The 72,089-nt window shown below is 38.1% G+C and overlaps 3 protein-coding genes and 1 long non-coding RNA gene across 4 annotated transcripts; 1 reads left to right on the top strand and 3 right to left on the bottom strand.

The window, feature by feature from the left end:
* Nucleotides 1-21,540: 21,540 nt before the first annotated feature.
* On the bottom strand, nucleotides 21,541-28,317 carry LOC132630982 (uncharacterized). Its single transcript, XR_009578755.1, has 2 exons — nucleotides 28,181-28,317; nucleotides 21,541-22,254 (listed from the first exon to the last, which is right to left on the bottom strand). It is a non-coding gene; the product is annotated as an uncharacterized LOC132630982 (long non-coding RNA).
* A 25,472-nt stretch (nucleotides 28,318-53,789) lies between these two features.
* Nucleotides 53,790-56,051, top strand: LOC132633845 (uncharacterized). The gene is made up of 3 exons (XM_060350275.1): nucleotides 53,790-54,227; nucleotides 54,500-54,599; nucleotides 54,701-56,051. The coding sequence occupies exon 3, from the start codon at nucleotides 54,741-54,743 to the stop codon at nucleotides 55,683-55,685; it is 945 nt and encodes a 314-aa protein (XP_060206258.1). The 5' UTR covers nucleotides 53,790-54,227; nucleotides 54,500-54,599; nucleotides 54,701-54,740; the 3' UTR covers nucleotides 55,686-56,051.
* A 2,177-nt stretch (nucleotides 56,052-58,228) lies between these two features.
* LOC132630692 (uncharacterized) lies at nucleotides 58,229-59,017 on the bottom strand. Its single transcript, XM_060346251.1, has one exon. The coding sequence runs from the start codon at nucleotides 59,015-59,017 to the stop codon at nucleotides 58,229-58,231; it is 789 nt and encodes a 262-aa protein (XP_060202234.1).
* Nucleotides 59,018-64,220: 5,203 nt separating this feature from the next.
* Nucleotides 64,221-67,769, bottom strand: LOC132630981 (CBL-interacting serine/threonine-protein kinase 14-like). The gene has a single exon (XM_060346573.1). It carries the CDS (start codon nucleotides 67,318-67,320, stop codon nucleotides 65,944-65,946), a length of 1,377 nt encoding a protein of 458 aa, XP_060202556.1. The 5' UTR covers nucleotides 67,321-67,769; the 3' UTR covers nucleotides 64,221-65,943.
* Nucleotides 67,770-72,089: the final 4,320 nt, after the last annotated feature.

Here is a 72,089-nt window from a genome sequence, read left to right as displayed (position 1 = left end):
ATCGTCAATTCTTCAAAAATAGGTCATCAGGACCTGCCCCGTCTACTACTAGTGCCCCATCTCAGAGGTCCAAGTTTAATAAGAAAGGCCAAAACTTTTGAACAGCAGGCTCTCAGTCACAGGCCAGCGTGACCGACCGTGGTTTTCCAGCATCCTACTTGTAACACTTGTGGTAAGAGGCACTCAGGAGTATGTCGTTCAGGCATAGATGGTTGCGTTGGGTTTGGTCAGCCAAGTCACTTTCTGCGGGATTTCCCGTCAGCAAGATAAAATATCGGAGGTAATGTAGCTCAGTCCACCAATTCAGCAGCTATCCGAAATTCTCAAGCCCAGCAGGGGCATGGAGCAGTAAAGTATGGCAATACGGGCGGTGGTCAGAACCGTTTGTATGCACTGGCAAGCCGTCAGGATACAGAGACCCGTGAAGATGTTGTCACAGGTATGCTAACAGTCTTCACCTTCGATGTTTTTGCTCTTATGGACCCAGGATCCACCCTATCTTATGTAACCCCTTATATTGCCAAGAAATACGGGATAGAACCCGAACAGTTGCGTGAACCCTTTGAAGTAGCCACACCAGTTGAGGAATTAGTTATAGCTAGACGTATTTATAGGGCTTGTCCAGTGTTAGTCTATCATCGCAAAACCATAGCAGACTTAGTAGAATTAGAAATGGTAGATTTCGATGTGATCATGGGTATGGATTGGTTAGAGTGTTGTTATGCCTCAGTGGGGTGTAGAACCAAAACAGTAACCTTCAATTTTCCCGACGGACTTATAGAATGGAAGGGTAATTCAGCAATACCTAGGGGTAGAGTTATTTCCTATCTTAGAGCCAGAAAGATGATTTCCAAGGGGTTTATTCACCACTTAGTTCGAGTCAGGAATATAGATGCCCAACCTCCACCTCTCGTGTTAGTACCAGTTGTCAGTGAGTTTCCAGAAGATCTACCCGGAGTTCCCTCCCGATAGGGAGATTGACTTTGGGATTGATCTACTTCCCGGCACTAAGCCGATATCTATCCTGCCGTACAGAATGGCCCCAGCAGAGTTAAAAGAATTGAAAGTTCAGTTGAAAGATCTCCCTGCAAAGGGATTTATAAAGCCAACTGTCTCACCTTGGGGCGCACCGGTCTTATTTGTCCGAAAGAAAGATGGATCCTTGCGTATGTGTATAGATTATCGCCAGTTGGACTAGGTCACCATTAAGAACAAGTATCCACTTCCCAGAATAGATGACTTATTCTATCAACTTCAGAGTGCTCAGTGTTATTCCAAGATTGACCTCAGATCAGGCTACCATCAGCTAAAGGTTAAGAAAGTTGATATTTCGAAGGCCGTTTTCAGAACCCGTTATAGACATTTTGAATTTCTTGTCATGTCCTATGGATTGACGACGCACCAATAGCTTTCATGGACCTTATGAACAGGGTCTTCAAGCCATATCTCGATTTATTTGTCATTGTATTTATTGATGATATTCTGCTATATTCTCGTAGTACGGTTGACCATGCAGAGTATCACAGAATAGTATTGCAGACACTCAAGGATCGCAAGATTTATGCAAAATTCTCAAAGTGCGAGTTTTGGCTAAAGTCAGTGGAATTCTTAGGCCATGTTATTTTAGGCGAAGACGTTAAAGTTGATTTTCAGAAAGTTGACGCTGTTAGGGATTGGCCCAGACCCACCTCAGTATCAGATATCAAAAGTTTCTTGGGTCTGGCAGGTTATTATAGGCGGTTTGTGGAGGGATTTTCCTCTATCTCAGCTCCGTTGACGAAGTTGACTTAGAAAAAGGTTAGGTTACAGTGGTCCGATGCATGCGAACAGAGTTTCAAAGAGTTGAAGAGGAGATTGACTTTTGCTCCAGTTTTGACGCTACCAGAAAGAACTGAAGGGTTCATGGTTTATTGTGATGCTTCGGGAGTTGGTCTCGGATGTGTTTTAATGCAGCATGATAAGGTAGTAGCTTATGCATCTAGACAGCTCAAGGCTGATGAAAATAATTACTCAACTCATGATCTAGAATTAGCAGCTGTGATTTTTGCACTCAAAATATGGCGTCATTATCTATATGGAGTGCATGTGGACATTTTCACTGACCACAAAATCCTGCAGTATATTTTCAAGCAGTGCTAATTGAATCTTAGACAGAGAAGATGGCTTGAATTGCTTAAGGACTATGCTATGGGTATTCTTTATCATCCAGGGAAGGCGAATGTAGTAGCCGATGCTCTTAGTCGACGTTCCATGGGAATCTTAGCTCACGTTGATACAGATAAGAGAGTTATGACCAAGGAAGTTCACCGTTTGGCCAGTGTTGGAGTTTGACTTTTGGACTCCAAGATAGCGGTGTGGTTGTTCAGAATAAAGCTTTTCCTTCCTTAGTCGTTGAAGTTAAAGAGAAGCAATATAATGATCCCTACTTGTTGCAGCTGAACGAGGGGATTCATTAGCATAAGACGATGATTTTTTAATAAGGGGGAGATGGTAGTACCTTGAGATATTGAGGCAGATTATGTGTTCCAGGTGTAGATGGGCTCAGAGAGCGAATTATGTCAGAAGCTCACCATTCCAGGTATTCCATTCACCCAGGTTCTACGAAAATGTATCATGATCTTAAGGAGATATATTGGTGGAACGATATGAAAAAGAACATAGCAGATTTTGTAGCTAAGTGTCCGAATTGTCAGCAAGTGAAAGCTGAACACCAGAGGCTTGGTGGCTTGGCTCAGAATATTGATATTCCCGTTTGGAAGTAGGAGACGATAAACATGAATTTCATAACAGGTCTACCTCGTTCAGCTAGGAGGCACGACTCGATTTGGGTGATTATGGACGGACTTATGAAGTCAGTACACTTCTTGCCAGTTAAGACAACAAATTCAGTGGAGGACTACGCCAAGTTGTATATTCGTGAAATTGTCAGATTTCATTGGACTCCAGTGTCCATTATTTCAGATTGTGGTGCCCAGTTCACAACAAATTTTTGGAGATCCTTTCATAAAGGTTTGGGTATAAAAGTTAATCTCAATACAACTTTTCACCCTCAGACAGATGGCTAGCCAGAGCACACCATGCAGACCCTTGAGGATGTTTTGAGGGCATGTGTCCTTGATTTCAAAGGTAATTGGGACGATCACTTGCCTCTTATCTAGTTTTCTTATAATAACAGTTACCATACTAATATTGGGATGGCACCGTTTGAAGCTCTTTATGGGCGAAGGTGTAGATCACCCATTGGGTGGTTTGAGGTTGGTGAAGCAGAGTTGTTAGGACCAGATTTGGTCTATCAGGCTATGGAGAAAGTCAAGTTAATTCAGGAGCATTTGAAAATGGCCCAGAGTCGCCAGAAGTCTTACACAGATGTGAGACTCAGGGACTTAGAGTTTTAAGTTAATGATTAGGTGTTTCTTAAGGTCTCACCTATGAAGGGTTTCATGAGATTTGGAAAAAGAGGGAAGCTTAGTCCCCGCTATATTGGACAGTACAGAATCCTGCAAAGGGTTGGTCAAGTGGCTTATGAGCTTGAGTTTCCACAAGACTTGATTGCTATGCATCTAGTGTTTGATGTGTCCATGTTGAGAAAGTGTGTGGGAGACTCGTCGTTGGTTGTCCCGACTGATAGCATAACGGTCAATGATATTTTGACTTATGAAGAAGTTACAGTGGAGATCCTTGATCATCAGGTTTGCTAGTTAAGAACGAAAGAAGTGGCCCCAGTGAAGGTCCTTTAGAGGATCCAGAAAGCTGAGGAGGCTACGTGGGAAGCCGAAGAAGACATGAAGTCCAGATATCCCCATCTCTTTAAAGAGTCAACAAAAAATATTGATGGTAATTTATCTTCCCATTTAGATTTCACTCTATAGTTCTATGTTTCCAGTATTCAGTCAGCTCAGTAATCACTCAGTCAGCCTCATTCAGCCAGTTCAATAGCTATTCAGTTCAGTAAGTTATTCAGTTCAACATTCAGGTGTTCATGACAGTAGTGAACACATGGTCCCGCCAGCCTAGTTAACCAGAACCCATCATTCGAGGATGAATAATCCCAAGAGGGAGATATTATAACACCCTTTATCTTACAACAAAGCTTAGACTCGTATCATTAGACTTTCAGAGGAAATTTGAAGGGTTGAACGTTTTGCGAAAGTGGCCGAGGGGCCTACTTTGGGCAACCGTAACCCCTCGCTTAGTTGCGAATTTTAAAAAGGTTCCTTAATGAAAGTTGTAGTATGTGGAAGTACCTTTCCAAGCATATAAGGATCAGGCCAATCGAATATCAGAGCAAGGAGATATGATCCTCGCAAGGTGGCTAATAGTAAGGTGCTTAAGATTCGATGGAATCGCCTCACTTTTTGATCGGTCCTTCTTTCATCCAGATTTCGTGAAAATCCATTGGGAATTTGAGAAATCTTAAAACATAAAAGTTATAGATATTTGAAATACCTTTCCAACAATATATTATGGAGCCAAAGCAGAGCCCTGTGCTAGAAGTTATGGCCATTTTACCAACTACCGTGCAAGTCCATGCGCAAAGACGGACCGTTGATGCGCAAAGACGGATCGTCAATGCTCAAAAAGGGCCGTCAATGTGCAAGGATGGCTTGTCAAGGCACAAGGACGGCCCATAAACATGTTGATGACCCGTCAACTTGCACCGTCAAGTTGCACATCTAGTGCAGGCCCTCGGAAACTCTTCTGATTTTGCGAAAGGACTGTATCCGTCAAGTGAACTATCAATGTACGGTGACAGCAAAAAAGTAAAAATAGGGCCCTTCAGTCTAGGAAATCAGTTTTCATAATCCATTAAGCCCTAGAACGAAGTTTGTCTTCTGCAAACAATACAAGGCTCTAAGGTAAGCGTCTCAAACATTTCCAAGTCAATTCTAGCATAAGATTATGTAACCTAATTAGGGAATCATTGTTATTAACCTACGGTTTTCAAGAAAACCCATGTTCAAGGTTTAAGACATAGGTTTTAATGATTCTTCTCAAGTTCAAACTTATAGATACAAGTTTTGGAGCATATACAGGTATGTGAGGCTAACTATCTACGTTAGGGAATGTTCACGATTCTCCCTACGCCTCGTTCTTCATACGTATCAGTAAATTGCCTCAGAATATAGTTTAGCCCTAGTTCTGGAATAGTTGTAGAACTGCTATCTCCTAGGGTTATAGTTTCATAATTCATTCATGATTATCGTTTTGAACATCATGAACTCAGTGCGAACTCATTATGGACTTGTGTATTAACATCACATGAGTCTCAGTCAGTGTATAATCAATCATTGGCTTATGTTCCATAATCAGAAACAGTTATCATGCTATCAGTTATATCTCAATCTGAGTATCATGAATTGTTTAATGTTGAACAAGTAGTACTGCACATCCTTACCTTCCTGTTTAGTTCAATCACAGTTATCTGTTTCAGTACTTATATATCTTTGTTTCAGTTGCTTTACATACCAGTACAATTCAAATGTACTGATGTCCCATTTTATTACTTGGGGGCCTGCATCTCGCGATAGAGACAACAACTTTCAGGTTGACGAATCAGCTAGCTAGGACTTGCTCGTATCAGCTGCTTGGTGAGCCCAGTTCCTCCTGGGTGTTATCCTGCTTTGAGTCTTTCTAGTTTTAGACTATTATCTTTTCAGTATTCCTTAGAGGCTTCATAGACATAATCCAGTCAGTCAGATATTAGCAGACCTCGAAATGTTAGCCTTGTTGATATTTATTTCAGATGTTTTAAACTTAAACTAGTAATTCCTTATTTAATATATTTTAGTCAGACTTTTAATAGATCAGCATGTGTTAGTCTTATTTCCGTATTATTGTCACGACCCAACTAGAGGGCCATTACGGGTACCCGGAGCTAGCCTACCGAGCACCGCCTTTCTATTTCACATCTGCCTCATCCTGAAATAATGCAGTTCTCAAAGCAACACTTAATATGGGACAGTCTTCAATTACTCCCCAAAACATATATATAAATGTATAAGCCCACGAGGCTACAAAATGATACACAAGACATACACTAAAGAGATCTTAAGACATCTACTACCCACATATGTCTACGAGCCTCTAACTGGAATACTGAAAATCATAAGGACGGGACAGGACTCCGCCATGCCCCATTATGTACACAAAAGAATATATTAATAAACTGCAACTCCGGAGTAGTGGAGTGCTCCTGTAAATCTGCTGAATAAGCTCCTATGAATCTGGACCATCTCTCTGTCTACCTGCAGGCATGAACGCAGCGTCCACAAAAGAAAGGACGTCAGTACGAACAATGTACTGAGTACGTAAGACATGAATAATAACATCATAAGCAAATAAAGAAGTCTGAGGTAAAGAGATAACTTGTAACTGATTGCCTCTGAAGGAGAATATCGTGCAACCCGATCCATTTATCCATATATCCCGCGTTTGGGCATCCCGCATCCGGGCATCCCGCGTCTGGAATGATATAATAATATGCCAACTGATCAGGTAGCTATGCGTATATAACGCCTCGCCTTTTCCCATATCCCATGTATACATACTCATGTGTCCACATACATCATATACTATAAATAGCATGCATGAGAGCCCAAATAAAATCAATGACTTAATCTTGGTGACATAAGGTCGGTAACCTCCGATTATATTATGGAATAATTATCATCGCTATGTCTCACCCCGAAGGAACTAATATCTTGAGGTGAGAGTAAAACAATAAACAACATTAAGGAAATTATGAAGTAAGATCATTGATCTCATAATAACATCAATTCATAGGCTTTGGAATCTCTAGAAATAAAATCATCATCGTCATTATTGTAGAACACATCTTATCTCTATCTCATAAGAAAATCTTAATAATCTTGAACTTTCAACTTTGGGAATGTAAGAAGATTATGGAAACATGTATAGGAAATCGTAATATAGAGTCATGCCTTTTGAAAGAAGGGGGACTAGCCTTAACATACCTTTGCGTCTCCTTAATGAATAAACGTTCTCCTTCCAAGCTCATGACTCTACATTCAAGAGAATTCGTACTAAGGTTAGGTCATTGAAGACATGCTTAAGTTTAAACTAAAGCGACTAGGAGCTAACGGAATTTGGGCAGCATTTCCTTTATTTCGTTAACTTTCTCTATATAATAAACAATTCCCAAACATCAATAGCAACACCCATAGTACCATAATCAATAGACTTCTTCAAGTTAAGCATTGTTCAATTATCAAAATTCCCTTTCAAAGTCATCCACAACAATAACTACAACACAACACCATATTCGTTTACATATAATACATTCCCAACATCATTAGTACCGCCTACAACAAGATTATACTCATAGCATACTAAGAATTATGACTCAAGTTAAGTTACTACCCAAAATATCATTAAATCCATATTTGAACTTCATCTTCTACTTTCTTCCCTCATCCAAGTTATTCAACAACCCAATACTTTTAATAACATGGAACGAATGTAAAATTCACCTTTTATGTTACACCCCTCGTGTTCGTAGTAGTAGAACCTATGGTTTTCTAGTCGGGTATGCCCTTGGAATAGAGACTCGAGCCCGAGTTTGGAGATAGAAAGTTCCTTACCCCGTGTACGAGGGTACTTGTAGATATTCCTGGCAATTTATAGAGTTAGAAGTTGAACGAATCAAATCGACGCGATCTGAACTGAATCAGAAAAAAAACTGCAGGACACCAGTCATCGTTGACGGGTCGTCGACATGTTCGACTGACCGTCGACGTGCGGCGTTGATAGGATCCCGTAGCCTTGCATCTGCAGGCGCAGGTTGATGGAGCAAGTCGATGGACCGTCGACATGTCGATTAGCCGTCGACCCACTCGTCGAACCGGACGCTGTAGCCTTTTTGGCTTCCAAGTATAAATAGGTGGTTCACGACCCTATTTCATATTTTACTGCTTTCCAAATCAGAAAAACCCTAAGATATTCTCTCCCAATAATTTTCATCATATTAGTGAATATTTGACAAGGCCCGGACCCCGTAAACCCGAGATGGTGAAGAAAAAGGTCGCTTCTAGGGTTTCTTCAAGGTTGTGAAGTTTAGGGAGTTGAAGTTGAAGTGATCCTTAGGATTTCTACCCTTATATTTAAGTTGATTATCAAGAGTTTTAGTGATGTTAAGGGAAGAGAAGGTAATTGTGGAAATGTTAAGTTGATGGAGGGCAATGTAGTGAGATACGGTTATTTTAAGAGATGATTGGAAACGGGTTTACGTATATTTTGATATATATATATATATATATATATATATATGTGTGTGTGTGTGTGTGTGTGTGTGTGTGTGTGTGTGTGTGTGTGTGTGTGTTGTCATTGTTGATGTGAGTATTGTAGTTGATGTGGGATCAAATGAGAAGTTAGAGAGTTGTAATCTTACAAAGGAAATTATTGTCTATAGTTCGTCGAGCTTTATACGTATTTGAGGATCGTTAATAAGCGAAGTAAATAGCCTAATTAAGCCCTATGTTATCTTAATTGTAGACTTGCAAGTTCGAGAGGTAGAAGTTGGACGATTGAGTATACTTCCAAGTATGTTAAGGTCATTCTTTTCTTCTTTTGGCATGATCCTATGATATGATCCAACAAGCGAGTAAGCGACCTTCCATATTACTCTACTCTTAGAAGCATTAGAAGTACTTCAGCCTTTGATGTTCATGTACCCTATTTATGAGTGATCCTTCTGTTCATGGGTCCAGTCTTATGTAGCCAGTTCCATGCATACAGTTTATTCAAGCATTACATTCATTATATATTTATGTACATTGACCAGTGACCAGAAGGCATTATATACGCGAATATTAGAATTATGTAAAGTAGGAGAACAGATATTGGCGTTATATACGCACTACTACTATGATGATGATATTGATTATGGCCATAAAAGAGCCAATATGATATGACGAGATGCCATACAGGCTTACAGGCATTATATACGCACACACATTAGGCGTTATATACGCACACATATCAGGCGTTACATACGCACACACACAGATGCACGACCATCATTGATAGGTATGAGCATGCATATGATGTGCCCACAGAGGCATTGTCAGTTGCGCAGATTTAGGCAGATGCTAGTTCATACAAGTACATGCAGTCAATCATTTCAGTTTATGAGTTCAGATCTTATCCATAATTCTTATGTATATATGTTGTTCTTATGCCTTACATACTCGGGACATTATCCGTACTGACTCCCCGTTGCTCGGGGAGCTATGTTCATGCCCGCAGGTACAAGGAGACAGACAGGTGGTCCAGCTCAGTAGGACCTTTAGATCTAGCGGTGGTCAGTACGCTCCATTTGATCCAGAGCTACAGTCAGTTTTGGTATGCCCCCTTTGAGATGTGTATGCATATGGGTATGAAGGGGCCCTGTCCCATCCTTTCTACAGCTTTTATTCCAGTAGAGGTCTGTAGACAGTTGTATGTAGTAGTCAGATGATGTAGCCTTGTCAGCTTCTATTCTTTTGTGTACAGTATATGTAGCAGCCTAGCGGGCTTGCACTGTTCTTCCGCATGTTGTGTATATATATGCAGATTGTACAGAGTTCTGATGTCTCTCTATATGAGATCAGATTATGCCATTTATGGGCTTTTGATGTTCAGTATGTTTCAGATACACGTTTAGAGGTGTTTGGTCGCTAGAGGTCAGACTCCCGTCACGGCTCATCGATTTGGGTCAGGATATTTTATCATGTAAGGATGAACTTGGGATCAAAGTATCTCACTCTAAAGATTCCCCAACTTCAATACCAAAAGAAAACTTAACTTCTACAAACCCTAGTGAGGATTCCCTTAGTTCTATCTAATTAATCTTTGATTTCTCTTGGGTTTGCGTTAATATGACATAGGGAATGTTCTAGAGCTTTCAAGAGTTGTGGAGAATGTGGGAAATGAAAAATATGAACTTGGGTCACATATATATAATTGGAGAAAAATCTGACCCGACTTGGTTATATGGACACTTATACGACTCGTATAACTTTACACGGTCCGTATAAGTGACCGTATAATTCCATCAGGGATTGACCTTCTCTGGAAAGGTTGTACGGACCCTTATACGGACCGTATAATGTTATACGGACCGTATAAGTGGTCGTATAACTCCTTTCTTCCGAAATTGTTCCCGTCGATTCGTTCAACCTTAAATCCTTATGGAACCTTCTTGACACTTGTATAACACTTCATGAACCATCTAAGGAGCCATATAGCTCCTCCTCAAGACATTACTAAATAATCATCAACTCGATAATTGCTAAACCTTCCCAAACACAATTTATACTTCACTTCCTCCGACGAACTTAATTTCTCTGATTCGTGTGACTTCGAAATCTTGTAGTACGCATTCTAAAGTTATCAAATACTCTCCTTAAGGTCATATGGACTTTCTGTTCACCTTAAGCTTACGTTAGTCTATTCACAGCACAACAACACGAAATGTCTGAGGTGTAATAATTATTGCATGTTTTGATATCACATGTTGATTCAGCCAGCTTACGGGTTGGCTCAGTCACAGGTAGTTAGGCACTGAGTGTCGTGTTACGCCCAGGCGATGGTTCGGGGCGTGACAAAACTATAGTGATCAATTCTATGCCCGCTGTGGTTAGATTCTTAACTCTTTACACCGTGGGGTCTGACATCTGAGCTATCATCATCCAGCATATGGCTCCATTTCCAAAAATTTAAAATGAAATTGTTCTGTGAGGTAAATCATATACGGATACACTACCATACATAAACTTGTCCTTCAGAGTGTACCATTATCTGATAAATCACTTCCTGTTCCATCAGACGAGTCTTGGGTCTTAACCCGGACCTATAACATGCGAAGATTTTGAGTTTTTCCTGCCCGTCGTTTGGGCATTCGATACGTCTGGATTTCGATAGAAAGAGAAAGTTACTTATTGCTCTAAGCTTTATGATATGATCTAGAGTAGAAAAAAGCGAGACAATCCTGAATGTCTTGATGGTCAACTGTTTACACGTGTGGCGCACACGCACACATAAAAGTGACCCCACTGAACACGACTTCATAGACTCCCTAGAACACTTGAATCCGGCTCTGATACCAAGATTTGTCACGCCCCAAACGTGGGCTTAGACATAACACAGCACCCAGTGTCTGACTACATATGATCGAGCGAACCAACTAGCTGATTGAATCAACATGATATCATAACATTCTGAATGCGAAAAATAAACTAACATATGCTAATCTGCTAAACTCTGACTAAATAAATAACTAAAAGTGTGGAATACTGAACAAAGTCTTAAAGATAAATATTGTAGCCCACAAGGTTAACGTAAAAGCCTGTGACTCTGTCTAACTGCTAATATAGTCTATGAAGCCTCTAATGAAGTACTGAAAACTGACTGTTGCCGGGACAAGGCCCCCAGTATACCTGACCGTATGTAAATGCTATAAATATTGTAAATAAATGATAAGGCCTCGAAAGAACCGGGCTCACCAATCAGCTAAGTATTAGAGATCCTAGCGAGCAGATACATCGTCCTATGAATTGTTACCTGCATCGCGAGATGCAGGCCTCGGGAAAAAGGGACATCAGTACATTTGAATTACACGAGTATGTAAAGCAACTGAATGAAGGAGCTGTAAGTGGGGTGATCGGGGAAAGGGCAGCCCAAATCAATAAACAGATAATGTGCTGAAACTGAAACTGAACATAATGATAGTCAAAATGAACAAGAGAAGTATAGTCAGAAGTACTCCCTGTTCTGAATGTGAAATCACCTATTTTAATTGAGTTAATAATATGTGGCCTCAGGCCTAATATATGTGCACAAGTCTGTGGCCTCAGGCCAAGTATAAGCATGCATAATTTGTGGCCTTGTGCCCAAGTATAAGCATGCAAAATCTGTGGCCTTGTGCCCAAGTATAAGCATGCAAAATCTATGGTCTGGGGCCCAAGTATAAGCATGTATAATCTGTAGCCTAAGGCCCAAGTATATCTGTGGCCATGGGCCCAATTATAGGTATTCAACATTCAACAATTTATATCTGTGGCCATGGGCCCAATTACAGGTATTCAACATTCAACAATTTATATTAAGGAACTAAGAATCATACTGTAATGCATAACTCTGGAATACTGAACATTAAAATACTGAGACATGTATTCATGAACTGATTATGAGACCTGAAGCTTTAACTATTTATAAACATATTGAGTATTCTAGACTAAGACTCATGGGTATCAAACATAAGTCTATATTGATTACGTACTGAGCTCACAACGTTCGGAATGAAAGTTATGAACGAATTATGAAACTAGAGAATAAAAGTTCTGCAACAATTCAAGGAACTAAGCTTAACTATATTTCTGAGGCAATTCGTAACGTTGTAAAAGAAACGTAGCGCAGGGAGAATCATAAATATTCTCAAACGTAGAGAGTTAGCCTCACATACCTTCACTTTCTACTCTTAAGCATAACATAACGTTTGTCACACCCTTTCGACTTTAGTCTATAGCAATATAAGTCAATGGAATCAATGTTAGCAACAATACTCAAGTTTTGGCCATCTAGGTATTTTATCAAAAACTTGGTGGGCATAGAGCTCTACAACCTTTATTAATGGTGTTTTCTTCACTCAATTCCCATTCTATTACTTCCAGGTGATTCTATAATCTAAATTAGGTAGAATTAATATCATTCTTCTTCACCCATATGATTATAACAATCCTAAGTCAATAATCCAAAACCCTACTATAGTTCATATGATTCTCTTTATCAAACTCATTTACTTATCTCTCAAAAATTCATCAGTTCACAAATACAAATGAATAGAAGGGAAAAGGATTGCCTTTTTATGCTCAACTCCTTTGATTTCGAATCCTAGGGTTTCTACGTCCAACGATAACATCTCAATCAAGGTTTATGGATTAGAACGGTTTTAATCACGTTAGAAGTGTATTAGAGACTTGAATTCAACCTAGAATCATCACAAAACTTACCTTGGAGGGTTCTTGAGGCTTGGGACATGTTCTCTCTTGCATCAGGATGATTTTTCATGATTAGGGATGTTAGGGAAATAACCCCAAGCTTAAATAGGAGTTAAAACACAAAAATCCGACTTTTTGACCCAAAACTCGACCCACGTGCGATGGGCCCACGAAGCAAGGCCATCAGGGGACCCCATGCAGGTCAGAGTTCAGAGAGGCACGTTTTGTGCACTAGTCCAGCGATGCGGGGCCATCACACGCGCCCCCACGCGCGACGCGTGACCATCGCGGGTGGCCCGTGTTGGCTTCTGCGCAGTGTTTTTATAATGGGCATAACTTCTTGTACAGAGCTCCGTTCAGCCTCCACCATATATCTTTGAAAAGGTATTTCAATGATCTACAAGTTTCATGTTTTATGTTTTCTCAGGTTCTCAGCGTATTTTCAAGAAATCGGCTGAAAGACAGACCTACTGTAAACTTAGCCGATTCTATCATATCTTAAGCACCTCACTATTCCTCTTGATTCCAAAACAACTATTTTCGCACATACTCATCCCGATAGGACTTCACATGTCTAAAATGTCACATTAATACTCATTTAACACATCCACACCTAATCTGAATTTACGGAGTGTTACATATACTTTCTTTTATCATGAAATTCGAAGTTGCTCATGTACAAACGCACACAAGACACACTTAAGTTGATTTCACTTTTTAAGAAAAACAGTAGGAATTACCAACACGAGTACATTTGTAACGATCTGATCGGTTGTTCTGGCTATTGCATAACCCAAGGGAATTTGGAAGATTCTTTCAATCTTCTTTGTTGATTGCTTCCTTAAATCTTGGAGTGATATCTCTTACTTGAATATTGACTATCCTTATCTTGATTCTTGAGCAGATCCTTAAGTTTGGTTGTCTTCGAACCTGGATGTTTCCTTCTTCTGATTCATGAACTTTGGCTCAATCTTCTGAAATCTTCTTTCCTTAAATAGCTGTTTATTTTCTAATAGGAATCGACATTCTTGAAAGTAATTTTGAATCTCCAAAATTCTTTATCATTAACATAGCACTTTTGAACTTGGACCTCTTTGTGGCTGCTAGACGAATTTACTTCTCTCATAACATATGGAGTAATTTTATTACTTTCCATAAGATTTAAACTTTACATGATTCAGGGAGCATTGCCACATATTTCTTTCCATTTGAGAGTTGGTGCTACTGCATCTTCCTTGATCCTTTTTCCTTAATACATTTCATTAACGAGACCTTCCAACTTTCCAATGCACAACACGTTTCCTTGCTTAAAGATACTCCACCAAATATTCCTTGTATTGAAAATCTTTTCCTTCTAAGGTATCTCACACATTTAATGCTCTATTAATTGTGATAAGGGATGGTAATAAATAATTCCTATTTCCTTCCATATGAGATCTTATACAACACTAAATATGGATCCCGTTTATTTACTCCCTTAATAGCCCGACATAAATATTTCCCTTAGCACTTCTACAATTCCACATAATATTTTCCTTCCATAGAATCATAGTAAATATTCTTTCCATGATTCTTGCACTTGATTTGGGCAGGACTTTTTCTTTCATAATTCCATCTCATAATATCTTCTTTTCCCTTTCTTCATCAAATAAACCTGTACCAAAAATAAATTTACCACAAGTAAATGTTCTTTTATTAAAAATTAAGTTGGTTTGTTATCATTAAAATTAATAGGTGAAACCTTGGACCTAACAGTAACAATCTATTTTTCAGGGCATACAACGATTCTTTCATAACCTGGTGTGTTAATTTACTGACTAAAATATCACTTGTCTCTATCCAAGATCCTAGCATCACAATTCCATTTTTGTCTAAATTACGGAGTAAATGGGCTTCTAAATGCAGTATTTCATTAGTTACTTTTTCAGGGCCTTTGGTTGGTCACATGAGTCTAAATTTCATATTTCCGTATGTGAAAAGAAGTATAAATATCTTCATATACCAAACGCGCGCTAATAAATACTGCATCCTCATAATTGTAACTAGGGGTGTACATGGATCGGGTTGGTTCGGATTTTTTAAACACCAAACCAAACCAATTGCGTCGGGTTTTTAAATTTATACACCAAACCAAACCAATAAAATTCTGGTTTTTCAACCTCGGGTTATTCGGTTTCCTCGGGTTTTTCAAATTTTTTTCCGGAATAGTCTTGATACAAAACATAAAACTTTTACTTCAAATATTATTTTTAGGCTTAGTAAGATACAACTATATAATTAAGGTTGTTTCTTAATAAAATCACATAAAATGTAAGAAGAGTGATGACATTGTATTAAAATATTCAACAAAAGATAATAAAATCGGTTAAAATAAATATTGCTAATTAATAAGCCATAAAGAAAATGATCATAATCTAAAAATACTAAGTCATTCTAAATAAGTACGGCTAATAAGTATTAATTACATGACAAATAAAAAAACTTAAGTAATGTATTTTCACTCTCTAAATCAATTATGCATAACTAAAGAATAGATATCCAACATTATTGTCATTTCTAGTGGTAAATTGAATTTCTTTTGTTAGCATTAGTGTTGAGTTGGTTTTGATTTGGACTTTATTTGAATTACTAACATCCATAGGATATAAAATTTATTGACATTCAAAATTCTAAATTCAAGCTTGAATAATATGATAATAGATAAAAAAAACTACGAAAAAAATTTAAGAAATATTTATAAATTACATTACAAATAAATATTTTTATATGTAAAATATTTTAAAAATTGAATACATGTAATGTCGGGTTGGTTTGGTTCGGTTCGGTTTGACCATTTTTAGCTAAAACTAAACCAAACTAATTATGGTCGAGTTTTTTTTTTTCAACACCAAATCAAGTCAAACTAAACCATTAGTCGGATTTTTTTCTCGATCTGACTCGATTTATCGGTTTGGTGCGGTTTGTCGGTTTACTTTGTACACCCCTAATTGTAACCCTCTCACGTCATATAAGCTACTCTCCAAAGCAAGTTCGCAAGGCAGAGGTTTAGATTCGCTAGCAAACTCTGCCCCATCGGGCATAGTTTGCCTTGTGCCTGAAGGCAAACTCTGCCTTAAGGTAGAGTTTGCAGGCAAACTATGCCTGATGGCTTACAAAACTATGCATGAGGCCTAACTTTATCTTGCAAAACTCTGCCTACAGGCAGAGTTTTGCATTCAAAATTATGTCTGAGACCTAACTTTTGCTCTAATAGGCCTAACTTAGCTACAAAACTCTGTCTTGCGAATATATATATATATATATACACTAAGCCGGGGTTCGAACCCCAAACCTCATGGCATTAGGTGAAAGACAAAAATTAAAGACCACCAATTTGCTGGACAAAAATTACAGACCACCCCAAAATAAGGTCATTCCTGCTAATTGCCCCTATATATACCTTGTTGGTTTTGGCAAAATAGCTTGGGCCAGCAGCTGGGCCAAAGAATCTGCTTGAACCCATTTTTCCTCTTAAGACCTGAATTGGGCCTCCCTCCTTTATTGTCCCAAAAGTGATTCGAATTTTGCAGATCACTGCTTCTTTGAAATCAGTTTGGGCCAAGGCCCCAAATTTAATGTTGGGGTGGTCTTTAAATTTTGCCCCTCATATTTGAAATCTTTAAATTTTGCCCTTCGACTAAAATTCATGGGTTCCATGTTCGAACCCCCACTCAGTCAAAACTTTTTAAAAAAAATTAGCAAGACAGAGTTTAAATTTCGCTATGCCCCCACCGGCATAGACTTGTGAAGGAATTACCAATGTTATGCCGGGCCCGGCATACTTATGCCTTATGGGCAGACTTGGCATAAGTATGCCAGATCCGGCATAACTTTGGTAATTCCTTCACAAGTTTATGTCGGGTCCGGCATACTTATGGGCAAACTTTTAGTTATGCCTTAAGGAAAAGTTCCGCCTTATGAGGCATACTTTTAGTTATGCCTTATGGGGCATACTTTTAGTTGTGCCTTAACTAAAAGTCTGTCCCATAAGGTATAACTAGGAAAAGACTTTTAGTTAAGGCTTAACTAAAAGTTTGTCCATTAAAAGTTTGCCCATAATTATGCCGGACCCAGCATAAACTTGTTAAGGAATTACCAAAGTTATGCTGGACCCGGCATACTTATGCCAAGTCTGCCCAAAAGGCATGAGTATGTCGGGTCTGACATAACTTTGGTAATTCCTTAACAAGGACCCGGCATACACGGGACCCAAACCTTGCCTTGCAATTTTTTTTTTTAATTTTAATTTATGCTTGAGTGGGGTTTCGAACCCAAAACCTCATAATTTCTGCGTGAACGCTCAGGATTGCAACGCAAAGGGCAAAAATTAAAGACCAGCAATATGAGGGGCATAATTTAAAGACCACAAATATGAGAGGCAAAATTTAAAGACCACCCCAAAAGAAGGGCAATCCGTGCAAAAAAAAAAAAATGAATTTGTTGTAGTACATGTCATGTACCTAGAAAATTATTTTAATTTTGTTTATACAATGTTCTGCACTCCTATTTTACTTAAAATGTCCTGAAAAACTTCTTGTCAGCAACAATTAATTTGTAAAGAAATTTAGTTTTTTATCTCATTGGGAAAATCATCTAAGACCTGAAAAATGTGGTAAGTAATAACAACTAAAAACGATTGGCAGCCATATTGTTCTGAATGTGCCTAAGCCGAGTAGTCATTACTTTCAAAGTTAGCACATTAGTTGAATCAGGGTAATATTTTCCCTTTTTGATCTTATCGTTCCACCGTGAAGAAAACTCACTAATATTATCAAGATCTTGCTAATTAATGAGGCTCATTTTTCCTTTTGTACTTTTTATAAATCAAGATAGATAAAAAGAATATGTTATACAGTCGCATTATCTAAACTATATCTTTTACACACACTGCTAACATCGTTCATTCTTTTTCAAATTGAATTGTTAACACATAACATACTTACTTATCTTCTAAGGAAAGTTTTTTGTTTATTTTTTGTTCTCATACTTCACAGAAAATCCCAAAAAAAAATAGGAAAATCAAGGATACTGGATTGAGCATAGTTACGGAAATTATCAACATGCTTGCTCAATATTTTGAAAATCATAATCAGACTTAACCTCGTACGTCTCAAGACTTTGTAAAATGCCATATCAATTTATCCCTAGATCTTTATTTTCAGTATGTAAACTCTCATAACAACTTTTAGGGGAAGGGTTAATGATGTATACTGAGTACTATATAAAAGTACCCTTGAATTCCTTTTAAGCAAACCCCCTTTTAGTTCTAGAGGACAGACAGTGGTGGATCTAAAATTTTCACTAAGGGGATTCGAAAAATAAAAATATAGTGTTTAGGATTTGAACGTCAACCTGAAGGTAAATTTTAAACCCTCTTAACTATTGAGCCAACCTCTAGCTAGTCTTATATTTAGGATATTCAAAATCTTTATATATACATAAAAAAAAATAAAAAAATACATTATATCTACTGTATAATTTTTTGTCGAGGGGATTTAGGTGAATACCCTCACCCACTTCTAGATCCGCCCATAAGGCCAGGACGACTTCTAGGGTTGGGCGTTCGGTCGGTTCGGTTCGGTTTCACAAATTCGATTTTTTGGTTTTCGGTTTGTAAAAAATGGAAACCAAAACCGAACTGAATTAACTTCGGTTCAATTCGGTTTTTGCAATTTCGGTTCGGTTTATTCGGTCGGTTTCTTCAGTTTAGATATGGATAACATAGTTAAGCATCAAGCCGATACTTCATTATTCCAGAAAATCCTAATAGAGCTGGGTGTGAGACTAGTATTTCTATTACTAGTATTTCTTGTTTATCAGCCAACATCTTCTCTACAATTCAAGAGATATGACAGAGGGAATGGAGATTATAAGTAGTTCCTACTTGTCAAACTTTGTTGTATCACATCTTCCTACCATCAACCAAGAAGAGTTTTTTATTCACAATTTGCAATGTTAATATTACTAAGATAACACCCATTGTCACAAGAAAATATCCTACTGGGTGTTCTAAGATACATTGTTGAGGAAATTTATTAAAAATCTACAAGGAATATATAATATATGTTTCAAGAAAAAAGTTGCTTGTTAAAATTCGGTTTTTCGGTTTAATCGAATTAAATTTTTCATAAACCGAAAACCGAACCAAATTGTTGAAATCCTATAAATATAAACCGAATCGGACCGAATAAACCGAAATTAACTTCGGTTCGATTCGGTCGGTTTGAACCATATTGTCACACCCCTTTTTTTTTCCGTAAATATAAATAAATAAATTTGATTTGTTTTAAATTTATTTAAAAAGGGTTTTTCCAATTAAAGTGACGTTTTGAAAAGGGATTATTTATTTTACAGAGTCGCCATTTAGAATTGAGTTTTGGTGTTCCAAGTCACCTTATGAATCCCTAATCAAAAGGAAATGACTCTATTTTTATTGGTCTGTGAAACAAAAGATCGGGTAAGGAATTCTGTTGACCGGGGAGAAGGTATTACGCATTCCCCAAGTCCCGTGATTCTAGCACGGTCGCTTTATCAACTTGTGTTCGACTTAAATTATTTTGAATAAAATGTGTTTATTTAGCTATGCCTATGATTCGCTTAAATATTACTGACCTTTTACTAGTCTTGACTAAGACGCATAGTTGCGACCTCAGCCTCGACTTACACTAGCTAGACGCGTAAACGCGACCTTAACTTGTGTATCGCACCTAGAATTTTTAACCTACTCGCCTTATTTAAACAATGGTGATTATCTTTATTTAAAATCTTAGGTCAAAAGGTGTAATTAATCCAAAACAATTATTTTGTCCCCTTTTCACTCTTTGATAAGACTGTAACCGAACATATCATTAATAATTTAAGCACGGTTATGCTTAGACTAATATTTGCCAATTTTAAAAAAAATGTTATCAACCTAAGAGTGCTCCCTAATAATTTGAGATAAAGAGACGAGTAAAATAAATTTTTAAAGAAAATATGCAAGAACTGAACTCGACCTACAAAGATTCAACATTTGAGCATTAAATAAAATATTCATGCTCATGCAAATTATTTCAACGATCGAGATCCAAAAACCCAAACAATGAAGGGCATTTCCATGTTATGATAATAATGATTAAAGACAAATAAATTTAGATTTTTAACTTTTTAAGTATTGAAACGGAGCACCGCAACAAAGCACTTAAAATACATAAATTATTCGTTTCCTTTAACACATTAGAAATAAAAATCAAACCTCCATTTAACCGTTTCAGTTGTCTATATCATATAACTTATCAAACATAAACTTCTCTTTCTTAATTTCATAACTAAAAGTGTACTAGCAGTTAGAGTTCTCAACTCACTTTTGAAACATTTAAATAATAATGATTAAAAGATTTGTATCAGTTTATACTCATTATTAAAATGGCAAACCAAACAAACATATGCAAATAAATCCAACGAAATATTAATCACTAAACATTTTAACATTCAGCAAATAGAAAGAAAGAAGAAATACCACTAAAACTCATCCATCATGTTCATAATATCACCAAAACCTTCAATAGACATGCATGATCTTCAACAAAAGCATCAACGGATTTTAAACGGAGCCAAAACGGATTTTTCTTCATGTATTATATATTGAAAAACAAAAGAACACCAAATAACTACTAGAAAGATTCGGTTGTTACCTTTGCGTAAATATCTCGCTGAAAAATAATAATATGAAGCTACAATATTCTACCGATTTCCCAGTTAATAACGACTAACTTCAAGTACACGAACTCGAAACCACCAACGGAAACCTCAAACTCGAATTTTAAGAAAACCCCCTTTTTTTTTGTGTGTGTGTGTTTGCTCTTTTACGTTTCTGTGTGTTGTCCACCCCCCTGACTGTGCGTGTTTGTTTATATAGAGGTGTATAGGTGCTGCACAAAAGGAACGTACTGGAATTGGACTATGTTTGGGATATGTTTTGTTGAGAGTTTTTAGGTTGGGGGGTTTAAGGGGTTAGTTTTTTATTAGGATTAGGATTGGGTTTGGTTGGGGTAGTTTAGGCGGCTGTGAGTGCAGGGATATATTTTTGTTGCAGAATTCTTGGTTAGTTTTTGTAGGGATAGACGTAAGAGGTATGGTATTATAGGGGTCTTGATTTTAGTGGCAAGGTAGTTTTAGGTTAGTTTTGTTATTTCACCTTATTTTTTATTTAGTTCCTTTTGTGCTTTAAAATATAACGTAAGATAAAAACTACTAATGAACTATTTTTTTATTAATACAATGTAGAAAAATTTAATAGGCAGTCCAAAATGAAATCTAAACTAAGAAAACTACTAAAAATCACTAGCTTATTAAAAAAAATATTTTTGTAAATTATCTTTTTTTCCTGAAAAATAAATGACGAAACTTATCCTAAAATGTGTCTATTTTTTGTAGTTTTCAAATTTTAAAAGTAAGACTTACTAAAAATGACATAAAAATTAAAATATTTGATCTAGACCTACAAGAAGTATTTAAACGCTAAAAATGATGTAAAAATTTATGTTTGGTCAAAAATTAGGTGTTTACAGAATGTCCCTCTTTGCTTGGAAACATGAAGAGTTTTCAAGCAAAGAAGTGAACACTGTGACTAATTTTTGAGATGACCATTATTTGAAAGGCGAAAAGATATAAAAGAAAAGGATGTGACCGAGTCCTGGTTTTGGGTATCCTACATATCCCGAGTTATAAGGGAATCAGGTCACGTGTAGTTCAAGTGGGTAAAAGGATGGAATGATGAGTTGGAGAATCGAGTGAGGTTCCTTCGAGGTTCCGGTCCGTGGCTCCTGTTATTACAAAACAAAAAAAAAATGAAAAATACCACAAACGAGGAAAGGAAATACAAGATCCTATCTATTCTACTTTTCTTCAGTCTTCCTTTAAACCTTCACTTGGATCTTTAGTTATCACTCCACCTTCTTTCGGTGGGTACCTTGATCTCAAAGTATGATCTCGAAGTTAGAATTTGGGGCTTGAACTGGTAACTTGGAATGAGTTGTTGATGCTATTCCGAATGACAGTCCGTAGAATATTCTTGGATGCTTGTTTCTTGATTAAAAGCTGAGAAGATGTATCTTGAGATGCTGGGCCGCCTTATGTGTCAAAGTTGACTCTAGCTGTCTTCGAGATTGAACATTCTTCTTTTCTCTGACCAATGATGGAACTTCATTCTTGAATATCAATTTTGTGCTTGCGGGTGAACCTGCATGCCATCAAAGACAAACAAAAATGAACAAAAATTTTCTGCCCTAGTTTGTACAAGGAAATTTTGTGAGTGTTAGCAAAATCATAAACCACTTGGGACTATATCCGGAGGTAGTCAACCCGAAGTTTAAAAACATGACTTTCTTTGGAGGTAGTCGACCTGAAAGCATGACTATATTCTGAGGGTAGTCAACCTAAAATTTAAAAATATGACCGTATTTGGAAGCAACCATCATAAAATTTAAAAATATGACTGTATTTGGAGGTAGTCAACCTGAAATTTAAAACATGACTATGTTTGGAGGTAGTCAACCTGAAATTTAAAAATATGACTTTATTGTGAGGGAGTCAGCCTAAAAATATGACTTTATTTGAAGGTAGTCACCCTGAAATTTAAAAACACGACTTTATTCTAAGGTAGTCAACCTATGAAAATATGACTTTATTCGGAGGTAGTCAACCTGAAATTTAAAAACGTGACTGTATTCTGAGGTAGTCAACCTGAAAATATGACATTCTGAGGTAGTCAACCTGAAATTTAAAAACGTGACTGTATTCTGAGGTAGTCAATCTGAAATTTAAATACGTGACTGTATTCTGAGGTAGTCAACCTGAAATTTAAATACGTGACTGTGTTCTGAGGTAGTCAACCTGAAATTTAAATACGTGACTGTATTCTGAGGTAGTCAACCTGAAATTTAAATACGTGACTGTATTCTGAGGTAGTCAACCAGAAATTTAAATACGCGAGTGTATTCTGAGGTAGTCAACCTGAAATTTAAATACGTGACTGTATTCTGAGGTAGTCAACCTGAAATTTAAAAACGTGACTGTATTCTGAGGTAGTCAACCTGAAATTTAAATACGCGACTGTATTCTGAGGTAGTCAACCTGAAATTTAAAAATATGACTATATTCTGAGGTAGTCAACCTGAAAATATGACTTTATTTGGAGGTAGTTAACCTAAAAATATGAATTTATTTGGAGGTAGTCAACCTGAAAATATGACTTTATTTGGAGGTAGTTAACCTAAAAATATGACTTTATTTGGAGGTAGTCAACCTAAAATTTAAAAACGTGACTGCATTCTGAGGTAGTCAACCTGAAATTTAAAAACGTGACTGTATTCTGAGGTAGTCAACCTGAAATTTAAATACGTGACTGTGTTCTGAGGTAGTCAACCTGAAATTTAAATACGTGACTGTATTTTGAGGTAGTCAACCTGAAATTTAAATACGCGACTGTATTCTGAGGTAGTCAACCTGAAATTTAAATACGTGACTGTATTCTGAGGTAGTCAACCTGAAATTTAAATACGCGACTGTATTCTGAGGTAGTCAACCTGGAAATATGACTTTATTTGGAGGTAGTCAACCTAAAATTTAAAAACGTGACTATATTTTGAGGTAGTCAACCTGAAAATATGACTTTATTTGGAGGTAGTCAACCTAAAAATATGACTTTATTTGGAGGTAGTCAACCTGAAATTTAAAAACATGACTTTATTCTGAGGTAGTCAACCTATGAAAATATGACTTTATTGTGAGGCAGTCAACCTAAAAATATGACTTTATTTAGAGGCAGTCAACTTGAAATTTAAAAACATGACTTTATTCTGAGGTAGTCAACCTATTAAAAATGTGACTTTATTCTGAGGCAGTCAACCTGGAATTTAAAAACATGACTTTATTCTGAGGTAGTCAACCTATGAAAATGTGACTTTATTCTGAGGTAGTCAACCTATGAAAATATGAGAAAAGCAGGGATTTTTGTTCCCTAAAATGCAACCAGGGAATGTCGTACCCTGTGAAGCATGAATAAAACAGTTTTTTTTTCTTTTTTAAACGCTCAAGTTTTTGAAACTGAGGAACTTTGAAACTCTTTTTTTTTTTTTTTTTGGATTTTTCTTAATTGAAATTTCTAAATTACATTGTCCCAGTTTTGAAACTGAGGAACTTTGAAATTCTTTTTTTTTGTTTTTTATATTTTCTTTTTGTGTTTTTTTTTTTTTTTGAAATGATTTTTTTTTCAAAAAAAAAAAATGTCCCAGTTTTGATCTTTTGGGGATATGAGACTTATTATTGAGTGAGACCGAGCCCCAGTGTAGGACTGCCTACTTATCCTGCCATAACAAGAATCAGGTCAAACGTAGTTCATAAAAAGCTAAGTTTTTTTTTTGTGCTTCTGTTGTTTTCTTTTTTTTTTTTTTTTCAAAAGGGTGTCTCTTATAAGGAGCATCAGAGGATGAAGACAAAGAAATCAATTCATCGGTTTAGTATATCTTGACTTTAGTTGGCACCAACTATTAGTATTATGCATCGAAAATTACCATCAATGACTCTCGGACGAACCGGAGGTCAAATTAGAAGTGACTCCTATAGTTTCAAATGGTACCTCAAACATACCTAAGTATTGACATGATCTGTTCATTTTGCATCAATTAGAGGTTTTGAATTATTCCTATCCTCATGTTTCAAGTGCCCTTACCACAAGTAAATTCCTAATTCACACTCAATTTAAGCATTTAGATCTTAGGACGTTCAAGAAGTAAACTCACACTCAGAAGGATGTTCAATGCGTGCAATTGGGATACCATATGCTTGACCTTCATGTAAATATCTACTAATGTGAGGACACTCAGAATGGGATCAAGTAGGACTTGTTATTGGCTTGTAACGTAGGCTTACAGATGGGTAGGATATATATTTGTGATGAAGTGACTATTCCCTCCTTGAGCATAACACTATAATTCTATATATTTTTTTGATGTTCACACTCGATCTTTATTTGCTTTGCTGCTTCTTTTTTTTTCTTTAACTTTCTCCTCTCTTTTTTGAGCTTTCCTCCAATTTTTGGAGTTTTCCTTTCCTTTTTTTTTTGCAGTTTTTTCTTTTATTTTTTTGTAATTTTCTGGGACTTTCGCATTATCACCTTTCCACTTTGTTTTCCTCCTTAGATTTTGTTAGTGCGCTCAAGAAGGTGGGGCCAAAAGAGGGATAGTGCAGTTATGCACTAGAAAGGATATAGGTGATTTATCCAAAGAAAAGGTTTTAGGCTCAAAAGGGTAACACTAGGGATCATATGTTATTTGGTAGGCTTGAAAGATACAATCGGGTCAAAGAAAGCCTACAATCCTTTCTCAAACCAAGTGTTGCTCAATATTTCGCCTCAACAAACATTCGGGCCAAGTTCTATATCAACAAAGCAATGTCATTAAATTTTCAATCTAAAGCTCACCACACAATGCACATGAAACGATGAGGTCGGATTAATTTTGACCATAAATTTTAGCAAAAGAATTTCTCAAGTGTCACTTAGGTATAATCAAGAGGTAGCAAAAGAATCTATGGTTCACAACAAAGTTGGTCCTCCCTATCATCCTCATTCTTTTAACACTTGCTTCTTTCCCATGCACACTCCTAAATATGGTAGTACCAACCAAGTCAAGAGATTTTCTTATTCCTTTTTTTTTTAGGTAGACCGAACCCCAAAGAAGGGTTGCCTACGTATCTTGTCAAAACAAGAATCAGGTCAGACGTAGTTCAGAAAAAAAAGTATACAAACATTTTTATTAAATTTTGGGATAATGAAATAAAAGCTCTTTTTTTGTTTCTTTTTGTGAAAGAATAACAACTCTTTTTTTTTTTCAGATTGTTTTTTTTTTTAATAGGAATACCGAACCCAAGAAGGGCTGCCTACGTATCTCACCGGGATGAGAATCAGGTTTGCGTAGTTCTTGTAAACGACTACAAGCAGGGATTTCTTTTTTTAAAAAAGACTCGTTTGTTTCGGGAAATTATTGTGAAAAAATGAAAATGGGTATTTAATAAATCTCTTTCTTTTGTTTTACTAATTACCCTAAAGGTTGGTCAACAATGAACAAGTCATTCCGAATAATACTGCAAATAGAACATATGATGCACATGTTGGTCAAAAGAAACGGGTACCTGTCTAAGACGGACTCGACCCTATGCCGAGCCCCGCTAAGTCAAATGCACATGATGTAAACAAAGCGTAACCTACTAAGGATAATCATTACAAGTGACTTGTTCTACTAAGTTTAACATCCCGATGGAGAAAGGTATCTAGACTGGCTGTAAAACGAGCAGACAACTCGAGTCGGGCGAGGGACAACGTACCGGTAGCAGCGCTTTCCAGCTTTGTTGTGGGTCCTCCCCATCCTAAACATGTGTGATTATAAATCCTTCACCAGGGACCAAGGGCCCACTGGCTTTATCTCAACAAAAGCGGGGTGCGTATTCGCAATTCCCGTTTTTATAGCAAAGTGTATTATTGAAGACTCAGAGGGGGTGCGTGAGAGAAGACAATTATATTGCAGTTCAACAATACCAAAGTAGTAAATAAGCAGGCATAAAGCATATTAGTCCCATATATACAAAATATCCAAGAAAAAAAAAATAACACAAGCCAAACATAAGTCAATACACAAAGCTCGAATTCTGGTTATTCCCAGCAGAGTCGCCATCGGTCACACCCCTTTTTTTCCGTAAATAAAAATAAATAAATTTTATTTGTTTTAAATTTATTTAAAAAGGGTTTTTCCAATTAAAGTGACGTTTTGAAAAGGGATTATTTATTTTACAGAGTCGCCACTTAGAATTGAGTTTTGGTGTTCCAAGTCACCTTATGAATCCCTAATCAAAAGGAAATGACTCTATTTTTATTGGTCTGTGAAACAAAAGATCGGGTAAGGAATTCTGTTGACCGAGGAGAAGGTATTAGGCATTCCCCAAGTCCCGTGATTCTAGCACGGTCGCTTTATCAACTTGTGTTCGACTTAAATTATTTTGAATAAAATGTGTTTATTTAGCTATGCCTTTGATTCGCTTAAATATTATTGACCTTTTACTAGTCTTGACTAAGACGCATAGTTGCGACCTCAGCCTCGACTTACACCAGCTAGACGCGTAAACGCGACCTTAACTTGTGTATCGCACCTAGAATTTTTAACCTACTCGCCTTATTTAAACAATGGTGATTATCTTTATTTAAAATCGTAGGTCAAAAGGTGTAATTAATCCAAAATAATTATTTTTTCCCCTTTTCACTCTTTGATAAGACTGTAACCGAACATATCATTAATAATTTAAGCACGGTTATGCTTAGACTAATATTTGCCCATTTAAAAAAAAATGTTATCAACCTAAGAGTGCTCCCTAATAATTTGAGATAAAGAGACGAGTAAAATAAATTTTTAAAGAAAATATGCAAGAACTGAACTCGGCCTACAAAGATTCAATATTTGAGCATTAAATAAAATATTCATACTCATGCAAATTATTTCAACGATAGAGATCCAAAAACCCAAACTATGAAGGGCATTTCCATGTTATGATAATAATGATTAAAGACAAATAAATTTAGATTTTTAACTTTTTAAGTATTGAAACGGTGCACCGCAACAAAGCACTTAAAATACATAAATTATTCGTTTCCTTTAACACATTAGTAATAAAAATCAAACCTCCATTTAACCGTTTCAGTTGTCTATATCATATAACTTATCAAACATAAACTTCTCTTTCTTAATTTCATAACTAAAAGTGTACTAGCAGTTAGAGTTCTCAACTCACTTTTGAAACATTTAAATAATAATGATTAAAAGATTTGTATCAGTTTATACTCATTATTAAAATGGCAAACCAAACAAACATATGCAGATAAATCCAACGAAATATTAATCACTAAACATTTTAACATTCAGCAAATAGAAAGAAAGAAGAAATACCACTAAAACTCATCCATCATGTTCATAATATCACCAAAACCTTCAAAAGACATGCATGATCTTCAACAAAAGCATCAACGGATTTTAAACGGAGCCAAAACGGATTTTTCTTCATGTATTATATATTGAAAAAAAAAGAACACCAAATAACTACTAGAAAGATTCGGTTGTTACCTTTGCGTAAATATCTCGCTGAAAAATAATAATATGAAGCTACAATATTCTACCGATTTCCCAGTTAATAACGACTAACTTCAAGTACACGAACTCGAAACCACCAACGGAAACCTCAAACTCGAATTTTAAGAAAACCCCCCCCCCCCCCCCCCCCCTTTTTTTTTTTGTGTTTGCTCTTTTACGTTTCTGTGTGTTGTCCACCCCCCTGACTGTGCGTGTTTGTTTATATAGAGGTGTATAGGTGCTGCACAAAAGGAACGTACTGGAATTGGACTATGTTTGGGATATGTTTTGTTGAGAGTTTTTAGGTTGGGGGGTTTAAGGGGTTAGTTTTTTATTAGGATTAGGATTGGGTTTGGTTGGGGTAGTTTAGGCGGCCGTGAGTGCAGGGATATATTTTTGTTGCAGAATTCTTGGTTAGTTTTTGTAGGGATAGACGTAAGAGGTATGGTATTATAGGGGTCTTGATTTTAGTGGCAAGGTAGTTTTAGGTTAGTTTTGTTATTTCACCTTATTTTTTATTTAGTTCCTTTTGTGCTTTAAAATATAACGTAAGATAAAAACTACTAATGAACTATTTTTAGATTAATACAATGTAGAAAAATTTAATAGGCAGTCCAAAATGAAATCTAAACTAAGAAAACTACTAAAAATCACTAGCTTATTTAAAAAAAAATATTTTTGTAAATTATCTTTTTTTCCTGAAAAATAAATGACGAAACTTATCCTAAAATGTGACTATTTTTTGTAGTTTTCAAATTTTAAAAGTAAGACTTACTAAAAATGACATAAATATTAAATATTTGATCTAGACCTACAAGAAGTATTTAAACGCTAAAAATGATGTAAAAATTTATGTTTGGTCAAAAATTAGGCGTTTACACATATTATGCCCAGATTATGTTTTCTTTCAATTTTCTAAATTTTATCTTTTTACACAGGATCTAACCAGCAGTGACTTAGATATACGACTGGTTATGTATTTGAATTTAGACTTTGGATTTGAAGATGATGTTTATTACCTATTTTTTTTATTTATTGACATAAATAACTATTTATTCGTTAAAGAATTAATCTAGTTACAATAATTACATTGGTTCGCTCATATGCTTTGCCCCGTCGAGCCAGTGAAGGTTCTTGACATGATGTCTATCACCTCACTATTGTCATAACAATCATTTGTTTCTTATTTCATGTTTTAAACATTTTAAATACTCTGCATAAATGAAAAATAAAATAAAAATAGAAAAAAAAATTATATTGCTCTAGATTTTGTCTCTTATTCAATCTAATCATCCCGTATTTGAAGGTAATTAGTTCGACTAATTAAAATCTGTGCTGAATAGGGGTAAAAATTGTTATCTAAATCTCATGTAAAGTAGCATAAAATTTCTTGTACAACTTTTGTTTTTATTTTTTTATTCTTTATATACACTTCTTAGTTGCACCTTATACAACTCCGTGTATAGAATTTGGCTGTATTGATCGTACACGTTCCGTTCTTCAACGTTTTTCTTATGATAATTGTACGTGTAGCAAATTTCCTGATATTTTCACCAATATTTGTTCTCTCTTGATCTGTAAAGGTTTTTTCTCCACCAAAAACGAAAAAACTTTAGCCCATTCTTTCTTTCCTATTTAATCTTCTCATGTATCTATGTTATTTATTTTTGTTCAATTGAAAGTATAGGAGCAGAAGATACGAATATTCCACTTATTTTATCTTCTTTACCTAAATCCTCGTGAAAATTCTAAAATAAGGTATAAGATTTTTTAAAAGTGAGAACATGACCACCCACAGATTGTACACTGTTACAGCTCATTGCCTATGAATTATTGGTACTATTCTACACATGGAAACGTTGTATGTGCTTTTCACTGTTTTGTCCCAACTTGATACGTACTATTATTTCTCATTTATTTTTATTATCTTATATAAGCGGTCACCAATTTGATAATGACCTTCACTTACCTACTTGTTTCTTCTGTCAGCTCAGCCATCATTTTAATCTTCTCTTTTTTTCATTTGAAAAGTCTATTGCAGAATTAAAATAAGGCAGTTCCATTTATCAGTCCGTTGGCCATTATATGGAAAAGGATATTCTCTTTCTCTGGAATTAGTGATATACACATTTAGTCCATGATGATCTCAATTATAACCCATTATTTTAATCTAGCACTATTAGTAGCTAATAATGACAAACTGAAATGGATTAAAAATTTAAGAACCCACGTCACCCCCCATCTTCTTCTTTGCTTCTGTACATACACAAAATTTGACTGTTTAGTGTAACCTAGTGGCGAATTTAGGGGTAAAAAAGAGTCACGTGAACACATTATCATCCGACTAAATTCGATATATTATGTGTATGATTCTTAAAATATAACTAATATTACCTTTTGGAACACATGCTACCAAAGGCTTGGTGGTACACTTGATTGAAAACTAAGTTATTTACCTAGAAGTTCAAGGATCAATCCCCGCTTGAAGCTTCGCCTCTGGTGTAAACATATGTACAATCATTTTAATAAGTGCTGGTGTCTGGGGTCCACATATTATTATACAAGGATTACAATATTGAGATTATTAATAAGGTGAATAATAAAATATTATAGTACATTAAAATAGGGATAATAGCACTTTTAGTCCCTTAGTTATTGATAACTTCTTAGTTGGTCTTTTGTGATATACTATTACTCAGCACGTATACGTTCAATTAATTGAAATATGCTATTTTGGTCTCCTTATACAAGAAATATGTTATATTTGGACTATTTATAAGTAAATTATCCTCAAATATGGAGCAATAATGTTAACTTACATAACACTTGGGTAACCTAATGGTGGAACGTTTTAATAATTCTGAAAATTTGTGATTGTTCACAAGAAAAATGATGAAAAGGCCATTTCAAGTAATTGAAGGTTAAATATATTTAGTCAAATATCACGAGGATTAAAAATAAAAATTTACCACAAATTGAGGGATCAAAAGTGTTATTTACCATTTTCAATATTTTAATCTTTGTATTGTTAATTTACGTATTCTTAATCCATATGATATCTCGTATAATTTAATATATAGCTTCCCGCATAACATATGTAGTACGAGCATTACTTGGTATAGCCCGCTAAAAGCTACACTAGTGATGTTGTAAGTGATAGATTATGTAAATTTCCTAAAAAAAATAAAAATAGGAGACTACAAAATATTCTAACTAATATTTACATAATTTATCACGAGCCACAAAAAATTAATTAAATGATACAGTGCGTCACACAATAACCTGAATAATCATGTAAAAGCTTTAAATATTTTTATAACTTTCAAACGTACCCGTTTAGGTATATTATCATCTTAATCCCAATCAAGGAGTAAGCCATGCAAGCTTGTCATGTACGCAGGGGCGGAGCCAAGTGGTGGCCAGGGTGTTCACCCGAACCCTCTTCGGCAAAAAATTACCGTCTATACATAAGGTTAAAAGTATTTTTTATGTATAAATAGTAGATGTTGAATCCCCTTGGCTTCCTCGTTTCTTACTCTTTTATATTTTTGAACCCCTTGAGTGAAAATTCTGGCTCCGCCACTGCATGTACGTGCATGTTATCTCATCAACATTACCATTCTAATTCATGAATTAATTTTGAAAGCACACAAGTAGATAGAAGCTCGGCATAATTCGAAGACGCACTTTTATGAGGTATGAGCTAAAACATTGATGAGCCAAAACGTTTTAGGGCATACCTGGTAGATAGGGTTACTATGAGCTAAAACGTTACGCCGGTCGTCCCAACGATATTCAACAAGTTCAATTTACAACTATCAACTCACATCCATTAATAATGCATCATAACAACATCAATTTAATTTATGTCTGACACTTCGATTAAATTCTCAAAGTCTTCTATATCAACCCATTTCGATTTCGGTGATATCTTGCTCAATCATTGAAGAAGCTCAACAATAGTGTTACTACATCTCTTTGAGTCATTGAAGTCTAACATTAAGTCCAGTGTCACTATACATCACCCCTTCCACCTATCAATCAGCACCATTAATAACAAGCTAGAGTTATTTGTTGTGGCTACGAAAAGTAATTGTCTCAAATTATTTGTTGTGGCTACGAAAAGTAATTGTCTTAAATTATTTGTTGCCTTAGAAGTCCAAGGCACAATTCCATTTTACCCTTAGTAGAAATTTGTCATGACGGAGATGACACATAAATAGAGTAAATATTTAATGGAGAAATATTATAATTTGGACATAAATAAGAGCAAAGTAATCAAATGTCCCTCCTAATTAATATTTCCTAAGGGACGTGTAAAGCCAAAAAAAACGACAGATAATTTGAGATAGGAGGAGTATATAATATATAAAAAAATAGTCCAAAAGTCATAATTCCTTGTAGCAATGTCCAAATGATGAACGATTTGAATCATTAAAAACTAGACTCAAAGAATTTACTTTGATATATCTTGAACAATACTTAAAATCTTCATATCTTTTGAGTTATATTCATTTAAAATTGGGCCTTGAGCGAGCTCGTTTGAAACAAAAGTTCATTGTGTAGTTTTCAATTTGACTTGTACCAGAGGCTCTTCTTAGACCCTCTATCACTTCAAATACACCTTTTACATTTATTATCATGCTCTAGTGATGTTGTATTCAAAATTGTTCGAGGTGCTATAATTAGACTATTTTGGAGACCGATGTTAAATTCATTGTGTTCACTATTTTGGAGATTGATGTTAAATTCATCGTGATGAACACCTTAGTATGGTAGCTTAATGTTAGCTTGGTGATCTTCTGATTGCAACCTTTGATTTTCCCTATAGTTTGCAAGAGAATTCAATCTCTTGGGGATTCTAATTGATTCAGTGCTTGTTTGAATGTTATAGAGGTGATTAGGATTTACTGCTTTAATTAGTGTTAGCTAGTTTTTCTTCAAATCTTGAGTCTCTCATTCTACCTTTACTTGTTTCCCTTTAATTCATGTCTTTCAATCCCTTGAAAGTTACCATGCACTCGGATCAAATCTCCACTCTTCCGAAGTAGACTGTTATGTATGCATTCTGCCAAGTAGTAGTTCATATTCTATGTTTATTGAACCTCTAAGCCGAAGAAAAAAAAGCTATTTAAAATTCTAAGGCATACAGAAAAAAGTTAATCGGTCTCATCCAAAAGGTGGAAAGATATTGTTTTCCAACCATTCAAGGTTAAGGGGTTTAGTGGAATTTTCACAAGTTTCAAAAGTTTATTGTCACAAATTTGGCATAATTAAAATCATAAATTTAAATACTTTTGTATACGGGTAAAACCGAGGATATGGATGTACTCGGTTTCCCGATGTGAACATTATGTTCGTCATGCTTGGCCAGGATAAGACCGGTTTATCGGGGATCGGGCACTAAGCTCGATATGGAACGAGACATTAAGGCAGGATGAAGAGGCGGTTAACCACCATGAGGAGAAGACCGGAATATCCGCCCTCAGCCGGATATTTCGGTACCAATCCCGGCAACAGCTGTCAACAGATTCTTTTCCTTACTTAAAATTGTACTACGGTTAGGACTCCTCTACTATATAAAGAGGAGGCCCCCATTCATTTGAGGGGCTCTCTTTTTTTGGCATAAAAGGGAGATCATGTACTAAGCAAGGAAATACAATCATCTGAGTTCATTCATCTTTTCTAAAGTTCTCTTGTTACTCACTGTTCAAACATCCGATCATAAGGATTCGACCTCGATTCTCAGTACCCGAGGCCAGTCATTATTCATTTTGGTCAGATCTATATATTTCATTTTACTTATTCGTTTATCATGTAATCTAATCTCGTGTTCAATTAAACCACATATCCTTAGCACCGCATACAAATTCAATTGTTTTCCATTTTAAGGTTAAACAGTTTGTTTACGTATGCCTTGACAATCAAAAGGGGTGGTTCGGTTCCTTCTCCTGTACGCTTCCCCTGGATGGATACGATCAAGGTCAAATCCATCGCATCATTCTGACATCGGCATGTGTCAAGACCCAATTGGGCGCGAAGACGGTTACGGAATGCGAACCGTCTCAGCCCCACTCTATAAAAGCAAGCCTTCACCTTTCGCTTTTTCACTTTTCTGATTTTTACCAAGAATATTTTTACCTTCGTGTATTTGAATACACAAACCTTCAAATCTTTATACCTTCATATGTGTTCTTTATCTCATCTTCAAACCTTCATACAAGTCTTCATACCTTGCTATTTCCGTAACACTGAGCAAATCTTCAAAAATGAAGACTGGCGAGACCTCCTCGGCCCCAAAACTAGAGCCGGTATTGACAAATTTTATCCCACAAGATTACACGACCATCAGGGATTTTAAGGTTGAGAAGCCTTCTTAACAAAGGGATCGAGGTGCCGATATATCAGATTATTTGTGCACGATACCCCTGAGTAAACTTGAACAGGTCAAGGAAGACTGTGGGTGGAAGGGTATGGAGGTCATTATTCCCGACCAGACTGAAGCTGTAATGACCCATGTGGAAGGGTATTTGAGCGTTTATAGCTACCTTTTTACGTTTAGTACACTTGATCCCGTGATAGTGGATTTTTACAAACGGTATGATATTTCCTCGGTCAGATCCATCTGTCATTTTGGAGAATCGTTGTACTCCTCCGTTACTTTACTACAAACGTGAATATTCCCTTCACGATTAACCATTTTCTCCAACTGTACAGTCCACGAGTTTTTCGAGGGGGTATGATTAAACTCACCAAACGAGCTAAAAAATCTCCCTTCTCCAGTCTTGATGAAGATAGAGACCGAGGCTGTCAGGGTAGATTTGTCCGAGTCAGAACAGAGGATCTAATTCCTGCTGAAAAGTTGCCATTCCCCGAGAAATGGAACCCAACCCGTAAGTAGCTTTACTTTGGTACGGTATGGTCATATTTCTGAACCTACACTGACTCTTTGATTTTACTCGTATGTTCATAGCACTTGTTCGAACCCTCAGTGCGGTTCCAAACATTGATGAATGGATCGGGAAAATCTATTCCCAACTTATCTACGCTAACCGCAACTGGCGGCATTTGTCTCGGTCCCGATGGGAGGCCAAGAATCACGGTAAGTCCTTCCACCAGAGTACTGTTCCGTCCTCTTTACGTGCTATACTGCGCTTGATAAGTTTAACCTGTTCTTCTTCCTTTACAGGCCTTTCAAAGGTGACCAAAATCCGGGGGCAAGAGATTGTAGAGGCCTTAACCGATGAACAAAACATCGAAGCTCCTGACCAAGGAGATAAGACCGAGAGGAGGAAAAAACTATCCTCCGAATCTTCTCGAGCTCCTTCCGGGACTAGGAAAAGATTGAGGCTCACAACCAGAGAGCCCTCTTCCGAAGATGTCCCGGCTCGGGCCCTGGATGCCGATGTTGTTGGTCAACTAACAGATCATTCTGATGATGAAGACCAGGTGTTGGCTAAGCGCTGGCTTACCGACGAGGGCCTCAATCAAGAGCTGACCGGCTCTACAGAGATTACTCCACCTTTGGTGGAAAGCTCAAGTCCGATGCCAGTGGGCTCGAGGGATATCCCGAGACCGATGGATGTGGGGAGCGTCAGGTTGAAAATTGGGATGTCCAAAGATGCTACTATCGAGCCGGTACCCACTCGAGGCTCGGGGCAACTTCCGGCCGCAGCCGCTGGATCGAAGGTAGCTCCTCCGTACCGGGTTCAAAGGTACCTTACATTCTGCCTTTATATGGTACTAGTTCTATCCTCTCGATACAAGCTGTGGCTTCGGCTGAGACCATTATTTGCATACAAGACTCGCCCCCTCGATTAGTGGGTACTCCCACCGACGATGCTAAGGCCAAAGGCAAAATGACCGAGGGCCCGGTTATGGAAATTATGAGATACCTTCATCTGGCATGTTAGGCTTCAAATACTTATCCGTCCCCAAGCCAACCGTTTCGGGGTTAACTCCGGTCCTAGATTGGAGAAATTTTTTCCTGCCCCCAGTGCCGACCCGAATCGAAAGAGGTTGATATCTTTTAAGGTGCCGGCCGAGATGAACATATTGTCGGGGCCGGTCGGGGTGGCCAGCTATCTGCACCCCCTGGTGTCCCAATAGGACCGGAAGAAGATGGTTGAAGTCAGCGAATCCTGCCTTTTCAACGAGGCTCAGCAGGCTTTGAACCGAGTATGTCCTGTTCCTTCGTTTTTACACTTAGCTTTATTTTCTTTCCTCATCTTAATAACTGATCCTATTTTTCTTATAGGCCTTCGTTCTTCATCATGCAATCTTCCACCGATTTAGGTCGGAAGTGGATCGTCTCAAGGAAGAGCTTAAAAGGAAAACTCCAGAGGCGGACGAGCTCAGGGATCTATATGGGCAGAAATTGGAATATATATCGATTCTCTCGGATCTTTCTACCCTTAAATCAGATTTGGCAGCAGCTCGAAACGAGCCTAACGAGGCCAAGCGAGAACATGACCAGCTGGCAGAGAAGGTAAGGGCTTTTGAAGTTTATAATAAGCCTTTAATAGCCGATGCTAATGCCACTCCCTCTCAGGCCCGAGCTTATGTTAGCCAGATTGATTAACTTCGGGCGGAGATTGATGGGATCAAACCCGAGTTCAAAACCCTCTACGAAACGATAATTGGTGTTGTTGCCGAGCGGGATGCTCTTAAAGAGCAGCTTCGGGTGGCGGTGGAGCAAGTTAACGAACTTAGGTCAACACTTGCTGCGGCTGAGGCAGAGCTGGATTGACTGGGCCGGGAGATTACCGATCTGCGGGTTGAACATAAAAGAGCCCTTAGCCAAATCTCGAGCTATGACGGTATGTTGGACCAATATAAAGCTGACGTGATCGCTGCCGAGAAGGCTAGTGATCTTCGGGCTGAGTACATGCGGTGTTTATCTCGAAGAGAGGCCCTTGAAGAAATTCAAGCCACCGGAATGGATTTATCAGATCTAATCGAGGAGGCCAAGAGGCTCGAGGCAGAGGAAAAGTCTGTGTTCGATCCTGAGGATTCGGATAGCGACCTTGAGTCAGCCGAGGAAGAGACCGAAGGTTCGAGTGAAGATTAGGCTTAGAAGCCTTATGTTTTTTGTTTTTGTTTTAAGGCCGTTTGTTTGAGCCTTTGTAAATCCTCTCTATATATACATATATAAAAAAGATTTTCATTCGGCCTATTCATCGCTTTTCGTTGCCTTTTATAAAGTGTTCCTCAGTTTGATGTTTGTCCGATTCATGCCATTGCCTTGGCTTGCATTATTGCTTCAGCAAGAATAAAATTTTAAGTGGTAATGATTCGTGATCGAGTGTATGCGGCATGCGAACGACCTTATTTGCGAACTTAGACATCTCCAAGTCACGTGACATGATCGGGTTTTTAGTCCATGTTGACTTTGATTATTGTTTTATTTATAAATGGCAAGATAGACCGGATCACAATATTTTTTGTGTTTTTAGACCATAGTCTTTAACTGTAGACCATAGTCTTTAACTATAGACCGTAGTCTTTAACCGTTTAGACCATAGTCTTTTAAGTTTGCGTAAGGTTTTTTAGACCGTAGTCTTAATGTTTACGTAGTTCGCATATTTAGGAGTCTGGTCCGGTGAAATGCAACATTGGCGATACTAGACTATCTTGATCGAGACAAGATTTTTATTGATGGACCGGAGATGTAACTACAATCATTGCCGTGGCAAGAACAAACTAATTAGACACGATTCAATCGATCGTTTGGTCCTTACATCTGGTCCTATCGTTCAAGCCTTAGCTTTACATAGTTATCACTTAGCCCAGGGTATAGTAGTCCCCTAGTATTCGAGTCCGAAATGTGAGGGCTCGTGTACTATTGGTCCGATATGTGCAATCTCCAATTCCCGGTCTTTGATCAGTCAGCTCTATTTGTGTAGCACACTGTTCGGCACTGCCTTATTAAAAACTTTATCGGAAAACCCAATTCGGGACAAAAACGGTCGACGGGAAAAAGAGTGCAGCACGTGCTTTCAGTCTTAAGTCTATGACTCTCCAGTTTCCATTGTGCTGTTCCCGATGGCCATTAGGTTGTATGCCTGCATGGTTAGATTGAGAGAAAAGAAAAGGTTATTCGTACCTTTAACAATAATACCTCTTTAGGTATGCCACATTCCAGTTATTTTTCAACTATTTTCCGTTTTCGTTCTCAAGCTGATCGGAACCTTTCCCGGTTATTCCGGTGACTCGATATGGCCCTTCCCATTTCGAGGATAATTTTCCTTCGTGGAGGTTCTTGGTGTGGAGTGTGACTTTCCTCAACACCAAGTCCCCAATCTGAAAAATGCCTAAAGTTAGCCCTTCGGTTATAATATCTTTGCATCCTTTGTTTTTGTGCGGCTATCCGGATATAAGCAGGTTCTCTCTTTTCGTCCACGAGATTCAGACTAGCAGACATTGCTTCATGATTTGAGTCTTCAGTGGCATATTGAAATCTTAAGCTTGGTTCACCAACTTCGACGGGTATTAGAGCCTCGGCTCCGTATACCAGGTAGAACGGAGTTTCCCCAGTGCTTGATCTTACCGTCGTGCGGTAGGCCCATAAAACCTCGGGCAGAACCTCTTTCCACCGGTGCTTAGAGCCGGATAGTCTTTTCTTTAGATTCTGTAGTATAATCTTATTGGTAGATTCAACCTGGCCGTTCGCGCTTGGGTGATATGGGGTGGACAAGATCTTCTTGATCTTGTATTCTTCGAAAAACTTGCTAACCTTGCTGCCTATGAACTGCTTCCTGTTATCGCATGCGATTTTTGCGGGTACCTCGAATCGACAGATTATATGGTCATAAATGAAATCAATAACTTCTTTCTCCCTGACCTTCTCGAGTGTCCGTGCTTCAACCCATTTAGAGAAATAATTAGTCGTAAGTAAAATAAATTGTGTCTTACCAGAGGCCCATGGCAAAGCAATCTGAGTTATTTTTAAGAAATTCAATAAATTTTTTCCTGAGCTCGGGGGTTAGCCCCGTGCCAAGGTATACTTTCCTGTTAGGTAGATGAACGAACAATATGACTTGCTCGAGCTCTTCGACGGTGGATTTAGTGGCATCTGAATCATCGGGTACCACAAAGGTCCTTGGAACTCCGAACTCTAACTCTTTATCTGGCGTGTTCCTATTCCGATCCTCCGACGACTTCGGGATCGGAATCTGTGATTGCTATTTGGCACTTTCCCCTTCGTTCCATTCCGGTATCATTGCCGTCGTAACAGATTCTTCGATCGCGAACATTTCTTTTGCGGCCTGTTGCTCACCATGAACCGTTTTGATCCCTTCTGAGGTCGGGAATTTCAACGCCTGATGCCTAGTTGAGGGGACCGCTTTCATGAGGTGAGTCCACGGTCTTCCCAATAATGCGTTGTATCCCATGTCTCCCTCTATCACATAAAATTTGGTCTGCTGCATAGTTCCGGCCGTGTTGACCGGTAAGGTGATCTCACTCTTCGTCGTTTCGCAGGCCATGTTGAATCCGTTGAGGACTCATATTGCTAGCACGATCTGATCTAGTAGTCCCAACTGCTCGATGACTCTCCATCAGATGATATTAGCCGAGCTACCTGGATCAATCAGCACACGTTTAATTCTAAATTTATTAACAAGTATAGATATTACCAGTGTGTCGTTATGAGGCTGAACGATGCCTTCCATGTCCTCGTCACTGAACGAGATGGGACCGTCAGGGTCATAATTATCACTTGCCGAGGCTCTTCCGGTCTATCTTTCTTGGTGATGTTAGGTGTATTTATACACTTTTCCGCCATCTTTTACCCATACTTATACTGTATTTTAGAGCTAAATGCATTAAATACACCTAACATCTATTAACTATGTGATATGGGACTAATATGTGCTTTATTGTGGAATCTAGGTGGTTTAAGTTGAAAATGCTACTGTGTGAAGATGAAGAGATTTGGAGCAAAATTGAAGAAGAGGAAAAAGAAAAGAAGGTCACGTTGAAGTCTTTTGGGTACAACAAGGACCAATGAAGGGTAATCCGAGCAATTCTGGCTGATTCTGAGGCAGTGCGGGTTGGACGAGTGAGCGGAACGAGGTTGCAACACTTGAAGGCAAAATACGACCACTGAAGGGTCTCATGCATTGGTTGTGCGTCGCACACCCAGCGCACAAAATACCCCTTTCTGATTCTTAGACCTGTTATGCATTGGTCGTGCGGAGCACAGCGGATGCACAGACATAGTCATGCGATGGCCATGCGACGCATGACTAAAGCACAAGAGGCGTCAGTTCTCCTAAGTTGATCGGGATTGGGCCCACTTATCTCATATTTGCCCTAGCTTATAAATAGACGTTTTTACATTAGAATAGAAGACTTTTGACCTAGAGAGAGTAGGAACCGCCGTGGAGGCCGGAGATTATTGGGTTTTATCTTTTCTTCTCCTTATTACTAGTTTGTATACTTTCTTTGAATGATTTGTTGCTTTTCCTCCTTGTCTATGTGGAGCTAAACTTCTCGTTCTAGGGTTGTGGTAAACCATGATTATTGATGTTTGGTGATTATTGCTTATCTTAATGTGAGTTGTTGAGTTTGATTGCTTCTTTAATTTTGTTCATAATTGCTTGATTGTTTGGCCAACAGTTAGGTTCTATCGACTATCTAATATACATGCTTGGGAAAGATGTTGTTAGATTAGAGAAGGATTAAAGAAGGCGTGATCTGATTATCCCTACAGTTGGGCTAGGATTTGTGGCTAGGATAGAAATATACCTAGGCACCGCGTTCAATTAAATACCATAAACGAATTGCGTTCTTAACAAGTCAATTCCATAGGAATATAGGCGGCGAACTTTTTTGAATAGGCGAGTAGTAGTTCGGGAGAATACTACGAGAGTTAATAATCAGGTAAATTAGCAATTGTCGATAATTCGGATTAAAGGGAAATAGTTCGAAAACTCAACAGGATTGGTGAACCAACCGCAACCCTGGAACATTCGTCTCATTGATAATATAAAAACCCGCTCTTTCTTTGTTGAAGTTCACTATTTTCCTCTTTTATCTTCAATTAGTTTATAATCACAATCTTCAAATTTCATCTCTTGTATAGATAATTTGGATAGTTTAATTTAGTTGACGGTTAATCATAACTCCCTGTGGGTTCGACATCCGATTTCTAAAATCACTATATTACTTGTACGACTACGTATACTTGTGTGTGCGTTTGGACGCAACAAGTTTTTGGCGCCGTTGCCGGGGAGTTAGAAATTAACTGTTTATCTAGATTCTACTTTTCTTTTTGTCTATTCATGTTTTTTTATTTTTTTTTATTTTTATTTTTTTTATTTAGTAGTTTGGATATCTTTCTTGACATGGCATCTTGGAATAAAAATTGGTCGAATATTGGCTGTGCCTATTTTGGTGATTCTTGTCTGATTTGTGGAGGACCCCACCTGTGGAAACACTGTTATAATATTTTCGGGAATGGGTTGTGCGCACCTACCCAATCCTTTGAGCGGAATGTTTGTAGTATATGTGGTAGTCAAGATGGCCATTGGATTGGTTTTCCTAACTCTTATTCCCCATCCCCGAGCCCCTATTATGATTCTCTTATTGTTTGTGATGTTAACAGGAGTAATGAAGTGGAGGATGCAGAGAGTCTTGCTTGGGTTACAGATATGATGAAAAAAATAGTGGAGCAAGACACATTAATAAGAGAGCAAAACGCAGAACTAGAGAAGGCCATGGAGAGGATTCGTGCCAAACTCATAGAGATGCAGGCCGAGTCTGAAACTTGTAATCTGCAAGTTACAGGCTTAGCCAATACCCAAGACGAACCTCAAACAGAAGAAGAGAATGAGTTCCTACAAGGAGATAACTTCGAAGAAGCAAAGATAGTGAGCCAATCTTGGCTAACGGAACAAGCTCAAGAAATGCAATTTCATGGGTTTCTCCGCGATGGACTCACAAACATGGTGACACAATTGATAGAAGGCAGAACAGAGCTCAGACAAGAGATAGACAAATTTGATTCAGATATCCATGACCTGCAGGCTCTAATGAATAAAAAGGTTGAGATGTCTGATGCCCAACCACCAGTTGTTGTGGATACTGTCCTACTTGTGGAGCAGGAAGAGGAATTCCAACCATTCGACCAGAATATTGTTGATGATGCCAATGTTGAGGGGGTGCATATGACTGAGGATGTCAAAAATAAGGCAGTTTCGGAGTTGGGCCGTGTTGGTCCTCATTCTAAATATTTTTCTACATTATGTTTGGTTGGTGACATGGAAATCGAGCCCTCCAAGCTTTTGGAGAAGTGTATAAATAAGGAACAAGACCCTTATATCCTAAAATTTACCACACCAAAAGGGCAAAATGACATTCCTCACTTAAGGGCCAAGAAGTGCAAGATGCGACACCTATTGCTTGGTTCCTTTATTTTCACACCACTGCCCCAGGAGCGGAGTAGAAAATTTGATGCAAAATTAGGGGCGCAATTCATATCCTCAAAGTGGAGGGAAAAGTGGTAATGTTGATTCACGCCGTGCCACGATGTTAACTACGGTGCTTATTGGGAGGCAACCCAATGTGTAATAATTATAGATTTTTATTTTTATAGTGTCGCGTTTTGTTTTATTTTGTTTTTGTTTTGCAGATTAGGGGAAGTCTGAGTACCCGAAGTTGAAAGCTGAAGAGCATGTTTAAGCTTAAGTGTGGGGTCGTGTCGACCCTTAATGATGATAGCATGTTGCTAGCTAGGTCCTAGAGGGCCTCGGGGAGTATTTCTTGCTTTACCTATTTTTACTTTTTTCCATCTATATGCACTGAGGGAATTGCATGATGTTAAGTGTGGGGTGGGAAATACGTCCCTGGTAAGGTTGAGGATGATGATTTAATATGCCTTAGGATTTTTTTTATTTTTATTATTATTAGTTTTGAGTCTTAGTGTTGAAAAGTTTTTTTGAAAAATTCGAAAAAGATTTTTTTTTCTTTGATTTTCTTTAGTAACTTCTGAAGTCCCTCATCAGTGGCATTCATCATCGCCCCCTTTGGTTTTCTTATGGCCTCGGTTCTTTCCCGAGGGGGGACCTTTGAATCGGGTAATTTTTTTTTTTTAGGATTAATTTTTTTTTAGGAGAAGGTGGAGATGAGAGCCCTTGAAACCAATTGAATGCTAGGTGCTCAGGATTAGGTACACTATTGACAACAAGAGCTATTCTCGAACTTTTGAAAGTAAAATTGTGCTTAAAAATAATAGCTTGTTTCAGAACACCTAAGCTCTTCTACTTGACTCTTCTGTTAAATTTTTGGCTTAATAATGCTTGCATTGAATTCGTGTCCTGGTTTGCTAAGTAGAAGGTCTATGTGGATCCATCTTGAACCATGAGTGTGCCATGTGTGGTGAGTGTTCTTGTATATACTCCATGTATCGTATTGATGTCTAGACCTTGCCCGGTATGTCTACAAAGTGAAACTAGGTGTGTTAAGCTAGGAGAGGATATAGGCATTTCTTGGTTAGCCATAATTTTTGACCATCTATTTGCCTACCCATATGTGATATCCTTCGTTAACCCCTTTGAGCGTTTTGCCTATTTTCTTTGGTAGCCATATCTTTAGCCATTTCCCTTTGTTGGTATAACTTGTAATATTTGATCCCGAACTCCTAAAGCACATTAGAAATTTAGCGCTTGAAAGTAAATGGGAGGTTGATATAAAGGGAAGTTAAGGTGGAAACTTTAAAAAAAAAAAAAAAAAAAAAAGAGTGCTTAATGTTAAAGGGTGCATAAGGTGAAGTGAAAAAGAATGATTTAAATATTGACAAGAGGAAGTGCATAAAGGATTGATAATGTATGTGTCTGAAAGTGCTTAGGGAGGTTAGTCACTATTTACCCAAATAATTTCTACCCGTCCCATAGCCGACATTACAACCATAAAAGTCCTGTTATGCTTGGGAAAGATGTTGTTAGATTAGAGAAGGATTAGAGAGGCCGTGATCTAATTATCCCTACAGTTGGGCTAGGATTTGTGGCTAGGATAGAAATATACCTAGGCACCGCGTTCAATTAAATACCATAAACGAATTGCGTTCTTAACAAGTCAATTCCATAGGAATATAGGCGGCGAACTTTTTTGAATAGGCGAGTAGTAGTTCGGGAGAATACTACGAGAGTTAATAATCAGGTAAATTAGCAATCGTCGATAATTCGGATTAAAGGAAATAGTTCGAAAACTCAACAGGATTGGTGAACCAACCGCAACCCTGGAACATTCGTCTCATTGATAATATAAAAACCCGCTCTTTCTTTGTTGAAGTTCACTATTTTCCTCTTTTATCTTCAATTAGTTTATAATCACAATCTTCAAATTTCATCTCTTGTATAGATAATTTGGATAGTTTAATTTAGTTGACGGTTAATCATAACTCCCTGTGGGTTCGACATCCGATTTCTAAAATCACTATATTACTTGTACGACTACGTATACTTGCGTGTGCGTTTGGACGCAACAGTTAGCGTCCACGTTCTTGAAGTGAGTTTTTGCTCGTTCACTTAGAAAGGTGTCCCAAATTAAACAGACAGGCGATCTCCTCTCTCAACTGCCGACAATCTTCAGTTCGATGGCCGTGAGTGTGATGGTATTTGCAAATAAGGCTTTTATCCCGCTTCTCTGGATCAGATTGGATTTTCCATTCTTGTGGATGCTTTTGTCAAAGCTCACGCCGAAGCCATCAAGGTCGAAACCCGAAAATCGTACTTGTTCAACGTAAAGCAGCGAGATGACGAAACCCTACGCGAGTTTGTGGCCCGGTTTCAAATGGAACACATGGACTTACCTCCGGACTCGAATACTAGGGGACTACTATACCCTGGGCTAAGTGATAACTATGTAAAGCCAAGGCTTGAACGATAGGACCAGATGTAAGGACCAAACGATCGATTGAATCGTGTCCAATTAGTTTGTTCTTGCCACGACAATGATTGTAGTTACATCTCCGGTCCATCAATAAAAATCTTGTCTCGATCAAGATAGTATATTATTGCCAATGTTGCATTTTGCCGGACCAGACTCCTAAATATGCGAACTATGTAAACATTAAAGACTCCGGTCTAAAAAACCTTACGCAAACTGAAAGGACTATGGTCTAAACGGTTAAAGACTACGGTCTACAGTTAAAGACTACAGTCTACAGTTAAAGACTACGGTCTAAAAACACAAAAAATATTGTGATTGGATCTATCTTTGCATTTATAAATAAAACAATGATCAAAGTCAACATGGACTAAAAACCTGATCATGTCACGCGACTTGGAGACGTCTAAGTTCGCAAATAAGGTCGTTCGCATGCCGCATACACTAGATCATGAATCATTACCACTTAAAATTTCTAAGCCTAATCTTCACCCGAACTTTCGGTCTCTTCCTCGGCTGACTCGAGGTCGCTATCCGAATCCTCAGGATCGAACACAGCCTTCGCCTCTGCCTCGAGCCTCTTGGCCTCCTCGATTAGATCTGATAAATCCACTCTGGTGGCTTGAATTTCTTCGAGAGCCTCTCTTCGAGATAAACACCGCACGTACTCAGCCCGAAGATTACTAGCCTTCTCGGCAGCAGTCACATTGGCTTTATGCTAGTCCAACATACCGTCATAGCTCGAGATTTGGCCAAGGGCTCTTTTATGTTCAGCCCGCAGATCGATAATGTCCCGGCCTAGTCTATCCCGCTCTGCCTCGGCCGCAGTAAGTGTTGACCTGAGTTCGTTAACTTGCTCCACCGCCATCCGAAGCTGTTCTTTAACAGCATCCCTCTCGGCAACAGCACCAGTGGTCTAGTGGTAGAATACTACCCTGCCACGGTATAGACCTGGGTTCGATTCCCGGCTAGTGCATTCACATGCTTTGCGGGGATAGCTCAGTTGGGAGAGCGTCAGACTGAAGATCTGAAATCAAACCTCAAAGAACAAGTGTAAAATATCGAGTGTAATCAGAACTTGTATTAAACCACCACTATTATCCCTGGCCCCACGGTGGGCGCCAAACTGTTTAACCTTAAAATGGAAAACAATTAAATTTGTATGCGGTGCTAAGGATATGTGGTTTAATTCAACACGAGATTAGATTACATGATAAACGAATCAGTAAAATGAAATACATAGATCTGACCAAAATGAATAATGACTGGCCTCGGGTACTGAGAACCGAGGTCGAATCCTTATGATCGGATGTTTGAACAGTGAGTAACAAAGAGAACTTTAGAAAAGATGAATGAACTCAGATGATTGTATTTCCTTGCTTAGTACATGATTTCCCTTTTATGTGCCAAAAAAAGAGAGCCCCTCAAATGAATGGGGGCCTCCTCTTTATATAGTAGAGGAGTCCTAACCCTAGTATAATTCTAAGTAAGGAAAGGAATCTGTTGACAGCTGTTGCCAGGATTGGTGCCGAAATATTCGGCTGAGGGCGGATATTCCGGTCTTCTCCTCATGGTGGTTAACCGCCTCTTCATCCTGCCTTAATGTCTCGTTCCAAATCGAGCTTGATGCCCGATCCCCGATAAATCGGTCTTATCCTGGCCGAGCATGACGAACATAACGTTCACACCGGGAAACCGAATACATCCATATCCTCGGTTTTACCCGTATACAACTTTTAAATTAAATTTTGTGTCAAGTCAAATTATATATGATAAACAAAATGAATTGGAGAGAGCAAGAATATATATAATTGTTACGCAACGTAATTTTACTAGTCAATTCTATTAGTTACAAGTACAACCAAGTGGTACCATTGATTAAAGTTCGAAGAAGGATCATTCATACCACAGTTGCACGAGGTGTCTATGTCAACGTATTCCCACACGCCTAACACCGAGGAAATTTCCTACTATAAGAATTCAGAGAAGATTTTAAAAATCAAATTACGTGAATTTTAATATCTGATTATTGGAGACATTTCTGCAAAAAATATTTTAATTTGTTCAAGTCCACAGTTTTGTAAGATTTTTGTATTGGGACGGCATATTAGGTACCATTCGAAAACCATCTTGATTTAACAAAACATTTATTTCTAGGACAGATTCCTTCCACCAAAAGTGCTGTTTTTACTCATTTATTAACGTGCGATTAACTTTCAGTTCACTTAAATATAAATAACAGAATGATGAGTGAAAACGAAATGACCATTTAAAGACAAAACACATAACTTCAGTGACCATTAATTTTCAACCTTTTTTTAATACGATTACATTTTTCCACTTGCTTAATGCAGTGGAAAAATTGAACTCGTCAACCTTCAGAAAGGATGTAAAAGTCACCATCATGATGTTTTAACAAAGATCAAAAAGAAATATAATACTACCCAAACAGTAGTACAAATAACATTCAGAGCCCCAATTCTCGGTTTTAACTTTTAGGAAAACTTCCAAAAATTGGAGTGACCATTGCGAGACCAATTTTTTTTCCCTTCAATTAACTTAGGGGTCCGTGGGTTGATTGTAGTGGATAATTATATTTCAATATAAAATAATATAATATTTACTTAGTCGCATTACAATATAAATATATAATAATCTCAACTTACTAATAGATTATGTAAATATTAGTTAGAATATTTTGTAATCTGCTATTTTAGGTTAGAATATTTTGTATATTTTGTAATCTCTTATTTTAGCTCAGAATATTTTGTATATTAACCAATTCAAGGAATGAAAGGAAATACGGAAAATATTTCCTACATGGTATCAGATTAGGGTTTATTTCTCTTCCTCCTTCTGCTACGCCCTAGTCCCTCTTTCTTCTTCCTCTTTCCATCGCCCTTTTTTATTTTTTTTCCGCCATGGCCGACGCAACTACCACTCCGGCTAAGCTCTCGTTCCACCCGGCCCTCGCGGTCTCCAATATCAAGAATCACATCTCTGTTACTCTTGAGATGGAGAACTCACAATACGGAACATGGGCCGAGCTTTTCAAAATTCATGCTCGTTCTCACAAGGTCCTTCATCACATCATTCCTCCACTCAAAGGTAAGGAGAAGCCGGCTCCCAAAACTGATGAGGAAGTCGAATTATGGACGACCATTGACGCCACCGTGCTTCAATGGATATATTCGACAATTTCAAATGATCTGTTAAACACCATCATCGAACCAGACAATACTGCCATGGACGCTTGGGTTCGCTTGCGTGATATATTCCAAGATCATCAAACCTCTCGTGCGGTGACTCTCGAATAAGAATTCACGACAACTCGTATGGAGGATTTTCCTAATGCCTCCGCCTATTGTCAACGACTAAAGAGCCTTGCGGATCAACTGAAAAACGTCAGGGCTCCCGTGACGAATAGCCGCCTTGTCCTTCAAATGGTTTCGGGTCTCACTGAAGCGTACAAAGGGGTTGGGACACAAATTCGCCATGCAAAGCCGCTCCCCCCATTCACAGAGGCTCGGTCTTCTTTTGTTTTGGAAGAACGTGAACTTGCGGCAATGGTGTCTCACGGGTCTGGTTCGGCTATGGTAGCCACGGTCGACGACGCGCCACTGCCCTCGGACAACACAAGCTCACGCCGAGGGAAACCCAAAAATTCCTGCGGCCAAAATTCTAGAACTGGCCATAAGGGAGGATCTGGCCACGGCTCAGGCGGCGGAAAATTCACCGGCGGACGCGGTGGTTCAGCCCGTAGCAGCGGCGGTCAGCAGCCAGCGGGCTTCCCTTCGCAACAGTGGACTGCCGGCCAGTTTGGTCACTGGCAGTGGGTCCCGCAGCCTCGCTGGGCTGCTCCTCCCCCCTGCCCGTACCCGACGACTTCTTGGGCTCTTCCCCCACTTGTCCTGCCACGACAGCAGGGTATATTGGGCCCTCCTCCAGCCCAGTAGCTCTACACGGCAGCAGTGGCCCCTCAGGGGTCGTATGTTCCAACCGACATTGAGTCTGCAATGCACACCATGACCTTGAACCCGCCCGATCAAAATTGGTACATGGATACCTAGGCCACTTCTCATATGACTTCCTCAGACGGTAATCTCTCGTCTTATTTTAATTTGAGCAATCAAAATAATGGTATTGTTGTGGGAAATGGTCATTCGATTCCAATTCGTGGTTGTGGTCATACTAGTTTGCCTCCCCCAAACCCCCCTTTATCCTTACGGAATGTCTTACATGCTCCTAAACTCATTAAGAATTTAATTTCAGTCCGGAAGTTTACTACTAATAATTCTGTGTCTGTTGATTTTGATCCATATGGGTTTTTTTTGAAGGACCAGATGGGGATGACACTAATGCGGTGTGATAGTTGGGGAGATCTTTATCCAATCACCACCATCAAATATCCAACCACCACTCCATCAACCTTTGCGGCGTTGTCCTCTCCTTTTTGGCATGATCGTTTGGGTCATCCGGGAAATTTTATTTTAGATTGTATTAGGCGTAATAAATGCATTGAATGTAATAAATTTAGTCATTCTAGTGTTTGTCGTTCTTGCATTCTTGGTAAACACGTTAAGTTGCCGTTTGATTCTTCTATTTCCGAATCTTTGATGCCATTTGATATTATTTATAGTGATTTGTGGACCTCTCCCGTGTTAAGTTCATTGGGTCATCGGTATTATGTTCTTTTTTTGGATGATTTTTCGAAGTTTTTATGGACTTTTCCTTTAGCTAAGAAATCCGATGTTTATGCGAAATTCTTGGTTTTAAAAGCCCACATTCATACCCAATTTGAACGTCATATTAAAAATGTCCAATGTGATAATGGGAGGGAATATGATAATGGACAATTCGGGAAATTTTGTGAGTCTAATGGGATGTCCTTTCGTCTTTCTTGTCCATATACGTCATCACAAAATGGGAAAGCCGAAAGAAAAATCCGATCTATCAATAATATCACTCGGACTCTCCTTGCTCATGCCTCTCCCCCCCCCCCCCCCCCCCCCCCCTTCGTTTTGGTATCACGCCTTACAAATGGCAACATATCTTCTTAATATTTTACCAAGCAAATTATTGGGTCATGTTTCTCCTCTTCAAGTGCTATACCAAAGAAAGCCATCTTACTCTCATCTTCGGGTTTTTGGGTGTTTATGCTATCCCCTCTTTCCTTCTCCGACTATCCACAAATTGCAAGCCCGGTCTACACCGTGTGTCTTTTTGGGGTATCCTACTAATCATAGGGGGTATAAGTGTTATGATTTATCGTCCAACAAAATCATTATTTCTCATCACGTGATTTTTGATGAGAATGTTTTCCTATTTTCCAATTTACATTCTCCCACTTCAACTACTTATGATTTTTTGGATGATGGGATTTCGCCATCGTGGTCTTCGAAACGCCAACCTACCCTCTCTCGTTCGAGTGCTGAGGCGGAGTATAGGGGGGTTGCTAATGTTGTCTCCGAGTCATGCTGGCTTCACAATCTTCTGTTGGAATTACATTGTCCTATTCATAAGGCTACTATGGTGTATTGTGACAATGTGAGTGTCATTTATCTTTCAGGAAATCCAGCACAACATCAGCGCACCAAGCACATTGAAATGGACATTCACTTTGTTCGTGAGAAGGTTGCGCGAGGACAGGTTCGTGTCCTTCATGTTCCATCCCGTTATCAGATTGCCGATATTTTCACCAAGGGACTTCCACAAGTCTTATTTGAAGATTTTCGGGACAGTCTCAGAGTTCGCAAACCTCTCGTTTCGACTGCGGGGGTGTGATAGATTATGTAAATATTAGTTAGAATATTTTGTAGTCTGCTATTTTAGGTTAGAATATTTTGTATATTTTGTAATCTCCTATTTTAGGTCAGAATATTTTGTATATTAACCAATTCAAGGAATGAAAGGAAACATGGAAAATATTCCTACAACTCGTATGTTGATTATAAACTCATGGCATGCTTTCTAATAGAATTTTTTAAATAACTCTCTCTTAAATTATATTATATAAATGAAATAATTTACTAATTTAATGAAAATAATGCAGGCGAAGGCCATGACTTGAGAAAATAGAAGTAAATGAGATTCTTACAAAAATAAAATTGACTTTGATTTATTCATCAAGTCGAGGGAATGATTGGACCCGTAGATTTTATACCTGGTGTAACAGATTGAGACGATGATTAGAATCGTAAATTTTGTATCCCGATGTATCATAACCTATCTGATCGGGAGAGTACGTTAGGTTTTGTGGATGACATCCCAAATGTATACATTGCTTTATAAATATGAAAATTGAGATATTGCCTTGAAGTCGGGGGACAAATATGACATTTGAGACGGTTAAATCATAAACTGATTTTAAGTGACTTATATTTCTGTGGATGCTTTGATAAGTTAAATTACTTTTGTTCAATTTATCTTTTGTTCAATTTATCTTTCACGTACTTTCTACTTTTCTGTATATCTCTGTATAACTCTTGCTTCCATCACAAATGGCGGCTATAATATGCATATCTAAGTATCCATGTCAGCCATCATTTTTTTTAATGATGTCCGATTTACTAGACAACTAGGTGCAGAACGGTAAACATACAGGGTAGGACTCCTTTATTTTGGTGAGCCCACCTTTAAATTCGTGGATCACTCCATTTCAGCTATATATTTTTGTGTAGTGCGTGCGGGCTAGCCCCGTAACTTTATTATTTCATTCGGAGCGTCATACAAGCTCTGTATATAGAGAATTTATATTATGTTTGCTATGGATTCTCATATAGCATCAGGAATGACACTTTACTCATGTCTTAGTTTATGCTATTAATTATGTAGTTTAATTAAAACAGTGTTTGTCTCATTCCTCTCATTTAATATTGTAATTAATTAAATGAAATTGAATTACTTGAACGCGAATTGGATTTATACCATGCCACGATGGTTCGCTCTGTGCAAGTAGGTAGGCACTAGGTATCAATCACGCGGCAATCTATTTTGGTGCCTGAATATAACCCTAGTATTGCAGTTAAGCATGAGCATAGTAAGTCTAAAGTACTTCTAGCTAGGTCTTCAAAGTACATTCAAACTGAAAAAAGTTAACATAGTAAAAGGAAATTATCTCCACAATTTCCATTCCTGGAGCTGGTTCTTGGCAGCCACCCTTCAACTGTCTCCCCGATTGCCATTCATGGAGACGTTTTTCTCTTGATCACCAGATTCGTTAAGGCTGTCCAAGGCCATGTCCTCGATTGGGTTAGGTTCAACTCCTACATCTTCACTTTCTAGTTCAATTCCTTGCATTTTATTCTACTCAACGTCAAGCATGGTGTAGTACGATAAAGACTTCTTCAAATGGTCCTTTGATGCTTCCCACTTTATTATAAGTGGTCCCGATACATATATCTCCTTAGCTTAGTTACGAGTGAAAGGCTTTAAAGATATAAGCACATGCTCGGAGTTATCAGTGCAGAACCATGCATAATAGAAATGCAACAAACAATGAATATCAAATTATAAACATGTATATATAGATGCTTGTGGTTATGCATAGTCTCTTAAATACAATTATCATGTGGGATATCATTGTAACGACTAATCTTTCGTTCCTGAAAATAATAATCAAGACAAGAAAAATAGCGACAAAGAGTAATATTTGATTTCAAGAATTTGTGCGGGGGTTACAATCTTTATGAAATCTTAAATAAAAAGATGTAATCCTCTGATTCTTCTCCTCACGATACGGCCGTCAATCAAGGGCTTTGCTTGTTCTTGAATGGACGAATTACTTGTTGTTGATATTTCACTACGAATGCGGAGCCGAGCTTTAATCACAAACGTAGAGGTATGGAAACTTGCGGCTCACCACTTGGAGCGAAGACTTCTTAGTATGCGGAAGACTTGCGGCTGAGAGCTTCTCTGTGTATTTTTCCTTTTTTTTTTTTTTTTTTGGCTTGTGAAGACCCCTATTTATAGTTGCAGGGGAGAGCTAGGGTTTGTATATGATTGGTTGAACCATGTCATTTGAACACTTGGCGACATTTTATTGATTCATTTACTGACTTGACATGCTGCGTCACTTATGCACGTGGCATGATTTTATTGGTCCTTGACTTGACTTGGCGCGCCACGTCATTTGACACATGGCATGGACCTTGGGCTGATAGAGTGGGCTCACCATGTGAAGTCCGACAAGATAGACTAGCCCAATTGAATTGGTCCTTCAATTAAATCCATACCAATTGGACTAAATCAATTAATTCAATTATATTAGCCCATAATATTTGTTTGGACCAATACATCTCGAATTTGGAATATGATCCCAATTAATTTGTGAATTTAAGTCCGACTAAATTTCAGTGCCTACAAATGCCCCCTGCTTCAAGGCTGGTTGAGGTGCATGACTTGTCGGGCCTTTTAGAGACGAGACTTGAAGTATTCGTGAAGCAAACACTTTTTTTTTTTACTCCGTCTAGTTGATTTCCCCAAAATATTTGAAATGTGATAAGAAATAACTACGTTCAAGTTCTTCCATGGTGCCGCAACTTGATCGTCCACAAGTTTTTTTTTTCTGCGGTGGCATTCTCTAATTTGCAAGAGGTCCAATTAGCTTTTGGTCTTTCGCCAACTCATTATTTTTGAATTTGAGTTGTTTCCAGCTTATGAAAATATTGCATGGTATTCCTTTATTATCAATAGCTGGGAAAACGAAGTTTTGTCGAAATATGTAGCCAATTTTTTTTTTTTTGACAACTACACAAGGGGCATAATGTGTATCAAGAGAATGGCCCGTAGACAATGTATGACTTAGTCCTGAGCATAGCACACGGCTAAAACTCGTATTAGAAAATCCCTGTAGCCCTTTTTTTTTTTAGTCCCAAGCAAATCATACCATCAACATGCATATCTCTCATATACTTTCCATATTTGCATGGTACTTCTTTGAGTTATTAGGAGAGAATATGAACTTTCCATAAGTTTAAACTTTCCATACATAAGCCTAAACTTTCCATGATTAGATTCCAACTAGAACAAGGATTTCTTTGTGTAGTCTATGTAGGAACCAGATTTTGACATCTATAAATACACCGCCTTCTCTTGGTGTTTGAGCGTCAATTTGAAGCATCGTCGAGCTGGTTCGACCCATCTCTATCAGGTAATTTTCTTCTTCCATATGTATTTTCGTCACTTTCTTCACAGCTCTGCATGTCTGTGGTAGAAAATTCATATCTCAATGTAGGAACGTCGAAATCATGATCCACTTGATGTTTCGGAAACTAGACTCGTAGAGCTACGTCACACGAGGAAACCACGACCCAATTGCATCTATATTTTCTCAGATATTGATCGAGAATCAGACTTTGAGTTCTGGTTCGTTGGTTTATTAGTCTTGCGCGTCCTGACGAAAAATCTTATATCTTGACTTAGGAACATCGCAATCACGAACGGTTTGCGGCGTCGGAAAGAAGACTCATAGAACTACGTCATATACGAAAACCACAATCAAATTTCTTCTATATTGGCTCAGGTATATTTTTTTTAATCAGCCACAGAATCTGATTTTGCTTTCTTGGCTTTGGACATGTTCTACGAAACTTACTTGTCCCCTTTATTTTATTTCTTTTGTAGGTCTTTGGGCGCATTTGTACGGCTTTAACGTTAAAGAAAGATGATGCACTTTCGTGACCGCGATACGCCACGTCCTCATCTAGAGATAGTGAGCGACAAACGAAATTCGAACGCCAAAGTCCTTGCCTTGGAGGTTCAACCTCCAGTAATCGGTGCCTTCTCACTTGACGGTGAGCTTTCTACGCTTCATCTTGCTGAATGGTCTAAAAAGGAGACCAAAGACGTCATGAGCAACTTCTCAGGCAAGGCCACTGTTATGGACGTCCCTCTGTTGAAGTCCGCAATTCATCGAGAAGTCGCGCCCACCGAATCTTCTCATCCCAATGGATGTTTCAACAACTGGAGTGTCCCGCCTTCTGGTTTCGGAAAAGTTTGCTACACACCTGGCTATTGGGAGTGGGTGGAAGATGTGCTTCCTCGCTATAAGGAAGTCTTGGAGCGTGTCAAAGTTTACGATGCCATCTACGCTTCTTTGTTTACATATGATTATGATGACAACGTACTGCATGCTTTTTGTGAGCTTTGGCGTCCGTCTACCAATACGCTTTCCACTTTCATCGGGGAGATGTCTATCTCACTTTGGGACTTACGAACAATTGCAGGACTTCCCATTCACGGATCTTTTTATGATGAAGTTATTCCTTCGGCGAAAGAATTGACGCAAATGAACAATCAGGGGAAACCATGGCTCCCCAAGAGCTGTGTATACTTGTTTTCAGCCTTTTACAAACTTGCCGAAGGTGGCCGTCATGAGGTGTCCATCCATGATTGGGTGAAATTTTGGTTTAGAGGACCAAGCAGGTACGCGGAGCCTCCGCAAAGGGCGTCAAAGGGTCGTGCAACGAAGCCAAGATTGAATCACAATCCTTCCGGCCATATTGACATGAATTACTTACCACGAACCGATGAGGAGCATGCCCCCTTCGTCAAGCTAGGAGTGTTGGAATCACAAGATTCCAATTTCAATGGAAAGATGACTCATTGAACTACAATCTATATAAAAATCACTGCCAAATTCCTTCTAGATTTGTACAGATAATTCTCCAAAGTTAGCTTAGATTCTGCCTTGTTCGACTTTTCAGCTTCGCTTCGGTGGGAGAAAATTCATAACTCGGAGTACGAGTGTTGGAATCACAAGATTCCAATTTCTATGGAAATAGGACTCATTGATATACAATATATATAAAAATCATGGCCAAATTCCTTATATAGTTGTACAGATAATTCTCCAAATTTATCTCAGACGCTGCCTTGTTCTATTTTTCAGCTTTGCGCTTCGGTGGGAGAAAATTCATAACTCGGGGTACGAGTGCCGAAATGACGAGATTCCAATTTTGTTGGAACGAAGACTCATTGAAATACAATATTTATAAAAATGAAGGCCAAATTCGTTCTATATTTGTACAGATAATTCTCCAAATTTAGCTCAGACGCTGCCTTGTTCTATTTTTCAGCTTTGCGCTTCGGTGGGAGAAAATTCATAACTCGGGGTACGAGTGCCGAAATGACGACATTCCAATTTTTTTGGAAAGACGACTCATTGAACTACAATATTTATAAAATTTAAGGCCAAATTATTTCTACATCTGTACGGATAATTCTCCAAGTTCAGCTTGGAATCTATCTTGTTCGACTCTTCAGCTTTTTGTATGTGTGGTAAAAATAATCTCAACTCGTCATAGGAGCGACATTCTAGCTTTGGCGAGCGACTAATTGGAGCATCCATCAGATTTTTTAGTGGCATCATTCTTTGAAGAAATAATGCCGACTTGATAGAAGCGTTTAAAACAAACTGCAATCATCTTCGGCTTCAATTGCTGTGAATTGTCTTCTTCTTTCCAGTTATGTTTGTCTCCTCGCTGAAAGAGGTCAAGCGTCGATCCCATATCGCCATGCTATATATATATATATATATATATATTTACTCATGCGACTGAACTTAGAATAATACTCTAAGCGCCTACGTACCTCGGTAAAGAGGATCAAGTCATAACATAGTTCAGAAATAAAAACAAAAAAGAAGGATTTTTTTTATGCGACTGAACCTAGAATGAAACTCTAAGCGCCTACGTACCTCGGTGAAGAGGATCAAGTCATTTCGTAGTTCCGAAAAAAGAGGATTTTTTTTTGTCCTAACTTTTTCCTAGGCCGCCCCTTTCGAGGTTTTCAACCTAGAGGACTTTTTTTGTTTGTCCTAAATTTTGCCTAGGCCGCCTCTTACGAAGTTTTCAACCTAGCGGATTTTTTTTTTGGGCCGTACACAGTTTAAACTCATGCGGGCCAGGAGTATCATCTTGCTTCAAGGATAGTACATCTTCAAGAATTTTTCGTTGATGGGACCGATCCGCAAGCCATCTGCATCTATAAGCTTGTAAGCACCACTTGTATAGGCTTCTTGGACAACATATGGCCCATTCCACTTTGAAGTGAACTTGCTTCCAGATTTATGAGATATGATAATAGGTCTTCTTACCGCCAGGACTTGATCACCAACTTGGAAGGACCTCAGGCAAACCTTTTTATTGAAAGCACGGGAAAGACGAGCTTGATAACATTCAAGGCTTTGCTGAGCTTCCAGCCTTTTCTCATCAAGGGCCTCTAACTCTTCAAGTTGTAGACGAGCATTTTATTCTTTAGTGAGCCCTTCTTGGATAGCGAGCCACAATGAAGGTATTTGGCGTTCAAGTGGAAGGACCGCTTCAGCTCCGTAAACAAGAGAATAAGGAGTTGCTTGAGTCGGTGTGCGATGAGTCGTTCGGTATGCCCAAAGAGCTTCTTCCATTCTATCATGTCAATCTCTTTTAGACTTGGAGACGATCTTCTTTAACAAGTTACACAAGGTCTTGTTAAATGCTTCAGCTAGTCTATTTGCAGCAGCATAATACATAGACGAGTTTCGTTGCTTGAAGCCAAAAAGCTCGCAAATCTTAGTCATCAATTTGTTGGAGAACAGCTTGCCATTATCTGTTATGATATAACTAGGAATGCCAAAACGATAGATGATGTTTACTCGAATGAAGTTTGCCACATTCTCCTTTTTTACTTCTTTGAGGGCGACAGCCTCAGCCCATTTTGAGAAGTAATCCGTTGCAGCTAAGATGTACAAGTGGCCACCAGAAGATTTCGGTAGCGGTCCAACCACGTCTAGCCCCCAAGCGTCAAATGGCCAAGATGCAACAGTTGGATGTAACACCTCAAGAGGTTAGTGTATAAAATTTGCATGAAATTGGCATGCTTTGCAACTTCGCGCATAGTCCAAACAATCTTTCACCATTGTTGGCCAATAATACCCCATCCTTTTTATATGAAAGTGCAGTTTTGGCCCAGATTGATGTGATCCACAAACTCCAGAGTGGGATTCTTGTATAGCTTGAGTCGCTTCTTCTTCCCCCAGACAACGTAAGAGAACTCCCTCGAACGATCTACGGTACAACGTATCTTTGTAGTAAAGGAAGCGAGGGGCACGACGACGAATTTCGGTCTTTCTTTTTGGATCTTCTGGAAGAATGCTATAACACAAGTAATCGATCATGGTTTGTCGCCAATCGACTTTCTCAGCTTCAGTAACGACCACAAGAAGCTCGAGTTTGCTTTTTCTTCATCCTCATCGTCCTCCGGCGGTACTATCCATTTCTGGCAGATAGTGATTTGCGCTTGGTCAGGCAAAGTCAATGTTGAAGCCAAAGTAGCCAAAGCATCAGCCTTCTTATTTTCCTTTCTTGGCACGTGCTGGAGAGTTACGTTGCCGAGCCACCCAATTAATTTTTGTGCATAGTGATGATAGGGACGCAATTCTGGCTTTTTGACCTCGTAGGTACCCAACAATTGATTGATTACCAATTCAGAATCTCCAAAGACTTGTAATTGTAACTGCTTCATATCAACAGCCATTTCAAGCCCATGTATGAGTGCCTGGTATTTCGCAACATTGTTGGAGCAACATTGTGTTAAAGTGAAGGAATACGGTAAGACCTCCTCCTGAGAAGTGACAAATATCACACCAGCGCCAGCTCCTTCGTGATGTGTAGCACCATCAAAATACATCTTCCAAGGTTGTTGAATCTCAATGACCATCGCATCCTCATCGGGTAGTTCATCAGTTAATTCCCAGTTATCGGGTATCGGATGGTCTGCTAGAAAATCCGCCAATGCTTGCCCTTTCACAGCTTTTTGAGGAATGTACACAATCTCAAATTGTTGAAATTGGAGATACCACCTTGCTAGTCGGTCGCTAAGGACAGGTTTCGACATCACAAATTTAATGGGGTTTGCTTTGGAAATAAGACGAACTACATGAGCTTGAAAGTAGTGTTTCATCTTCTAAATCGAGAAGACTAAGGCCAGACACAACTTTTCAATCGGCGAATACTTCAACTCATTTGGCTTCATCATCCTACTCAAGTAGTAAAGGGCATTTTCTTTCCCTTTGCTATTCTCTTGGGCTAAGAGTGCTCCAACTGAACTTTTTTGTGCCGATATGTATAGTATCAATGGCTTTTCAGGCACAGGAGCTGCTAGAACTGGAGGTTTGGTCAAGTAAGTTTTGATGCTCTCAAAGGCGTTGGCACAAGCTTGGTCCCATTCGAAAGGAGCACCTTTCTTCATGAGACGACTGAACGGCTGACACTTCCCTGCTAGATTTGAGATGAATCTCCTAAGATACGCCAGCTTCCCTTGCAGACTTTTCAACTCATGGATGTTTCTTGGCTCGGCCATCTTCACGATTGAATCTACTTTGGCTTGATCAATTTCTATCCCCCGATGTCGAACGATAAAGCCAAGGAATTTTCCGGAGGTAACCCCAAATGCACACTTCAAAGGATTCATTTTGAGTTGGTGCCTTCGTAGTAGGTCAAACACCATTCTCAGGTCTTGCAAGTGATCACTCTTTTTTCTTGATTTTACCACCAGATCGTCAACATAACATTCGACGTTTTTGTGAAGCATATTGTCGAAGATATTTTGCATAGCTCTTTGGTATGTTGCTCCAGCATTCTTCAAGCCAAAAGGCATTACTTTGTAGCAATAAATACCTTTAGGAGTGCGGAATGCGGTAAGCTCTTCATCCTTAGGTGACATGCGGATCTGGTTATAGCCGGATGAGCCGTCCATGAAGGACATCGCCTCGTATCCAGTAGTGGCATCAATCATAAGCTCAGCAATGGGAAGTGGAAATTCATCCTTAGGGCATGCATTGTTGAGATCCCTAAAGTCAACACATACTCGAATTTGTCCATTCTTCTTTCTCACAGGGACAATGCTCGAAATCCATGTGGGGAACTTAACTTTGCGAATGAAACCAGCCTCAATAAGCTTGTTAACTTCATTTTCGATCAAGGGAACCAATTCTGGCCTGAAACGTCGCTTTGCTTGTTTGATAGGACGTGTGCCGTTCTTAACAGCGAGATGATGGATCACAACTTTAGGGTCTAAGCCAGGCATCTCTTTGTAACTCCAGGCAAATACATCCTTATACTCTTTAAGTAATTCAACATAAGCACTCTCTTCATCGACTGCAAGTAAAGAATTTACATAAGTGGGCCTTGGATCTTCATCAGTGCCAAGGTTGACTTCTTTCAATGCGTCGACTGTCGTTTTTACCCCTTCTTCAAATTCGGGCGGAGCATCCTTAGCGTCTTTATCTTCTTGAGGTTCGCCATCATCGACAGATATATGGTAACACAAAAAATCCTCCAATTCTTCATCAACCCTTATTGGAGATAAAGTATCCCTTTCATCTTGTACAGTAACGTGATATGAAGAGCCAACACTTTCTTCATCGTCATCCCGCTCCTTGGTGTAGACCACAACATGCGACTTTGCTTTTATCACTTCTTCACATGAGACCACAAGATCCGTTTTCCGCCTTATCCTAGAAGGGATCAGACTTCGGAAGTATTTGGAGATATTTTGGGATTTGGGAAAAACTGATGATTTCATACGCTTGTGGTTTCTCCGATTCTTGCTTCCATTCTCCATTGGTCCTAACCTCTCAAATACAGAAACTCTCGCGGTCGACTTTCCCAGTCGGTCAAAGACAGACGGCTTTTTGTTAGAAGCAGGAGGTTCCTCTTCCGCAGTGATGTAGTTGTTACTTGCCCTTCTTATGGAGATGCGAACTGGTGGGGGTTGTTTATACCCCAAACCTTCACGTTTTTGCCTTGCCGCAGGTTCCATCGGAAGCTTCCCCAATTTTGATGGTTCGCTAGGATTGTATCCAGCCTTTGCGAGTAGTTTGTAAGCATTTGGATCGAAACCTTCACCTGTACGCTTCGTAGGGAGTGCTTCATTTTGTGGCGAGCTGCTAGCCACAAATCTTCCAAGTAATTTTGTGGATGACATTATTGTGTCAATCTTCTTGATAGGAAGGGTTAGTCCTCCCAACATGTTTCCCTCGTCCCTTTTGGCCTTTGGAACATAACGAAGAACAGAAGTCACTTTCTTACTCGAAGAAGCGCCATTTGTGTTGGGCAACTTACTGACATCGAAGGACCTTTGATCTTCCTTAACTTCTGCCTTCTCCTTACAAGCAACCACCTTTGCATTTTTGTTCATAACCTCAGCATTATCGATTATCGCAACTTCATCAACTTTTGCGGCACATTTCTTTAAGTAGAACTTGGCATCGGCGAAGTGCGCTTCGGCTTCAGTGAAGGGATTATCATCGGCCATAATCTTCTTTTCAACTCCGTCTTCATGATACTTTAAACACTGGTGGTAAGTAGAGGGTATCACCTTGTTCTCATGTACCCAAGGCCTACCGAGCAAGATGTTATACGAAGTCCTTGCACCGATCACATGCAACCACGCGCTAGATTGCAACTCGCCGATGGTGAGGTCTATTTTGACAGCTCCTATGGCTCTTTGTCCCCCTTGGTTGAATCCTTGGATCATCAAACGACTTGCGGAAAGATCCTCCATTGCGATTCCAAGTTCTTTCATTGTGTGAATAAGAAGGATGTTAACTCCAGATCCACCATCGATTAGGATTTTGTTCACCTTTTGCTCACGTGCAAACCCAATCATTAATAAAGGGTGATTATGAGGTGTGTCGCCGAGTAGAAGGTCATCATCGGTGAATGTGATTTTGGCCATGCACGCATCTATGATTTCAAGAGATGACTTTGCAGAGTCTTCTGATGATGGACATGACGAGGTTACGTTTTTTGCTTCCTTCTCATCAACGGTACAACATGAAGCTTTTACATCATCAATGACGAATTTGGTGTGAAACCAACTCGGAAAGTATTCTCCTAATGTTATTGGCCGACGTGCTTCTTGGTAGTAGCGCCCCTCTATTTTCTCCTTCTTCGGGTGCTTAACTGGATTTTTTGTTTCGGGTTTACTCACCTTCTTTCCCTTAGTTTGTCGTTTCACTGAATCCTTTCGCGAACCTGTTTTGCGGCGCTTGCGACGAGTTACGAGAGTCCAACCCCCATCATCAAGATGAGCAATTTGGTCTTCGTCTTCTTCAGGCGGTCCTCCTTCTACTGACACAACATCACTCGGTGTAAGAAGAGAAAACATTTCATTCACATTAACTGGTTCAAAGTCTCCAAACTTAATCATTCCTGCCAGACATATGTTCGGGATGTCTTTCTCTCCATATCCTTCAACAAAGTTGCAGGTCATGACTGGATCGAGCGAGCTAATTGTGACACCAACTTGGTTTGCACTTTCTTTCTCATCTTCAAGTGAAATCTTTCCTTCGCGGGATAGCTCCATAACTTTATCCTTGAAGACAAAGCATTTCTCGATAGGGTGGCCGATCAACCGGTGGTACATGCAATAATTCGGTTCATCAGTTCTCCCTACTTCATTCAGCCGCTTCATCTCGAGTAACTCAAAAAGTTTCAGCCCAAGAAGTTCATCAAAGATTGCAGAAACGTCTGAATCAAGGAATGGATAATCCTTCTCTTGCATCTCCTTCAAAGTTGGTTTTTTGTTCGCTCTATCCTCCAAATAAGTTGTCTTTACGCTCTGCTTCTTGCTTACTTTAGTGGTGAACTTCACAGGCGCAACATTAACGTTCATGGATTCTTGTTTTCGGTCTTGAAAAAATATCTCCCCACTTTTTTTACTTCTTGCTTGTCTTTACCTTTGCGGGATTCGTAGATCGGCGGCGCTTCACTTCCGATTGACGCCATGCTTAACTCCATATCATGAGCACGAGTGGCCAATTCTTCAAAAGTCTTAGGCTTTATGCCTTGCAAGATATAGGTGAGACCCCAGTGCATACCTTGAATGCACATCTCTATTCCCGAAGCTTCGTTAAGTCTATCTTTGCAGTTTAGACTTGCATGTCTCCATCAGTTAATGAAGTCAATAACTGGTTCTTCCTTTCGCTGGCGAGTGTTTGTAAGTTCCACCATGCTTACGGTGCGTCTCGTGCTATAGAAGCGGTTGAGAAACTCCTGCTCCATTTGCTCCCAACTATCAATGGAACCGGACTCAAGGTCTGTGTACCAATCAAAAGCATAACCTTTAAGGGAACGAACAAACTGTTTGGCAAGGTAATCACCATATGTTCCAGCGTTGTTGCATGTTTCAATGAAGTGTGCCACATGTTGCTTCGGATTTCCCTTGCCATCAAACTGCTAAAATTTTGGGGGTTGATAACCGGCAGGCATCTTCAAGCTATTAATCCTTGCAGTGTACGGCTTCGCATATGTAAAGGATGATTTTGCGGAAACATCATATTTATCCTTGATGGTTCCCGTGATGAACTCCTTTATTTGATTGATTGGAATCATCCCTTCAGAGGAAACTTGGATTTCTGAAGCATGTTCCACTTGTTTTGCGGGAGATTCAATCCTTTCTTGTGCTTGCGGACGTTTTCCAGGGGCATGACTCGAATCCCCCTCCATCACACTATCAAACCTGTCTGTCAACTTGACAATTCGATTATCTTGATCTTGCACATATTTGGTCAAGTCTCCAATTGTCTTTGTCAAGCTCGCGAGTTGTTCTTCAACAGTTAAAGCATTGGTCATCATCGCATGCATCACCATCATAGATGAAGAAGAATAACACGGATTTTCGCGAACATAGGATGCAGACATGTTATGCGGAGTAGATCCAGTGCTCAAGACATCATCGTCAACTTGCCTGAAGGATTTCTTGGGCTTAGATAAACTAAGTTGGGCAAGAACCCTCTCCACCATTTTGGCGACATTCTCCCCTTCCTCTGTGGTGTTTGCGGAACACGAACCAAAGACGACAGTAGATTCAGGCTGTGCTTGCGGAACTCGTTGCCTTAGCAATTTGGCTTGGTTCCTTGTGACAGGTCCGATGCTCCCCTCAGTAACATCTAGGATGTTTTCAACAGCAACGGAGAATTTGGATCCAGTAGTTTTTGCGGATGCGGATTTCGAGTTGACCTTCTTGGAAGCCATCTTAGTGTTTTTGAAGTTCGACTATTGGAGAGAAGAGATGAGATGTAAAGATGGTCCCACTGGGCGTGCCAAATTTGTAACGACTAATCTTTCGTTCCTGAAAATAATAATCAAGACAAGAAAAATAGCGACAAAGAGTAATATTTGATTTCAAGAATTTGTGCGGGGGTTACAATCTTTATGAAATCTTAAATAAAAAGATGTAATCCTCTGATTCTTCTCCTCACGATACGGCCGTCAATCAAGGGCTTTGCTTGTTCTTGAATGGACGAATTACTTGTTGTTGCTATTTCACTACGGATGCGGAGCCGAGCTTTAATCACAAACGTAGAGGTATGGAAACTTGCGGCTCACCACTTGGAGCGAAGACTTCTTAGTATGCGGAAGACTTGCGGCTGAGAGCTTCTCTGTGTATTTTTCCTTTTTCTTTTTTTTCTTTTTTTTGGCTTTATGAATACCCCTATTTATAGTTGCAGAGGAGAGCTAGGGTTTGTATATGATTGGTTGAACCATGTCATTTGAACACTTGGCGACATTTGATTGATTCATCTACTGACTTGACATGCTGCGTCACTTATGCACGTGGCATGATTTTATTGGTCCTTGACTTGACTTGGCGCTCCACGTCATTTGACACGTGTCATGGACCTTGGGCTGATAGAGTGGGCTCATCATGTGAAATCCGACAAGATAGACTAGCCCAATTGAATTGGTCCTTCAATTAAATCCATACCAATTGGACTAAATCAATTAATTCAATTATATTAGCCCATAATATTTGTTTGGACCAATACATCTCGAATTTGGAATATGATCCCAATTATTTGTGAATTTAAGTCCGACTAAATTTCAGTGCCTACAATCATAGCTTGTTCGGTCATATTTGTTTTCTATTTCGTCAAATACAAACAATGATAAGCTTTTAGGGCCCGTTTGGCTTAGCTTAAAAAAAAACAGCTTATTTTAAGCACAAAATGGCTTATAAGCTGGTCAGTCAAACACTCAAAAAAATTGAAAACAGCCAGCAACTTTAAGACAATCCAAACGGGCTCTTAGTTCCATCCTTTTGCAGCCTCTAGCTAAGCCAAGCTTTTCACACAGAAACTAAGCTTAAACTGTGCTTTGTGTAAATTTTTATTCAAAACAAAAAGAAGAAAGCGGATCAAAATGAGAGTTTAACTTTGTATCTTCAAAAATTTCCCCAAGAATATTAGTAGTTGTTTTGACTTTTGTCACATTTTCCGGCAGAGAGTTGTTTTTTTCCAACCGTTAACTTTTGCGTCAAAGCGAAAGCGAGTTATCAATCTCATTCAAAATGTGGAGGATGTAAATATTATTTCAACCATTAAAAGGTTAAAGGGATTAAGTAAAATTTATTCTTTTAAACATGTCATAATATTTATATAATTTATTATTATTTTTCATTTAGAAAAGTAATTTTTTTTCTTCAAATAACTAATAAGAAAATAATATCAAACAAAGTGAAATGAATGGAGTAACTATTTTTCATCATGTCACATCCTGTCTCAATTGCATCTATCCTCGAAAGTAACTTTCTATCTCCAATACATCAATCCTCTGCGTCAAGAGTAATTATCTTATCATTTGAAGAATATTTGGAAAAAAAATTACCGGGCAAAAACAAGATGAATAACCCGGTATTCCTTTTTATGCTTTTATAAAATAAATATGGTTGTCATAACTTTTGGAGAAGTATAACATTAATACTGCAAGCAGAGCATAATAATAGTACAAACGCATTCATCTGCTCTTTTTCAAATTTGGATCCCTCCAAATAATCACTAAATTATTAGATTAATTCATAAAAGAATTAGGCCAATGTCCTTTTCAGCAACCAGAAACCAATCCTTCCCCTTGATAAACAAATCGACTTATCTTCGGTTTAAATTTCTTCTTCCATATTTCACCTTCATTTTCCCTTTTTTCAATTTCCACTATTACCAGTTTCTCCGTTAACCGGTTAACCACCAACATTAATTCAGAATTACCATTTTGCCCCTCCACTTTCACGGTGGCGCTACTCCTCTGCACCACCGTCATCTCCTCTTCTTCCGCCACCTCCTCAATTTTCGCGATTATCTTCTCGGGCGAATCCATAGACACGAAACGTTCTTTATCGACTAATCCACCGTTACCTCTAAGCAAACTCGAGATATTAAAACCCGATGAATATGATATAATATCAAACGCGTTCAAGAATTTCCCGGCATGACCAGACCCGGATTTGAACCCATGACCCGGATCCGATCCGGATTGGAATTCGAATTCGCGACCCGGTTTCACCTCTTGATACCCTTTTTTAAACCACGGGTCATTTTTAATCCCCTCAATAGTGATACGGGTAACCGGGTTGGTATCGAGTAATCGGGTCAACAACCTTTTTAACTCGGGTGAAGTCCATTTAGGGCAACAAAATTCACCTTTGTAAATTTTCCTATACATAGTCATTAAATTTGTGTCATTAAAAGGTAAATACCCAGCATTGAACACAAAAAGTATAATACCACATGACCAAATATCAACCTTACCACCATCATAACCTTTCTTAGCTAAAATCTCAGGTGCCACGTAAGCAGGGGTCCCACAAAGTGTATGGAGCAACCCATCGGGTCGGATCTGATCCGTAACAGCACTTAACCCGAAATCAGTAACTTTTAAGTCCCAATTGTCGTCAAGTAATAAATTTTCTGGTTTTAAATCCCTGTGGTAGACCCCACGTGAGTGGCAGTATCCAATGGCTGAGATTAATTGCTGGAAATATCTACGGCTGAGATCTTCGCTAAATCTGCCTTTAGATAGCTTTGCAAAAAGCTCACCTCCTATAGCATATTCCAACACGAAACATATTTTCTTCTTTGTTGCTAGAATTTCATGTAGGCGCACGATATTTGGGTGACGCAATCGGCGCATGATAGAGATTTCTCTCTTAACGTGCGCCGTCAGACCACCTTTGAGTATTTTCTGTTTGGAGACCACCTTAATTGCAACACTTTTTTCTGTCTCAAGGTCTCTTGCATGATACACTTTGCCAAACGCGCCGCAACCAAGGAGTTTGCCCAGCTCGTATTTGTCAAAAGGGTTTGTGCTGACGTCATCCGCTGGAGTTAATTCCCCTTCCGCGGAGCGTGGGGGGCGTGTGTCGGCGCGTGAGGCGGTTGAGAGTAGGGATTGACTGTTTTCATAGTTATCTAAGATCTCTTGCATAACTATAACCACAGAAGAGAAAAACAGTAACCCTTTTGTGAATTTTTTCTACCCTTTGCATTAAAACACCGAGCAAACTAAAATTTGCTCGATATCGGAAAATCAAGAATGGCTATGGCTAGAAATGTAAAAACTTTCTGGCAACCCTTTTCGTCAATCAAACCCAGAAATAAAAAATCACTGAGGATTGAGGGGGGGAATGCTAAAAAGGGTAGAGAATGGCTATGGCTAGAAATGCAAAAGAAAGAAGATATGTGTTTGGGTTTATTTGAAGCAAAGGTTTTTTGAAGAGAGAGGGGGGATGAAGATTCTGATGCGAAAATTGATAAAAATGTAGAGAATGGGCTATGGCTAGAAATGCAATAAAAAGAAGATATATTGGGTTTTTCTTTGAAGCAAAGGTTTTTCTGAAGAGAGAAGATTCTGATGGGAAGTTGTGATGTACTTTGGACAGGTATTTATTATTGACGGACAGGTCCCATACGACGACGTACGGAAGTTTGTTTTCCTACTCACTTTTTCTTTTTCTTTTTCTTTAAGGAAAAACAAACCTAACAAATCTCAAGCAAGTTAAATTCAATCTCCTCAGCCCCGAAACAGTTCGTGGGCGTTTGGACATAAGAATTGTGAAATTCGAAAATAATAATTTTATTTTTAAGTTGAAAATGATATTTGAAAACTGGAGTTATGTACGAACATGAATATAAATTGGAGTTGATTTTTTGATTTTGTGAATGAAATGGAGGGAAAATTGTAAAAATGGCTTTTTGGAGATTTTCAAAATTTGAAAAATTGTAACAATTTTATGTCCAATTAGTTTTCCAGAATAAAATTCGAAAAAAGTGAACTAAGAGAAACTTAATTTCTGAAACGCGAATAGCAACATAGTTTAGAGCTTGTTTGGATGGGCTTATAAGCTGAAAACAGTTTATAAGCTAAAATAATAATAATTGGGGTAGCCCTTCAAACCCATCGACAGACACATGTGGTCATTCACTTCTTTCACTTGAGCACCTAAAGTGATCGTTATTCCATTTAAACACTTCAGGTGGGTTATTCCTATTCCACTTAGACACTTTTTGCACTGTTATCGGAGCAAAACCAACACCAAAGGGGGGCGCCACCTCATTGCATATCCAACCAGCCCAAAAGCCCTAATTTTTAATGGTCAAAACTCTACGAATTTACAAATTAGTGAATTTACAATTAAAATGAGTTGGCACAATTTAATTGAGTTGACACAATTTAAATGAGCTGGCATAATTTAATTGGTCACTTAATCCACGTAGGAGACGACTAGTGTTGGGTTTGCTCCGATAACGGTGTAAAAAGTGTCTAAGTGGAATAGGAATGACCCACCTGAAGTGTCTAAATAGAACAAGGGCCACTTTAGGTGCTCAAGTGAAAGAAGTGGACGACCACAGGTTTTTGTCGATGGGTTTGGCCTTTAAGAAATAATAAATCCCACATGAATATATGCCATAGTACTGAATATTTATTCTCTTCTCATGTATACACGTGTGCACTTCAATTTTAATTCTCCGACACATATTTATTTCCTCCGTGCACTTTTACTTGTTCACTTTTGACTTTTCACGTTTTTGCTGAATGTTTATTTTCTTCCCATGTATACATGTATGCACTTCAATTTTAATTATTCGACACATATTTATTTTCTTCGTGCACTTTTACTTGTTCACTTTTGACTTTTCAAGTTATTTAAGAATTAATAAATGAAGTACTCCTTACGTCCCATATTTCTTGGCCACATTACTTGACTTTTCACGTTCTTTAAGAATTAATAAATGAAAGTACTCTCTTCGTCCCATATTACTTGGCCACATTACTATACTTGACTTTTCACGTTCTTTAAGAATCAATAAAAATGAAGACCTTCGTCCATATTACTTGGCCACATTACTAAAAATATAAGTCTATTTTCCTATTCTATATTTTTCTTCTTTTCTATTTCTAATATATGTAAGTGTGAAGAGCGAACTAACACAACAATAGAAATTTATACCACAAGCTATATAAATTATACATTTTAACCAACTACTTTTTTATCCTACGTAGTCATATGTCATAGTACTGAATATTTATCTCTTCTCATGTATACACGTATGCACTTCAAATTTAATTCTCCGACACATTTATTTCCTCCGTGCACTTATACTTGTTGACTTTTGACTTTTCAAGTTTTTTAAGAATTAATAAATGAAGTATTCCCTCCATCCCATATTACTTAGCCACATTACTAAACTACTTTTTTTCTGAATATTTACTCTCTGCTCATGCATACAAGTATGGACTTCAATTTAATTTTTCGACACATATTTATTTTCTCCGTGCACCTTTACTTGTTCATAAATGAAGTACTCAACATTACTAAATATATATGTCCAAAAAGTTATATTAATTCTCCTACACATAATTTGTTCACTTTTGACTTTTCACGTTCTTTGAGAATTAATAAATAAAGTATATATTTTATCATAATATCCATATTTATTGGTATATAGTTTCAATAGCTTCAGAAAATAATTTGAAAATGAGTAATTAATGTGAATGGTAAATTAAGAAGAAGAATTTTTTTTTATATATGTTAACGTTGACAAGTAAAAGTGAAGGGACGGGGTGACTTTTATCCCGTTTTCCTTCTTTGTCAATACTTTACTTATTTACTTTCCTTTACAGTCTGTGATTATTTTTTCTTTACATTTATAAAATGTATTACGTTATATTTTCATTTCAGAATTAAAATTTGGTGATTTATGATGTAACATATATCTTTCTAATTTTGATTTCTTTGTAACAATTTGTTTTATCTATAATTTCTAATATAAAAAATTATAATATATTTTTAAATTAATTTAATAAAAATATTTTATTAGTTTTGCTTTTAAAAAATTTAATATATACAACAATGGTTCTTGTGTGTGGATCTGAACAGTTACTTAATTGAAATGGATATCAAACTGTCGGTATACATACAAAATATTAAAGAATTTAAAAGAAAAAATTTAGAATCAAAATATTAATTTTCCCTTATATTCTTACTAATTTTCTTTTACATCGATGAACAACTTTCATTGTCATGATAATGAGAAAAAAGTCCGACTCTTTCCATCTCAAAGACTTAATTCCATCAACTCCATTTTTTAATTATAACCAAAGTGATGGTATATAAAATACGTTTTGTATATATTGCTATATATAAATAACAATTAGAATGTTTTTAAAGTTATTTTTAAAATACAACCTTAAAGACTGACTAATTAAAGCGAATAGACATGTTCAGCCCGTGCATCGTACGGACATGTATTGCTAGTATTAAAAGGAAACATCCTAAATAAATCTGTTTATTGTGACAGCTTGAATTTCTCAAGCAAGCAAATTCAATCTTCTCAACCCCAGGGACAGTTAATAATTTCTGTAACGCAGATAGCAACATCGTGTAATGAATAAGCCTCCCATTTTAGCCGTTGATCTAGCTCTTTTCATGCCCATTAAATAAATATATATATATATATATATAAGGTATACTTTACTAAATTGCTTTTATTGATTAATGTTTTTAAGAAGTTAATCAATAGTATTAAAATAACTACTTATTGGGTCTTTTTTTTTTTGGATGGTTAAAGTTATGCACGTATTAGTAATATAAGATAACTTATAAGAGGATTTATGTATTAATTTATGCAGGGTTTAGTTATTCATGTATTAGTTATTCCACCTTATATCCTGCATAAAATAATACATAGATCACTCATAACTTATACATGTATTAGTATGCGAGTTTCTAAATTGCAAACCAAACACATTATTACTTTTATACATAAATAACTTACCTCCTAACCAACTACCAAACATGATATTACTTATATAAGATTTAACAAATGCATAACTCACCTCCAAATCTGCTACCAAACTATCCCTAAGTGTTTGGTTGGATTTAAGTAATCTACTAAATTAGAAGATTATATGAAAAGGTGAATCTAGCTACAAACTCAACAAATTAATCAAAATCTAATTACATGAATTATGATTCATGACGAACAACATTAACTTAGTAACAAAAGTTGTACTACGATTATCTAAATTTCTCATGCAAGCAAAGACAAAATCTCTTACAACCAAGTTAAAAATACTAGCATCTTTTCTATTACCAACAAAAAAAAAAAAAAAAAAAAAAAGCAGCATCTTTTGAACCATAGAGTTGAGATTTGATAGTACAAAGAGACAAACAGTTCAGAATGTTACGTATCTACGATTTTTCCACGAAATTTCGTATTGAAGAATAAACCATATGGATTCTGCCACTAAAATACTAGGATTATTGATAAACATATAATATAGGCACTACTAGAAAAGTGGCATTTACATAGGAATTTTTCTACGGATTTTAATGGAAAATTCACAGGTACATCATTTTCTTGCGGATTTTCATGCAAACAGAAATCCGTAGGAAATAACCTCGTGGGTAATTCTTACCTGGGGATTTTAAAATCCCAAGTACCCAGGTAAAGTACCTGGGGATTTTAGATTCCTAGGTGCATTACATGGGGATTTTAATTCCGTATGTATCTTATTTGCGTATTTGTTCGCAAGAATTATAAGAAATTCGTAGGAACATTTTGGTGAAAAATTGTAAGAAAAAGGAATTTTCTTGGAGATGTTCGTGGGAAAGATTCCCCAGGTAAAGTACCTGGGGATTGTAGATTCCCAGGTACATTACATGGGGATTTTAATTCCGTAGGTATCTTATT

Source organism: Lycium barbarum, chromosome 3, assembly GCF_019175385.1.
Source record: "Lycium barbarum isolate Lr01 chromosome 3, ASM1917538v2, whole genome shotgun sequence".
Classification (NCBI taxonomy): Eukaryota; Viridiplantae; Streptophyta; class Magnoliopsida; order Solanales; family Solanaceae; genus Lycium; species Lycium barbarum.
The sequence above is the reverse complement of the archived record's forward strand: the minus strand, read 5'-3'. Positions and strand labels throughout refer to the sequence as shown.

What these genes read in the sequence shown, in the direction of transcription:
- LOC132630692 (XM_060346251.1), bottom strand. Translation starts at nt 59,017, where the DNA reads ATGAAACACTACTTTCAAGCTCATGTAGTTCGTCTTATTTCCAAAGCA.
- LOC132630981 (XM_060346573.1), bottom strand. Translation starts at nt 67,320, where the DNA reads ATGCAAGAGATCTTAGATAACTATGAAAACAGTCAATCCCTACTCTCA.
- LOC132633845 (XM_060350275.1), top strand. Translation starts at nt 54,741, where the DNA reads ATGATGCACTTTCGTGACCGCGATACGCCACGTCCTCATCTAGAGATA.